General features: G+C 38.6%; 2 protein-coding genes, 1 long non-coding RNA gene and 1 pseudogene across 8 annotated transcripts; 2 read left to right on the top strand and 2 right to left on the bottom strand.

Annotated features, from left to right (window-relative positions):
* The first annotated feature begins 12,695 nt into the window (after nucleotides 1-12,695).
* Nucleotides 12,696-13,537, top strand: LOC122986476. Its single transcript, XR_006404313.1, has 2 exons — nucleotides 12,696-12,754; nucleotides 12,896-13,537. It is a non-coding gene; the product is annotated as an uncharacterized LOC122986476 (long non-coding RNA).
* Nucleotides 13,538-20,671: 7,134 nt separating this feature from the next.
* On the bottom strand, nucleotides 20,672-21,273 carry LOC122985624 (C-C motif chemokine 4-like). Its single transcript, XM_044356432.1, has 3 exons — nucleotides 21,189-21,273; nucleotides 20,974-21,100; nucleotides 20,672-20,774 (listed from the first exon to the last, which is right to left on the bottom strand). Exons 1-3 carry the CDS (start codon nucleotides 21,250-21,252, stop codon nucleotides 20,672-20,674), a joined length of 294 nt encoding a protein of 97 aa, XP_044212367.1. The 5' UTR covers nucleotides 21,253-21,273.
* Nucleotides 21,274-27,359: 6,086 nt separating this feature from the next.
* Nucleotides 27,360-31,481, bottom strand: LOC122985625 (annotated as a pseudogene).
* Nucleotides 31,482-34,333: 2,852 nt separating this feature from the next.
* Nucleotides 34,334-49,555, top strand: si:dkey-30c15.10 (uncharacterized protein LOC559353 homolog). 6 transcript variants are annotated; one of them, XM_044357365.1, is made up of 25 exons: nucleotides 34,335-34,607; nucleotides 35,224-35,326; nucleotides 35,417-35,584; nucleotides 36,194-36,280; nucleotides 37,474-37,658; nucleotides 38,234-38,326; nucleotides 38,530-38,622; nucleotides 39,053-39,143; nucleotides 39,570-40,778; nucleotides 41,151-41,479; nucleotides 41,750-41,844; nucleotides 42,547-42,676; nucleotides 42,868-43,003; nucleotides 43,332-43,520; nucleotides 43,686-43,812; nucleotides 44,077-44,125; nucleotides 44,403-44,456; nucleotides 44,545-44,577; nucleotides 44,695-44,716; nucleotides 44,988-45,097; nucleotides 45,427-45,480; nucleotides 46,068-46,154; nucleotides 46,733-46,840; nucleotides 47,242-47,387; nucleotides 47,975-49,555. In XM_044357365.1, the coding sequence occupies exons 2-25, from the start codon at nucleotides 35,230-35,232 to the stop codon at nucleotides 48,138-48,140; spliced, it is 3,858 nt and encodes a 1,285-aa protein (XP_044213300.1). In that variant the 5' UTR covers nucleotides 34,335-34,607; nucleotides 35,224-35,229; the 3' UTR covers nucleotides 48,141-49,555. The 6 variants fall into 6 exon arrangements, with proteins under 6 accessions (XP_044213303.1, XP_044213300.1, XP_044213301.1 ...); XM_044357366.1 differs by having other exon boundaries at nucleotides 39,056-39,143; XM_044357367.1 differs by having other exon boundaries at nucleotides 38,533-38,622.
* Nucleotides 49,556-52,897: the final 3,342 nt, after the last annotated feature.

Here is a 52,897-nt window from a genome sequence, read left to right on the forward strand (position 1 = left end):
GTTATAAGACAGTAACAATGGTTAAAACGATCAAATTAAATTGTTTAAATTCAAACATAGGAGGAGCAAACAATACAGATTAATGATTGGTCCTGGGCAATACTGTATGCACATGCACAGCTGCTCATTCATATCATGTCATGTCATGTGTCAGCTGCCCTGAGCCTGCTCCGCCCTCCTCTGCACTCACTCAACAGAGAAGAGGCAGAAAGAGCGGTGTACCTCCGCTCCACTCATGGGGCAGTACTGGCTACTCTCTTCCATGGAAAGTAGCTAAGGATGTCCAAAAAGTCATTAGATTTGTTGCTAGGTGCTTTTTTGGAAAAAAAAAAAAAAAAAAAAAATCACTAAAGGGGTCTAAAAATCTAGCGCCAAAGTTGCTAAGTTGGCAACACTGCATGGCAGCTAGGCATGCTAACGCTAACAGGATTTTGCATGGCAGTGGCATCGATATTAACTAGTTGTTGCTGTTAACTTAAAACATTAAGTTTTGAGCATCAGCCTCAAGATTTTCTTTTTCTCTCTGACCTTTTCCACGCCGCCTTTTCACTTCCTGGGACCTTTATCCATTTGTACAGGCTTAATTTCAATTCAAACTCCACTCTTTCCGACTTGATTTGATTATTTCCTGCTTGACCTCTGATATTACATGGATGGAAGTATACACGTGAAGAGGTGTGGGCAGGATGTCGGTAGCACTTCCTCCGCCTGCCTTACAATATAGTAGCCTATTGACAATTGGGGCCATGTAAACTCCAGTCAGATGGGCAGTTCCAACATCAAGTGAGCCACGTCCGGCAAGTTGAATTTTTTTTCCCACATTGGTGGTGGGCCGACCCATCTGGCATTTGCCCAAATTGCCAGATTGCCAGTCCGAGCCTGGTCTCAGTGCAGTTGAGACGTGAAGTTCTCCAGTATGGCCAATATTATCCACACAGTTATTTGAAACAGATAAAGAAAAGTATAAAGAGTATAAAAAGGCTTGCTGTGGTCGGCAGGTGGACGGGACGGGACAGGACAGGGATATAAGGTATAACAACTTCAGAAGTAATCACACTACATACAACACTACACACACTAGAATGTTGGGTTCATTCTACCTCATAAATTGGTTATTATTATTTTCATGTTTCATTACACTAAAATCTGTAAGAAAAATCATTTCAATAGACTACACATGTCTAACAGTTAAATTACTTTGATATACTGGCCTATTACAAATTACATCCAAGTTTGGTAATGCAAGTCATACATATATGCAATAAACAACACACTTTTAAACAATGTTGGAATTTTAGAAACATTTGTTTTTCAAAAAGCCATAAGAAATTCATAACTGTTTTCAGTTCATAAACTCTATAACATTTTGAATCAACAACAGCATTTCTACATGCACATAACCATTACTGTCAAAACAAAACAAAAAAAAAAACAAACTGTTTTTGACTTTTAAGTGAGCATTATTAACGCAATAACCAGAGATACGTAGAAATAGTCTGAGCCAATGGGCAGCAGCAAAAAAAAAAAGATCAAGTCCTCTAGTCTCTACTTGCTGTATGTAGAAATTTCTATGGGTATGGACTCACTTCCTCCCCTTTCATAGACCATTTTATGGAATAAGTCCCATGCAGGAGCACATTGCTTGGGGTAGTTAATGTCAAAGATATAAAATGTCATCACATCAATTGCCCAATGCAGTGTGCTTTGCTCCAAAGCCTGTCCCGCCAGAATGACAAATGACTGAGAGGAGTACTGGTGGTTATCTCCCAGTCAGGATGTAGGGGTGCAGCCTTGACACCTCAGCCTGCTGGAGGTATTGCAGTTTACCAACCTGAGAAAGAAAGCAAGAAAGAGAAATAAAACAAAGTAAAGATTATCTTGAATAGCAATGAGTAAGTGTTACCGGTGCCAGACCTAGGGGAAATCTGGACCAGCAGCAAAGGTTACACAGGCAAGGGTGCACCGTGTAGCCGATAAAAACATGGTCTGTGGACTGTGGATTAATAAGGGAGTTAGCTCTAGCCGATGCTCATTTAATATTGACACAACAGTATAAAACTGTACATATTTCTCAGTTACATCAGTTTCCTGAAACCTACAGCTACAAGGTTCATATTTCACATTCACACCAAAACATGCTACAAAAATAAAATAAATGTTGAAACCAAATTCACAACAAACAATATGAAACATTTTGTCTAAAGAAAAATAACTTCACAGGAATTCCAAATATGACTTACATTTCTAAATAAATAAGAATAGGCTTAACTACAATATAATGTAATATATGTACAAAATATAATATACAGCACAAAAATTATATTGCCCAAAACACACATTTACTTTACTGACATTACTACGATCACTCCTATTTTAACACATACACCACAGTTACACTCATCCTACACTGATATAACGTACACAGAACCTTTCTGCAACATCAGCGTAACACTCCTTTGCACTTGCACTCAACCGCTTAACAAAATGGCGCGACTCTGCCTTGTTAACGAGCGACCGGAAGTGAAACTGGTTTGAATATAGCATCTCTATTTACCATTAACTCGCGACTGACTGGCTTATACACTAAAACAATCTTTTAAACACATTTTTATACGTTACCACATGCAAAGGTCTGTAACTTTCACTGACAAAATAGTAGAAAACCGAAATTCACGGACGTAACTATTATCAATGGTGGCGCCCACGAAACATACAGCAACAAAAATACGTTCCAAATACATCTCTAAACCATGTCACAACTTCACAGAACGATTTCCAATGCATTTGCATTAGCTAGTACACAAAGCTAATCATAGAAAAGCAAGTTTTAACATATCTGTGGATTAATAAGGGAGAGAGCCAAAGTTAGCGTCTTGCTCTAGCCGATGCTCATTTAATATTGAGCTGCGCATGAGCAGAGCAGGCACAAGTGACCTCCCTAAGGTATCCACAGTGGCATTAGAGCGCTGCCTACTGACATCTTCGAGTATTGACCTGATGTCAAAACTGTATAAACAAGGTTAGTTTAGTTCAAATAATTAACAAAAAATTAGGGGGTGTCTGTTTACATAAAAACTTAACATGTGGCATTTCCAACCCATTACATAAGCAGGATAACAAAATGTCAAGTTGGGGTGTGATAATATCAATACTGAATAAAGGAGGAAACAATGTGTGAGAATGCTAAGAATGCAGGAGAAAAAACAAGCTAAACTGACATGTAAATAGTGAGGAATAGCTACTCCAACTACGCATGATTGTTGACCTCACAAAATAAATTCTTTTTTTCCACACCTGCTTGATGACGACACTGTACTGAACCCCCTAAATTAGTGATTCCTGGTGTATATTCTGATATATTTACTGGAATATTCTGGAGCCAAGGAATGAAATGTAAATTCCTAAAACTAATAATATTTCCCTTTAAGTATCCAAAATTGTACTTGCAGGCTTGTGGTAAATGAAGAACTCCTTTTCGGCCAACTGTAAACAATAGGTGGAAGCCTTGTAGGCAGCAGTCTCAGCGCAAGTTCCCCCTTGGCATCTGTAGGAAGACAATTTTATAGGCATCAATATGATATGGATTGGTATACCTGTGATTTGGTCATCTAGTGGCCAAATATAATAAAACCTCTGCTAATATTGATATTTGCAAAGTGTTCTGTACAACAAAAAAACTCTTTTACCCAGTATCATTTCTTCTACAAGAAATGGGAGTATCAAGTATTCTTCAACGTATCATGATGTTCATTTTGTAAATTATGGCCCCATTTAGAGTGTAATAGATGATCAAGCAGGGTATGCTTTAGGGTGTGGCTACCTTGTGATTGACAAATCGCTACCACGGCGGCAATGTTGATTATGTAACATAACCAAGGCATAACCCCAGATTCACAGAGTATAGGCGTAGCTGCTGCTATTTCAGTTCGTTAAAGTTAATTATGGCATTTTGGTCACCTAAAAAAGTCTTGTCAAGTGTTTGGTTGTCATAAAAGACCCTCTAAAGAGTTGGATGTTCAGTTTTTCCGGTGAGTAGATTTTGTTTCAGTGGAGTTCACCTTTAATCAGTGTTAGAAGAGGTATTGAGATATTTTACTCAAGTAAGATTGTAGTCAAATTAGCAATAGAGAATGTGAAGGCACATCACCTCTTTCACCGCCTTTATCCTCTGTTCACACCACTCCATTCTCCCACTGGCTTTATTACTCAAAAATACCTTCCTGTTATTATTCTGGCCATTCCTCGTACAGAAAATATCAGCAAATAATGACATTTTTCATGTTAGGACATTAAATATTTACATGTTTTTAGTTTATCAGATTTCTCACACCTCCCTCTGCAGACACAAAAGGCTTTATACAACTTTTTTAGTCACATATAACATCTGGAAACACACACTGAGGTGGAAAATCAGTGGAGTTCACCTTTAATCAGTGTTAGAAGAGGTATTGAGATATTTTACTCAAGTAAGATTGTAAGTAAAAGTAGCAATAGAGAATGTGAAGGTACGTCACCCCGCATTGCATGTTGGTACGGGGGAGCCATTGTGGGAGGAACACGCTCTGTTACCTGTCTGTGCCTGCTGCAGTGCTAGGGTGGTTGCATGCTTACCTTTAGTTTTGTTAAGAGTATGGCTAAAATGTTGGTTAAATTAATAAATAGTTTAAAAGTTACAAATCCCTAGAAGCTCGTGAACAGTTTGCATGGCTGGGTGCAAGATCTGCTAATTCACAAGCCAGCAAATTGTGAGAGCATAGTCATACTTGTGAAGGTAAGATGGCACTCCTCTTTTTGCCTCAATTATTAAACCAAACAAAATACAAAACTTACGAGGCAGTCAAAGGACAGACAGCATATGAACAAGAAGTGTCTGTTCAGCGCGAACAATAATAATTATCTGAACTTTAAATAAGTTTATTGTGAGGTGACAATAATGATCATACTGAACATACTTGTATTTCAGTAGTCATATATACATACATTGAGCTCAAGCTGATCTATTTACAATTAATTTACACATGTGATTGTATTTACAGAAGCAGACTGTGCCACAGCCTCTGTACAGTGCAGAAGATGAGGACACCTCCAGCCTGGACAGTGGACCCTCTACTGTTCATGTCCACTCTGTCAGTCTTTGAAAGAAATGTAGAGATGGACAAAAGTTTGAACATTCACAGAAATCAGAAACATTTATATTTTATTAGTGTACTTGTTACCTGAGCAGACCTGGCTGTGATTCTATCTTCTTTTTCTCAGTATTAATGTGAAAAGTTAATCCCATATTACACATCTAATTGTTTGAATGTAATGTACACTAACAACATTACAGCCAATGTAATACAAGGCCAGTAGACTTGAACATACTGTATCTCGATTTACTTGAGACATGACTGGAACACACTTCAGTTGACTCAACGCTTGACTTGAAGTTTCTTGATTAGAAATGTGACACAGAGTCTAATACATCCAGTAGTTATCTCAGATCATAATCCCATTCAGTTTGACTTTAATTTGCAATCAGCACCACTGCGAACTAAACAGTGGAAGGTCAATAAATCTCTATTCAAAGATCCAGAGATTAAAAAGCAAATAAGTGAATACATTCAAACATTCATGGACATGAACAAAAACTCCATCTCTGACACTCCACTGATATAGGAAACTTTAAGATGTTGCCTTAGAGGGGAATTAATCAAGATAAGTAGCCTAAAGAATAAAAAGCAGCACCAAGAAGAAAACAGATTATTAACAGAAATCAAATTGTTGCGAAATTCACTGTCAAATGAATATAAGGATAAATATGATGACATTATAAGGAACAAAATTGAATATAAACTAAAAAGAGCAAAATGAATTATTATGAATGTGGAGAGAAGGCAGGAAACTTGCTAACTTCAAGACTTAAAAAACAGATGACTAAAATATTACCAAAGAGCTCAACTACCACTGATCCAGATCAAATAAATAAAACCTTTATTGACTTTTATGAAAATCTTTACAAGTCCGACAGTGATGATGACCCTAATTCAAGGCAGGAATTCTTAAAGATTATTCATCTCCCCTGCTTATCAGGGGAAGGAAAAATGCACTAAAACAGCCAATAACTCTATTTGAAATAAATAAAGCCATTAACTAATTTTCTAAGAATAAATCTCCAGGGTCTGATGGTTATAATGAAGAAATCTGCCAGGAGTTTTGTGAGGATCTATCTCCTCTACTTTTGCAGCCAGATTAGTTCAGGTAATCGGAAAGCTTATACACACTAACCAAACTGGTTTCATGAAAAATCAACATTCATCTGACAACACAAGGAAATAATTCAATATCATTTATTATGCAAAAAAGCTCCCTCATCCAGCAGCACGGTGTAGTTTAGATGTTGAAAAAGCCTTTGATCGAATTGAGTGGCCATTTATGTTCAGTACCCTTAAGAAATATGGGTTTGATAAAAATTTCATACAGTGGATTAGGATGATGTACTCAAAGTCCATGGATTCAATAAGAACTAATGATGTCATTTCAAAACCTTTCATTTTACACCGAGGAGCTAAACAAGGATGTCCAGCCTCAGGACTTTTATTCAATCTAATCATTGAAACATTAGCTGAGAAAATAAGATCTGAAAGAATATTAAAGGCATACAAACTGGAAGTCAAATATATAAAATATCCCTGTATTGTGATGACATCATCCTCTACCTAACAGCCATGGACTCCTCACTTTGTTATATCAATCAGATTATCACTCAATATGGCTGACTTTCAGGATACAAAGTAATTGGGGAAAATGTGAGCTACTGCCTCTAAATAAACACTGCATTATCATATGTGTGCAAAATACAAATTTAAATAGAAACCAACAGAGCTAATATATTTAGGATTAAGAATTACAACAAATAGCTATCAAACACGAGATAAATCTCACACAAATATTCAATAAAATAAAGTCAAATATAGATCTATGGTCAAACCTTTCCATATCTCTGTGGGGTTGTGTGAACATAGTAAAGATGAATATTCTTCCTGCTGTCAATTACACTCTAAAGATGTCACAATACAGAAAACCTGGTTTGAACATTTGCATTAAACAATCTCAACCTTTATATGTCATGAGAAAAAGACCAGATGTTCATACCTAAGGATGTCTAATTCATACAAAAAAGGTGGACGACAGCTACCCAACTTTTTTCTTATCTATCCTTTGGTTGCCAGCAAGTTAGTGAATTATTTGATCCCCCTGTGAGCAAAGATTGGAAATACATAGAAGAAAATATGTTATAAAGCTAAAACATTGACATGAAATGTGTATATTTTATGAAACTATTTCCAAAGGAAATCATGCAAAGCCCAATCGAAGCATCATTTACATCTTGAAACCATGAACAAAGATCATTGGAATTAACACAGCTACCTCAATAAATCAGCTGCTATGGCAGAACTCAAATATAACCGTAAACAAAAAGGTCATAAATGGACTAAATGGAAAGACAATGGAATCACTAAGCTTTGTCACATATTTGTCACATACTTTATATAACTGTTTCAAAACCTTTAATGAATTAATCATTGAACATAGTATCCCAAAAAGTGAATACTTAAATTACATCACTTTACAGCATGCTATTAAGAAGAATATTCCCATAGATAAATTGAACATTAACACACACAAATTTGAAAATGTACTTTTTAACCATAGCTTGTGCAATAAAAATATAGTTAAAATGTGTTACAAAATATTAAAGGAAAGCACCAATGATCAATTTAAGATTTGAGCGATGAAATGGAACAGGGATCTCTATAAACAAGAGGATGATATTCCCTGGAATGATATATGGAAAAAAGTTGTACAAAAAACAAACTAAGCCAATTTAAAATACTTAATAGATTATACTACATCCCAACACAGCTATATAAAATGGGCATAAGGGATGACAGTAAGTGTATAAAATGTGGTACTGCTGAAGGAACTCTGCTCCATTTGCTGTGGGACTACAATGAAATTAAAGATCTTTGGTTTGGGATAACAAAGCAAGCAATGAACCACACTAATATAGTCATTCCACTCACACCACAATCATGTATATTGGGAGATTTGCATAACTTCAGCAGAGTATCTTCAAAGAATAAAAATATCTTTCTTTCATTATGTATGGTCACAAAAAAGTAAGCATGAATAACTGGATTGCTTTAAATACACCAACTTAGAAAGAGTGGATCACCGAAGCAATAGAAATGATTAGCTTGGAAAAGGTCACTTTCCGACTGCAAAATAAGGAGACAGATTACGCTGAAAGATGAGCTCCAGTGGAAAAGTACTTAAAATCAATAAAAAAATGTAAAAAAAAAAAAAAACAACAAAAAACAAGACCACCATGTTTATTCTGTTTTATTTATTTTATTTTGTTTTGTTTTGTTTTCTTTTATTTTCTTTTATTGATCTAGGCTAATGATTGTTGTCTTCTTTTTCTGTTAGTGCTCTTATACAGTATCAATACTGCATATTATCTGTGCTCTGAGATGAAAGAATAGCAATGATGTTTATGACTGATATTGGTTGAGGGGCATATTGGTATACGGGTTGGTTTAGATTTGTAAATTGGTTTGGAGGGGGTTAGAAATGGTAGGACTCAGTTGTATGTTGATTTGTTGTCAGAAATGTATATCTTTTGTCTTTTGGTTTGTATTTTGTGAGTAAAATATTTGAAAAAGAAAAAATTCTTGATTTACTTAAAACTTGAGGTAAACTTTCTGGATTGACTTGAGACCTGACACGTCTCAGTGCTTTGCATGATTCACAGTAAGAAAAACACATTTAAATAGCGACGGCTACAGCTATACTCTGTGAATCTGTGGTGACACCATGGTTATGTTACCTAACCAATGTTGCTGTGGTTGCATACGCTGCTTTATTGTCTGTTTTACTCTAAGGAATCATATTTTACAAAATGAATACTTGAATACTTGAATACTTGATACTAGCGATTGAGACCATAAACTCATTAGGAAAGTATTTACTGAGGTAATAAATCAAGTAAGACATTGTGTCATTTTCTCATAGACTTCTATACAACTGGACTTCTTTTGGAGCCAGTGGAGTTGCCCCCTGCTGGCCATCAGAGAGACTGCAGGTTTAAGGCACTTGAACCTGGCTTCACTTTTCAGACCCGAAACTACCTGTGTGGGGGCTGCGTATAGGGCCAGTGTAAGATAAATAAGGCTTTTTTTGTAAAAACTGTGAATCATGCAAAGCTACTCTAGTGGAGTCCAAAAATAAAGTTTAGAGATGGAAATGAGCATAATAGGTCCTCTTTAAGTACAGTTTTGAGGCACTTGTACTTCCATTTGATGACAATTTCTACTTCCACTCCACTACATTTCAGAGGGAAATATTGTACTTTCTGCTCCACTACATTTATCTGACAACTTTAGTTACTTTTCAGATGAAGATTTGACACATTGGATAATATAACAAGCTTTTAAAATACAACACACTGTTAAAGATGACACCAGTGGTGTCCAACCTTTTTGGCTTTTAACGTCATAAAAAAAGCAGTGTGTAGTCGGGGTCACATTTCAGATGTCTATGAGTTGTTAACAGCTCCACCAAACAGTGATTTTTCCCTCTAAACTTCCCACATGGTTTTGTTTCAATAAATGTTCAAATGCAAAACAGATTTGTGTATCAGAACTTTGTTATTTCTTTTTTCCTCTCCCATTAATCATCTCACGACCCCTCAGATTTATCTAGTGACTCTTTGGAGGGGCTCCACCCCTAGGTTGGGAACCACTGGACTTAACTAGCTAACTGTATATAAAGTAGTTAAAACTAGCTCCACCTCCAGCTGCTCCAACAGTAACATGCTGCTTACAGACTGATACCTCAGTATTAATAATCTAATGATGTCAGTCAGAGGGACCAAACCACTGGTTTTACTGCAATACTCTAACTACATCAAGCTCATAATACTTATGTACTTTTACTTTATCATGAAGGACTTCTACTTGTAATGAAGTATTTTTACATTGCTGCATTGGTACTTTTACTAAAGTAAAGGATCAGAGTACTTCTTCCACCACTGTGTGATTCAAAAAACCCTCATTTATTCGTGGATCATTACCAGAATCAGGTTTATGTCATAATATGAAGATTAAACAGGAAAAATATTTACTTCTCAAAATGTTTGCAGTTATTCCTGAGTATAAAACAATCAAATCGTATGGGTTTCATCTTTGAAAATCATTGTAGACATTTAAAAAGACACTAAATACTAGAACACAACTGGTCAGAGAATGCTGCCGGTGCCTAGCAACGGTTGCCGAACAACGGTTGCCGAACAACGGTTGCCGAACAACGGCCGTTGCTTGGGGGCGGGATTCATGGAAAAGACAGTTCCGTTGATCTGTGTGACATCACATTTTGGCATTTCTTTGTTCCCTGTGACATCATGTTCAAATCCCTTGATGCTTTGATGTTGAAAGCTTTGATGTTGATGTTAAAAACCCAATAAGTGTCTCCCACACACTGATTCTCAGCATTGTGTTAAACTCAGACATTGGTACGTGAAAACTGAGCCCAGTGCAGTTCACAGAGCCCAGCGCAGTTCATAGAACGGATCAAGTATCAAGCATCGAAGGTAACATCATAACAATTACCATGAATACAACAGGAAACTTGTGCTCAGAAGAGATGGCGGTGGTCACAGTCGACACTTTTCGCCCGCTGATCCAAACATTTGTTGGAAGGATGACAGAGGACCGGTGGATACTGCTGAAATCCGGTTCTCCTGACGATACCACCAAAATCTTGTTGGCTGAGCTGCTGTTGGAAATCATACAAGCAATGACAAACACCCTTTTGGCCACACTCAAGAACACAAGTGTGGCAATTTCTGAGGAGCTAGTCGAAGTCAAACTGGGTGACACACTGAGTCAGAGCTTTGCCGAGGTTCTGGACATAAAGGACCGAGACCAGTGTGACAGCCCCCAACGACTGACAAGCCTGCTGGCTAAGGAGGTTGCAGAGAGCGTCAGCTCTGCCCTTTCTGCTCAGAAGAGCTCTGGGTCTGGAATAAGCCAGCACATCACTCCTCCGCACAGACTTAACAACATGCTCAAACATGCTTCCAAAATGCTTAAAAAGTTTGCCGCCAAGATTAGAATTCGCACACCCCGGGGACATCGGCAGACAGTAAGCCAGACCACCTCCCTAGAGAAGACCAGCTTAGAGCTGTTACTGGAGGATCTGGAGAACAAAGACTTCGATTCCATCTGTAGTTCACACGGGGAAGAGCTACAAACCCCAGAGGAGGAGCCACAAGACGCAGAGGAGGAGCCACAAGACGCAGAGGAGGAGCCACAAGATGCAGAGGAGGAGCCACAAGACGCAGAGGAGGAGCCACCACGAGACCGATTTGTGGCTGAAACAGCTAAAGTAGTCCAGGAAATAATTGAGAGAGCTGTTAGTGAGATCACAGAGCCTCTTTTGCAGGATGTAGTGGATTCGGAGTACGAGGAGCTGCAGTCTGAATCCTCTTTTCAAATTGAGGTTGTGTCATATGACATCAGTCAACTCATTGCCAGTGAGGTCTTCAAGTCTCCAACTCCACAATCCAAAGAGAAGTGTAGACTCAGTCTGACAGAAGTAAGCAGCATTATAAAGACCTACTTTGTGAAGGTCCTCGCCAAAACATCAATACTTCGCATTGTGGCACAAATGAAGAGGAAATTCCGACACGAGTCCGAAGCTGAAAGCAGCCAGTCAATGCAGTCTCTCATTGATAGTTTTGAGTCGTTGCTTTTGGTGGAGAATGGGGATAAACAGAAAGACCAAGGTGGGAATGAGCTTTGCTTATTTCCCAGATATAAAACTCTTTCTGGGAATAACGTTGTGGTGATGACCAACAAACTCACCGAAATGATGTACTGCTACATCAAATATGGGACCGTCATGCCGGAGATCATCCCGAAAGCCATCAGGAGGAAGGCAGCGGCTCGTCCTGTGGTTGATCCTGCCATGTATGAGGACATACGGAAGAAAATCCGCTGCTTCCTGGCTCTGATCAACTGGTGGCAGAAAACCCAGGCTGCCAGCCACTCCGACAGACTCACACTGGCTTTACAAGGCACTGAGTCAGTTGCACAGAGTCCCTTAAAAGAGGTCGCAGAGGAGAACGCATGCCTGATACCTACTCCAGCGCCAGCCACTAAACGTAATAAAAAACGTAATCGTAAGAAGACACGATCCCCACAGGAAGTTGCAGGGGCACAGGAGGACACAATGGGGGAGATAAACAAGAAAGCAGTCCTGTTCCTCGTGGAGAGGCTGGTATCTGGGCTGTACAACAAGGCCAAATTGAACTGGACCACAACGCAGCCAGAGGTCATCATCCAGCGTCTCTTCGAGAGGATATGGGCCGAAGTCGAGGGAGCAGAATTGAGAATAACCCCAGAGACGTTTGAAGACCTCGACAAGGCGGTGATCAAACCCCTGGCGAAAATGTGGGGCTGTGCAACGCATTTGCTGATTTCGATTAATTTACAGGAGCCACAAGCCGAAGAAGTCATCACCAACTATTTGTACCACCACCTTACTGCAAAGAAACGGAGTGCCATCTCCAGGTTCTTCTCCTCACTGGGAAAAGCCCTCTCCAAGCCCTTCAGACGGGCATAGAGGGTCAGGGTTATTTAGGGGGAGGGGGTAGTTATTTAGGGGGTAGGTAGTAAAGAGCTTCAGTCCTGCCTTACCTTCACGTGAGGTAGGACTGGAGTTCTCAGGGTAATCTCAGGGGCCAAGCCCTTCAGATGGGCATAGAGGGTCAGGGTTATTTAGGGGGAGGGGGTAGTTATTTAGGGGGTAGGTAGTAAAGAGCTTCAGTCCTGCCTTACCTTCACGTGAGGCAGGACTGGAGCTCTCAGGGTAATCTCAGGGGTCAGCAGTGGTTCTATATCTGAGGGCCTCCCCTTCAGACATGGAGCCAGTGTTGAAGTTATTTAGGGGGTGGGTAGCCTTCATCTTGAAGGGAAAAAGTGAGCTGGGAATTACTCTTTTCCTTCAAGATGAACGCAGTAAAGAGCTTCAGTCCTGCCTTACCTCCATGTGAGGCAGGACTGGACCTCTCAGGGTAATCTCAGGGGTCAGCGGTGGCTCTATATCTGAGGGCTTCCCCTTCAGACATGGAGCCAGTGTTGAGGTTATTTAGGGGGTGGGTAGCCTTCATCTTGAAGGGAAAAAGTGAGCTGAGAATTACTTTTTTCCTTCAAGATGAACGCAGTAAAGAGCTTCAGTCCTGCCTTACCTCCACGTGAGGCAGGACTGGAGCTCTCAGGGTAATCTCAGGGGTCAGCGGTGGTTCTATATCTGAGGGCCTCCCCTTCAGACATGGAGCCAGTGTTGAGGTTATTTAGGGGGTGGGTAGCCTTCTTCCTGAAAGGAAAAAGTGAGCTGGGGTTTAGGAGCTTCAGTCGTGCCCTGGATGCAGAGCAGGACTTGAGCTCTCAGAGTCACCTCAGAGGTCAACAATGTTTCCTCACAACTAGAAGACGAGTGTTTGAGTCCTTATTTTTAGCCTTTCCGAGTCTGTATTTTGTCTATTGAGGTGACGTGGGTTTACCCCGGGTTCTCCGGTTTCCTCCCACTTTACTTCAAAACAGTTGATCAATTGGACACTCAAAATTGTCCACAAAAAGCTTATTGGTTTCATGAATATAAAAATGGAAAAAGTCATTCAATAAAAGTGTCTACATTCTCATATGTGCTTCAAAATCACTTTTCTTATTATTTGCTTTTGATGTTGAGGATGAAGATACTGATGATGTGGATGGCAGCACACCGTGTGCCATTAGGAGTATTCGAGAGAATAGGGCATCAGCAGAGGCACTGAGGGTGAAGGATATGTTCTGCCAGTATTTCACCTCTCCTGCTGGCCAAGTCCCATTGCAATATGACCATATGTGCTGTGCTCCACTGTGCAGACTTCTCCTTCAATCCTTTTAAAGTTATTGAACTGAATTTGTAAATATTGATTTAGGTATATTCTTTAATGTTTAAGTTGTACATGTATATAATTTGTAATAAATTCCATGTTTAATTATTCAAGATTAAATTAAACTCCTAGTACTTCAAACAAACACATTACATTTACCCAATGTCTTGTTAAATTATTGTTCATAGTATTGATTTAATGTCTAGGGTTCAACAGCATGGAAAATGTAAGCTCAGCCAGCAAAAATTACAAAAAGAGAAACAGATACCTCAAACTGGACAGGTAAATAATGTGCATCTTCAAATACAGATGAAGGCACCTATGCCTTACATTGTATTTTAAGATGCATATTGTTAAATAACATCAAGTTTAACTGTTTCTTCTTTGTTTGTCAAATTTTTATTTAAAATTTAGTTTCTAGATTGTCCTTAAACTGTTAAAATGACATGTTGCTAAAGTAAATGTAGTGATTATATTTTCTCAATATAGAACAGGAACATGTACAATAAAAACAATCAACACCATATCAACACTCACCTCAAAGTAACATCAAAATAAATATACATGTATTATACATACATACATAACCACATCATAGCTGTACATCATGTGAGTTGACATGTGGCTGCTGTGAAAATGAAGCTCCAACCAAACTCTGCCTCTTGGAGCCTCTCCTGCATTCTAACTTTGAGCCATGAATGCCTGTCTAAAGGCAGTTGTCTCATGGCTGGAGCCAGGCTCATGAGAAACAAATGGACATCAAATCTCCTCATGCTCCCTGGCATGCTGCTGCTCCCTTGTTTCTTTCTTCTCCAATTACTGCTCTAAGAAATCCCTGCTCTTCCTTTTGGTTGCCTTAGCAGTAGACTGTGGAGCTGCAGTAGCTGCAGTTGCAGTCATCTCTCCCTCACTCTCCTCTGCCTCCTCCAGACCCGACTCTGTGAGTAACTGTGTATGTAGTACTCTGGCATAAGGAAAGCTCTGTTTCACTGTAGGCCATTTAGGACCTGTTACTGGCAGTTGCTCTCTGTCTCCAGGTTAACCCTAGGAGCCAGATGGATTCCTGTCTGAGGGAGGACGACAGCCTCGGGGAGGACGAGGGCCACAGCAAACAGGAGAGGCAGCTGCTAGTGGACAGACGGTTGAGCCAAGGACATTAAGTTTCACCTCTCGGCCTTCACAGGTCTGCCATCTTGTCTGCAGCCAGGCCCTTCTGACTGTGGCCGGAGTACACTGTAAACAGTGGGATAAACACTTGTGTATCTCGATATCTCACTTCTTGTTAAGATGGTGGTTGTTTTGGTTTTTTTAAGGAAAAAAACAAGAAGAACATTTGACAGACACAGTCAGGGTCGGACAAATGTACAAAATTCGGATCTGGCAATTTTCATCTGGACCGGCTCCATTTTTCCCCAACATACACGCTTATGAGCTGCATAAAGCAATATCAGGCTATTTATAACATACATAGGCTAAGCAATAGATATCAAGTTGACACTCTAACAAATGTACTTACAGGGTTTCATGAAATAATGTAATAAATAAATAAATAGCCAAGAAATAGCCTAGAGGGAAAGAAGAGGCACACTCACACTAAAATCCGTAAATTCACAAATAAAACAAATATAACATAATGATATGTCATGAATGTAGTTTGCATTGCTGTCATCATGAAACAAAACAGCCAAAACTTAATTTTAATACTGGACAAAAGCTTTCCTATGAGGATCTGGAAATGTCAGAGCTATTTATAGTCAGTCATCCGACATTGTGTTCGCAGCTGGTCTGATGCAGTTCAAACATCAGGCTTAACAGTCAGAAATTCATGCTACAACACTATTTAAATATTCATTCACTGGTATAGTCAGGCTGTGAGAAGCAGCATGCCTGCACCCTATTGGGGTGGACCCAGGGACATATTTTCGTGAAGGCTCATCGACCAGCACAAGCAGCGCTCCGACTGTTTGGTATTTTCCTGGCCTTGAAACTCACTTTGTGCATCTGTGTGGTATTTTGGTGACCAGCACAGAGGGCATGGTGCATTGGTGGGAGGAGAGGCACTGACAACAGCACAAAGACAGTTGTTGTTTTTTGGTTGAAATTTGGTTCTAGACATTGTCCTGAAAATGGCGCAACGTCACACTGGTTTTGTGATTTTATCAACAGGATCAAACTAAATACTTGCTGCAGATGTGCTGCAACAACAAACTAATGTTTAAAATATGAATAAGTCACAGTCTGCATGCCGAACACCTGGGCTACACAGTCTACCTCTACCTGAGCAGTGTGTGTGCATCACTGAACTACTGCAGCTCGCAGGCCTGCAGTGTCCACACAGACAGCGTTACTGCTGCGGTGCTGCTACTGCCAGCTCTATCTTTCTACATCGAGTTTGACTTTTATATTGGCCATCAATAATAGCATGTTTCATATCATTTCATTATAAATTTCATTTAATTTAGTTTAGCCAGAAAAAGGTTAAGAAACGTGCACTCAATTGTGAAAAATAAATAATAAATAATATGTGAGGGTTAGGGTTGGGTGAAAGTGGCTTTCTTTCTGATGGACATGGTGGGGTCTGGTTGGGGATACTTCTGTGTCAGCCACATATACTCCTCACACACGACGTTTTCAGTTCATAAACTCTATAACATTTGAATCAACAACAGCATTTCTACATGCACATAACCATTACTGTCAAAACAAACAAAAAAACAAGTGAGCATTATTTAACGCCAATAACCAGAGATACGTAGAAATAGTCTGAGCCAATGGGCAGCAGCAAAAAAAAAAGATCAAGTCCTCTAGTCTCTACTTGCTGTATGTAGAAATTTCTATGGGTATGGACTCACTTCCTCCCCTTTCATAGACCATTTTATGGAATAAGTCCCATGCAGGAGCACATTGCTTGGGGTAGTTAATGTCAAAGATATAAAATGTCATCACATCAATTGCCCAAAGCAGTGTGCTTTGCTCCAAAGCCTGTCCCGCCAGAATGACAAATGACTGAGAGGAGTACTGGTGGTTATCTCCCAGTCAGGATGTAGGGGTGCAGCCTTGACACCTCAGCCTGCTGGAGGTATTGCAGTTTACCAACCTGAGAAAGAAAGCAAGAAAAAGAAATAAAACAAAGTAAAGATTATCTTGAATAGCAATAAGTAAGCAGGATAACAAAATGCCAAGTTGGGGTGTGATAATATCAATACTGAATAAAGGAGGAAACAATGTGTGAGAATGCTAAGAATGCAGGAGAAAAAACAAGCTAAACTGACATGTAAATAGTGAGGAATAGCTACTCCAACTACGCATGATTGTTGACCTCACAAAATAAATTCTTTTTTTCCACACCTGCTTGATGACGACACTGTACTGAACCCCCTAAATTAGTGATTCCTGGTGCATATTCTGATATATTTACTGGAATATTCTGGAGCCAAGGAATGAAATGTAAATTCCTAAAACTAATAATATTTCCCTTTAAGTATCCAAAATTGTACTTGCAGGCTTGTGGTCAATGAAGAACTCCTTTTCGGCCAACTGTAAACAATAGGTGGAAGCCTTGTAGGCAGCAGTCTCAGTGCAAGTTCCCCCTTGGCATCTGTAGGAAGACAATTTTATAGGCATCAATATGATATGGATTGGTATACCTGTGATTTGGTCATCTAGTGGCCAAATATAATAAAACCTCTGCTAATATTGATATTTGCAAAGTGTTCTGTACAACAAAAAAAACTCTTTTACCCAGTATCATTTCTTCTACAAGAAATGGGAGTTCCCTGTCCTGTCTTGCCAGGTGCAGGATCTTCTCTGCATATACAGGCAGCCATGTTTCAAAAAGTTTTGGTGCTGTCTCTCCATGCAAACCAAGAAAGTCCTGCACAATCTAAAAAATGGAAAACAATTTTCATAAAGGAATTCAGCTGCCATACTAATATAATATGGTTGTAAATAATGCACCACCATTATATGTAAAATTATATTCCACTAGACACATACCATGCCCAGAGTGGTTAGATGTGGGAACTCATGGATATTTTTCTCTTATCCACCGTTCCCCGTACAGGACTCTATCCTGCATGTATGCCTCCACCTGGTTGAGAGACCTCTAGCAGCAGAATTATTATCTGACAGGGAGTGTGTTTCTCCGAGTGTAGAGGCACTCTTGGTTTCTGATGGTGAAAGCTCAGGTGTGCCTTTGCTTCCATCAGTAACAGACACACTCTGACAGTGGGATACAATGCGTTTTTTTAGCGTCCACCTTCTGACCCGACCACTTTTTTTTTTTATCTCATTAAAGAACTCATTAAAGACCCTGATACAAATTGCAACCTTTACATCACCAACAAGAAACTGTCCCCTTTTTTAACAGAAACGTTTATTTAAAGTGAGATCATTTAATATATGAAATAAGAAATAACATATTCTTCTTTTAATATATTGAAAGTTGAATTACAACAAATAAACACATCACTGCTCATTTCAATACATTGCCACAGCCTTACTTTGTCTGGTATGACCAGATATGGTGATTAATGTTTGTTGATGTTAGCTAACTTTAGTACATGAGTCTCAATCTCACGGCCCGGCCAATTGCGGACTGATATTTTGTGGCCCCCACCTTGATATGAACGTTTAATGTTAGTGCGGCCCGTGAGTTTTATATGAATGGCACTTTACTGTGTTGTGTGTGGAAGGTCCCTTTATTGCACAAACTGGAGCTGAACGAACCTGCCAATCACAGGGGTATATGGCTGTTTCACAACAACTATGCTATTTATACAGGAAGAATGTGCGCACCTCACGCTAGATTGTGTCGTTATTTTTGCTACACAGCTTTCAGTAAAATTCAAAGGTGAATTATTAAACCTTATCAAAGCATCATTCTGTTTATTTCAGCATAATCTCTCTGTTAACGATCACTTCATTTTGTTTTGAAGCACTTTGGAAAGTCCGTTTCAACACGAGCTCTATCAATAAATCATTTATCATTCTTCTGATGTTTAATAATGATGACTGACACTTTACAGTGGTGAGGGTTTGCAGAAAAATGTGATGAATTAGGGGTAAAGTCGTTTCAAATATCCACAGCAGCCGTGCACAATGATCAGCTGTTGGAGAGCCTGTGCGTAATTCTCACTGAGGTCTGATGAGCGGAACGGACACAACTGTTGACGTACAAGCGGAGGTTTAAAGACCTTTACATCCATTTTTGGCTCACTGTGACAGCAAATGAGGCTCGTGCATGTGATTCCACAGTGTGTGACATCAAAAAACAGAACATAACCAGGTGTATCTGCGTCTTTATAAGTCCGGCAGATAATAATGTATGTGCATATTTCTGTCACATAATGCCACGTTGTGAAGTGAATTAAAAGTTAATATATACGTTTTCATGAACACACTTATGTTTATCCGACAGAGATCATAAATACAGAGTGTAACAAAACACCGTACAGCTGATGCTGCTGTGCCACACGTCGTATTTGATTTGACAACGCCGCTAACTTCGCAGCGCCCGCTGCATCCATGGAGTTATTATAGAAAACAAAAGCCAATAAATAACGCATCCATGGCTGCATCCCATGGTTTGCAGCCATGGAGGTGCAAACCATGGGATAATGGTGTTCCACTGTCCCGGCTTCATGTTCTCCACGTTTGCTCTGCAATGATGTGACATTCACGGACAAATTATTCGAAAAAATCTTTTGGGTGAATGTACTGAATCATTTGCGGAAAGAGATTTATTCCGCAAAACATTTTACTCCATAGTAAATGCCTTGCACAATAAACATAAGATATTTCTTTATGATGCCATTTGTTTCACTTGTTTCTATGACGACGTTTACAACAACAAAAGCACGGCGGGTAATGAACAACCCGGTAGTTGTCGCCTTTTTTGCGCCTGCTATCCTAGCCTGCGCCTGCTAAGCTTTTTTTGTGGAATACCTGATGTGGCTCAGCCTCACCCAGACTCTGCGTCCAGCGGCCCCCAGGTAATTTGAGTTTGAGACCCCTGCTTTAGATATTGCTGTATATTACTGAGTCAGTCTCTGATCTCATGATTCTACTTGTGCTCCTGTTTTTACAATTTCGCAATTTACCAATTGCCACTTGTGGCCATAGTAACCACTATTCACTAACACATAGGCTCACATTAAAGGGCCATTGCACCATCATTATATCAGATAAGTTGTGTTGCTTTCTTCAAGTGAAACTGGGAAGTCAAGTACCCAAATACGCTTTGTGTACAAGTGGTTTAACTAGTGATTGTTAATGGTAACACCTGTGCTTTTCCTACTATGACAAGCCTGCTGTGAAAAAGACCTGTGCTGACAAAAATTTAAGAGCAGTTGACAATGTTTCTTGATGTTGATGGTGTTTTTGTTAACGACCAGTAATGGGATGTTATTTGCTGTGGTGATATGATTGATAAAAGCAACTAGATCATTATTAATAGTTGGTGGTTGGCAGAGAGAATATGAGACTTTTCTTGCAAGAAAGAAAACAGAATTGATTTAATATTCAATACCAACTTCACAGAAAATACATGTAAGTAATGTTGTCCACTGCAGCAATAAAATACAGCAATGATTTTTAATTAAAATACAAAGAATGAAATCTTCACAATTTTAAGCCTGCAAAATCAGGCATTTATCTAATACAGTATTGTACAGTAATACATCTTCAGGGCTACTGTCTGCTGCTCTCAGTGTTGTGGAGCTGATTGTACGTATTCAGAGCCCACCGAGAGGTCGCACTGTAGCAGATCTGTCTTCCTCTGATAGTCTGTACTCTGCAAAAGATACAAAAGATAAGATTCAGTTCATCCACCTTCTTTAGCTCATGTTTTAATGAAAGTGTGATTAATTATTATGGATGCCATGGCCTTGTGATGGTGCCTGTCTGCAGATTAGACCTGAGCCATCTTTCCATCCGTCATTTCAACACCAGTTACAAGAAAAAAAAAATCAAAAGATTAAGTATAAACTTACATGAACGCCTTCTTCAGACAGGACCTGTGGGTCTTGATGATGTTGGATATACGCTGTAATGGTGTCTTGCGCGTAGAAAAGTCGAAGCAACAGTTTACAGGTGATGTGTTGAACTCCAATGCTTTAGCTGTGAGGAAGATAAACAGACACATTCAATACAAACATGTCTGTGAGCAAACGCAGGAGACGATGAGGCACAAACACAGATCACTCACGCATGGCGTTGCAGCAGCAGGCGGTGAGCAGCAGCAGTCCCAGAACAGAGCAGAGAGTCTTCATGATGCTGTCAGTGAAAAGATGATGATGATGATCTTCTTCTGTCTTTGCTGTGATTGTCTCTTACTGTAGCTCTGCATCAATATAAATCCCGACCATTGTGGAAGTCATATGGGTGTGATGTCAGCCTCTCCATACAAAACATCGGAGCAGAATTTCCCCTACACCTCGTTGGTTTTCCACCACAAAGAGCGAGTCAAGCGACTGGTGTTGTCTAGACAGTGAAAGGAAGTTAAAGGGACAGGCTGCAGTTATAAAATAATTTCCTCTACCACAGAAAAGGAACAATTTTCCCCTGTATTTATCTTTACATCTTGGTGTTTATTTAGTCAGTGGAAAGGTCATCATTAGCATTCAAAATCATCTATAAAATTCATTATTCAAGTTTTAACAGAAAAAGAAGAAGAGGAAGTAAACATCAGAAACAAGTTTTTATTTACATTAAACTCGTGTTAAAGGGACATTTTGTTTTTAGTTTTCTCATAGTTCAACATTTCACCTTTGTATTTCATATTTTATTTCATCTTTGTTGCAACTGATAAGGTTTATATGTTTGATTTGTAGCCATTTTTTGAGTCAAGGCTAGATTGCCAGATTAATTGTAATGGGGCCCCAATAATCCAGGTCTAGGTTTTAAGACCTTCATTATCTCAGCTTTGTGCTTATATCTTGCTTATTCTGAAATTAATGTGTTCAATCAAATTACCCCACAGACACATATGTGGATATATTCAAGCAGATCCTTTATAATATATACATTTTTACAGGATTATATATGTGTGTGTGTGTGTGTGTGTGTGTGTGTGTGTGTGTGTATATATATATATATATATATATATATATATATATATATATATATATATATATATATATATATATATATATACACACACACATATATTATATATTATATATATATAATGTATTAACTTCTTTAAAGTGGAATTTATGGCAGAGCTGATGTATTGGATTGCATTAGATTGCACAGGTGCTCCTAATGAAATGAGTGTATTGAGTGTATATATATATATATATATATATATATATATATATATATATATATGTATAGCATATAGTGTTTATTATATTCTTAATAGTGTTTATTATGTATGATCATGCTCTCTTTGACATATTGGCACACACTCACAAAATAGTAGTAATAATAGTAGAGAACTGTCATCATACATGTACTATTTTGGCATTAAAAGTCAAGATTCAGTCTTGGTAAAAATGACTTAAATCAGAAGGCTGATGGATTAAACACAAAATACCAACCACCACCAATACATGTTGGCTTCTGCCTCCTCCAGGGTAAATTACATTACGTGTTTGTCATGAGTTTATGCAAATCTGTGGTGCAGACTGAAGTGATGGAGCTAGATAGATGCAGTTCATAAGATCTTATCACAACTGTTTTCACACATGTACACAAACCCAGGTTTAGCAGTGCAACCCTGACCTATTTAAATCATTGCCATGCATTTGCAATGCTATCAATTTCCTCACTGTCATCTGATTTGCACAACTCTCTCATCAGGTGCTCAATGTTGGCACTGAGCTTTTTATATAACATATATTTATATATTAAAAGATATATGTGTTAACCTGTGTTACATGCACAGTTAAATCAAAGCTGTAAGTAGTTGCTTCCTCCCTTGTTGTTAAGATGTATGATCCATTTAAAAGATGTATTCTGTTGTTCGATTGTCTAACCTATAACTTTATTATCAACTAATTATAAGTACACAGTAGGGATGGAATTTTGTTTCTCTGGTGCCGATGGAGCAAACAAGGCAGGCAACAAGACAAATAGTGAAAACTGAGAAAGAGGATCAATGCAATATCTGCAAGAGCTGGGAGGCAACAGAGAGGACAATGGACTCTGTATGTTATAGTTGTTATGTAGATTCAGGGGAGATGAAGAACATCTATTGCATGTGGACAGTATGGATACTGAATGCAGCGGCAGGTAAAGACCACGTGTCACACTCACACTAAACAGTGTTCTCTCTCAGTCTTTTATCCCACAGGCATACAACAATACAAGCAGAACTCTGTAAACTCAGATTTTAATTTATTTAATCTTAATTCTGCTTTTACGTTGGTTTTATCTATGAGTTTATCTTGTGGGTATTCATTTCCTGTGTTTTGGTAATCAGCGTCAGTGGCAGGATGGCAGTATGTACTGTATGTAACCGCCATTGTTCCTCAGAACCTTTGTGAGATAAGTTTACAAAATACAAAATAAAAATGGTATTAATTGAGAAGTTTGCTGTGGAAAAGGAGATTTGGGCCACTCCACCTGTTGCCACTTCGATCCATGAAGTAGAGCATGGATGAGTGAATAGAAATGAGTCTACATTACAGTCATCATACATACCAAAGTTGTGTAAAGGTGCTTCATTTGGCCCAAATCCAGCCCTCCTGCAAAAATATCTATCCCCCTGATGACAGCTTAGGTTTTCACTTTAACTTTCAGTGCATGAAATAATAAGCATACTAAATGAATAGGCTAACACAGATGAATAATGTATTACAGTTCATTTGAATAAAACTAAAATCAAGTAAACAGTTTTAATATGGCTTTAGCCTATTTGACACGAACAGATTTGTGTCACCAATTAATTAATTAATGTAATAGCTGTTATAATTAATTCTGTATGTATGAGTAATTTTTTGCCAAATGAGTCATAAGCTGATGTTATTCTGTCAGCCCTCACTTATTAATAGGCTAGTTAAAAAAATCCGCCTTTGGATGAAGCCCAAAAGCAAACAGTTTTATGAATCAATTTTATTCATAAATTATTAAAAATAAAGAAAAAGCAAAGCACTTCATTCAACGTATAGCACCTTATTACTAGTTACTGCCGATGTAAGCCCTCTATGGCATGGTGTTGCCCTCAGGCAGCAAACCACCTTTGTGGACCTCACACCACCCCTATACATTTTGATTTAAAAATATATATATATATATGATATCACAAGACATGTCTATGTGGGTCTGAGCTTTTGTCTGGGGTGGAGCAACCCTTTCAGGAAGCAAAGTCACATGTGACACAGTGCCAGGAACTGGTAAGATAAATATCACTTTTTAACATGTTTAAATTCAAATAACTATATAAAATAAATATATAACATAATATATAAACATAAAATATGCAAGAGCATGTAAAGAAATATATTTGATTGTTTAAAGACATGTTTTGTTCTTTCATTTGTTGCCTCAGGGCAGCAATGTGCAGTTAGACCACTCTTGTTAGTCATGCATGGAGATGTGCTGCGATCACCATAGTCAATGACTTTACTCTCTACTAAGAAGATCCCAGAATCAGGTTTGAGTCACACTTAGGAGGTTAGGGGTCAGTCAGTAGAGTAATGTGTGTTTGTGTGTGTGTGTGTGTCTTTGTGTCTGTCTGTCAGTCTGCGTGCGCATGTGTGTTTGTTAATAATGAGACTGAGTCTATGGATGAAGATGTAGATGATGTACTAGAGGATGATGTTCCATGCTTACCCCAGTGGAGAACAGCCCAAAAAACCAACTCAAACACTCACACATATACCTTCATGCACGGGCAAACCCCTGACACACACACACACACACACACACACACACACACACACACACACACACACACACACACACACACACGTTACTCTACTGACAGACCCCTGGTGGGATTTTAAGATGGATACATTATCAGGGACAACAAGCTCCCAAAAAAGGAGTGAAAAATGGAGTGAAATATTTTTTTCCCCTAAAATAAAAATCCATGCCATAGAGGGTTAAAGCTACGTAACTCCACTCCAGCCAGTGTTACTTCCTGTTTGTACTTCCTGTTCCTGTGTGGCTAATAATCAGACGAAATCCATTACTATGGCAACCAGATTGCCCGTCTAACATACATATCAAGATCAACACCATTAGCATATTAATGGATAGCGATAGTGATCACTCTAAACTAAATATAGTTTCAATAGAACAATAAAGTGGTTTACCTGTGAATACGTTTATGACGTTTATTACGTTTATATAACATTTTCTGTCTCGTTACCTTCTAAAAATGCCTTGGCAAAATGAGTAAAACAAAAGGTTATCAATATTATGAATCTTTCATAAAAATGAGTTTATTAGCTATTCTGTATAGTTGTGGTATTGTAGGCAATAGCTTGTATTTTGTTTCAGAATGAATGCTCAGGCAGATACTGAAAGTATACTTTATTTTTTTAACACTATGTTTATAACTTTCAGGGCGAAGAATTAGATCTTGAACATGAACCAGTTGAACAGTTTTACCAAAATAAACAATATAAAAACAGCTATAGGATCTAAGTAAAAAGAAAAGGTGTTTTATCAAATTAATGTCAAATACAGCAGGTTTAAACTGTACTATTTATTTTACAGAGATCCAACATCCACCCATTAGCAGCACTTGGCAATCATGGCAAGAAAAAACTCCCCTTTAACAGGAAGAAACCTAGGTGGGCGGCCTTCTGCCTTGACTGGTTGGGTTGAGAGAGAAAGAAGGAGGGATGGGGAGAGAGAGAGAGAGACTGTTGTGGTTGATGTCTTCTAAAAAAAAAAAAAAAAAACAGAGAAGAAATAAAACTGTGTCAGTGTAATGTTTCTGGCTATAGAGTAACAATATTTGTGAGAAATCATGAAAAATCAAAAATAAACATTTTGACAGAAAAAGAGCACTTAGCTTTAGAGGCAACAGAACTTGAGGAGGATCAGTGGAGTCCAGGTTTCTTCTTGTCCATGATTCAGTCCTGTTTAGTGGACTGTAAATCTTAACCTGCAGAAACAGAGGAAGACAAAAGTAGATGAGTTATGGGTTAATATTTAACAGACAACTGTTGGCTTATACATTGAAATTCTCAATGTTGGAGAGTGTGTTTGGAAGGATGTTAAAAGGAAATTACAAACCACTAACATTTTGCTATTTGATAGATAGGGCAGGTTGTGTTGGACTGGAAACCTCACCAAATCACACAGAAACTAACTGGACGGACAGATTGTACTAGTGAAAAATTACATTTATTCACACGTGTTAAGGGTACATACTGTGTATAACTTCCTAACTTTGATTTGTCTGTATATATGTATTTTCTAATCATCCGTATCCTGGTCCTAGCTACCTCCATGGTCTATCTTTTGTGCCACTAACTTTCTAAATTTCTTGTCTCAATTTGATTACTAAATGTTTCCACCCTTTACTGTCCTTAACACCATATCAAATATTAAAATATATGTATTTACATACATGTAAAAATTACAAAATTGGTAAAAATTGAATATTTATATATATTTTACAAAGTATTTCAAACATGTATGGGAATGTATATTTTCAATATGGATGTATTAAATTAAATGAAAATATGTAAATTTGTTTTAAAGATATTCTGATCTGTGTAACCTCTGTATGAAGTGACATATACAATATGTAGTGTATCATAAAGACTGAAAAGGGTGATGGTGACCATAGTGAAACTATGAGCCATATGCTCTATATTTGGTCATCACACAAACTAATGATAAGTTTTGTTTGGATCACTTTAAAAAAATAAATAAATAAAATAAAAAAATTGAACTTTAAAATGAAACTATGTAACTTTTGCCGAAAAGGAGCCACTGTAAATATATGTGGTATTTCAAGTCATTTAAATGCTAAACTGTAGTGGAACAGTGTCAGTGAACTGACTCACTAATGTTGCTTATACAGTGACATCTAAAGTTAGCTAACTTTAGCCATCATAAGTTACCAGTCATACCAGACCAGTAAGATTTTAGTGACAAAATCCTGCGTGTACCTAACTGTGCTCAGTTAATAGTGTGTTTTATTGCTTATGAATTAATCTTTTGATTTGTAGGAAGAGGAACGTGTTATCTCTTCTTCACAAAGATACATAGTCTGACTTTAAAAAAATTAGTTTTTGACTCAGAAGCCAAAAAGTCATTACTTCAGTCCTTCTGAGGTATCCAGTGTTATCAGACATTAAGGATCCTGCATATCTAAGCTCACTCAGTAGTGTAAGACTCATAGAGTCCAGACCAGGTCCTTAACAACATTGTATGTATATAAATACAACTTATCTCGGCAAATCTTATCAGAGCATGTTACAAGATATAAGAATATTTTGTATATATTTTGCACATAGATAGACAGAGAGCTGCTGTTTAGCTTATGATTATCTACCTGCAGATGTTACAGTGGGGATAGTAACATATTTGCATTTAACACCTCTTACTTGAAAAGTTATAGTTTGAAAAGCTGCAGTATTATTCCACATTAACCAGCCAGATTTTGTTCACTGGAGGCTCTGATAGTGGTGTTGCCACGGTTACAGGTTGGACGACTCCCATGGCATCCAGGTGGCTGATGAGCTCCTTCACCCAAGGAGCTGATGGTCTGACACACAGCTGACGACCTGCCTCTGTCTTCAGCCTGAACACACAAATAAACAAGTGGGTCAGGTTGAGTTCATTCTGGTGAAGATACAGTGATTGGCAATATATTTCTCTATGGTTGTTTACTTACAACACAGCAGGGATGGAGCACTGCTCGCTGGTCTTGATGTAGCTGACCACTCGGCCTTAGGCACTGGTCTCTCATCGAAACGAAAGCAGCATTTCTTTAAACCAGAACCGCGCAAACCTGCAAACACACAGCTGTGAATGAACAACTCAGCAACATACGACAAACACGCAATCACAGACATCATCACAGTCACAGACATCATCTGTTGGTCCCTTTTCTCTTGTTCCCTTTTTCCATTTCCTTTGGGCCTGCAGGAAGCTAAATTTGATGCCATTTTTCGATCGAAGAGATTGTGCTATTGTTCAGTTGTTCCATTGTGATACAGAAAAAACTCTTGATGTGTGTTACTCTGTTATTTAGATTTGTTATTTGATAAAACACGGTTTTAGGCAGGGGCATCGCAGCCGTTGGTGTTACGGGTGTTGTGACACCCGCACTTTCACAGAAACATAACTCCATTCCCCCAATTTTTCCTTTGGTAGTTAGTGATGCAACGAAACTAAGATTCCCATACATGAAAAACGTATTGGTCAAGTTAGATTAATTGAACAGCTATCCAGCCAATCACAGCCATTTGACCAACCCACCAGGCCAGGGAAGAGTAAAGGTTGAAGTGCAGTAAAGTTACGTTTGTGTATTCAGCGTTGGTACTTCACTCGCTGCTGGCTGTGATAACAGATGATAACAGATTAGAGGTATGAAACAGCTACTTAACTAGTTAGTAATGTTTTGTAACTTTGTCTTGTTATGTGATGTGTCAGTTCAGCTAACATCATTGAAAATAAATTAAATATGCTATCCTAAATGTAAGTCAGGTGGCAAATTTGGTTTTTAGTCACTTCTATTGTCGTTTTTAAATAGTCATAGACAAAGGTGAGCATTCATAGTTAAGATGTGTAACATCTGTCTGTCTTATGGCAATGTGTTGCCTGCCTTATTGTAAAGTCTTAACGACCAAATTAATGTTTATTAGCATGCTAATCGCTAATCGTGAGTTAAACTAATCGCTAATTAACCACCATACCAGGCGGACATTGGCAAGAAGTTTGTACAAGTTACCTTTGTGTCCAGAATGTAAACTCACATAGTTCATGCTGTTTTAAGCTAAATGTCAGAGGAATATGTTGCTTCATAGTTTTACTCCTTATGTCAGGGAGTAATGTGTATTTTGCATTTAATATAAGTTAGAATGAGCTATAGTGTATATTGTCTATTAAAGCTAGACCACAGTAACGTTAATATTACGATTTATTAATGAGCTTAAAAAGGGTTCAGATGGTTGTAGCTGTGGCCTGTGAGAGCTAGTTGCTCACTCTCTGCAATCACTAGCCTCAAATCACCTGCTTATGTGATATTCTCCTGTTAGCTTTGAGGTGGACTTCAGATGAAGAGGAACAGCTTCTTCCCTTGGAGAGGAACTGACACCTGTTGATACAAAACCTCCTGGACAACTTTTAGTATTTAATTTTCCAATTAAAGACAATTAAAGGTCCCCTTTGGATTCCTACTAAAAGAGACACTTTTTAAAAAAAAAAAAAAAAATTGAAGACAGTTTAGGTTGTACTAGTCCAAGGACTCAGAAATGACTACCTGATTTGACTCTTTACTGATACTGATTTGTTACCAGGGTTCAATTTGTTATGCATTTATAACTATCCATTTCATTTTAATGGAAGTGTAAGTTTCCTTTAATTTCATGTCTATAAGGTATGTAAGGAAATAAGATAAAGATACTTTGTGATTATTTTAAGTATAATAAGGATAGCTATGCTCCAGTACAGCAATTCAGACAAATAACTGGATGTAAGTAGTAAACTGCTATGTGACCCTAAATAAATTCTGCTAAGTTATTACACTCATATGGTCTCAGTAATTATTTTATGGTAAGCTGAAGCAGTGGTTTCAACTACAGTAGTATAAAAAATTGTTTGACGCCTGGTACCACAACAGGGCCCTAAGTCACTAGCTAGACTCTTCTCCTCTGTAGTTCCCTGGTGGTGGAACAAGTTACCAAACTCGATCTGCAGAGTCCCTCTCAATCTTTGAGAAAAGACTAAAGACCCAGCTCTTTCACGAACACCTCTGCACTTGATGGAATGTAGGTAGAGAAAAAACAAAAAAACAAAAAAAACCCCAAAAAACAAAACATGCCTCTATGCAATCTATGCACTCTACGCATTGCCTTGGTGCACTGCCTGTTGGCATCTATGTCCTGTGGGTTCCAAACTTAAGTTTTATGGCAATTACTCGTGTTGTTGTCTCCTGACTAGATCCCTGCTTGTGTTGTATCAGTCTCATATGTACGTCGCTTTGGATAAAAGCGTCTGTTAAATGAAAAAATTAAAATATATATCATTTTCATATTCATCAAACCATTCAATGACCCCTTGTGTCCTGTGAATTGGGGCATTGTCATCCTGGAAGAGACCACTCCCATCAGGATAGAAATGATTCATCATAGGATAAACGTGATCACTCAGAACAACTTTGTATTGATTTGCAGTGACCTTTCCCTCTAAGGGGACAAGTGGACTCAAACCATGTCAGCAAAATGCCCCCCAAAGCATAACAGAGCCACCAGATCCCCTCACTGTAGGGGTCAAGCATTCAGACCTGGACCAGTTTTTCCTTTAATTTGTCACAAAAAAATATTGATATGCAGCTTTAATGGCCTGTGTCTTTGTTTTTAGGGCAAAAAACACTCAAGACCCCAAATCAGAGCTGTCAAGTTGACATGTGAATCTAAGTATGGCATTTTGTACTCTAATTTGTCGAGGGAGCTCCAACATGATAATATAGAAATGATACTATACACAGAAAACATTTTAAAATTTAACAATTTGGGATTGTTACTTCAAGCTCAGCTTAAATTCCTCCTATACAAGCAGTATAGATAGAAGTGATTAATTCTACAAAATATCAATCAGACTCAATCCTATTCATGATATCAAAGGTGGATGACTTGATGATAAACATTTTAAAATATGATACAATTCCCAGTCTCTCTCACAAACACTGAATGAACATGTTATTGTCGAGCTCTTACCTTCACTGAGAGTGACGGCTGCCAGCATCAACACAAACACAGACAGAGCAAGACGAGGTTGGGAGCCACTGATTTAGTTCAAACTTTCAAAATAACATCTTTATCCTCAGGTTGATGATATTATTGTTATAAGGTAAGCTTTGTGAAAACCTTTGAGAATCCTCAAACTGGTTTTACTGTGCAGTTCATTGTTGTTTTGAATACCAATGAAATAAGTCATTGCCCCATTATCAACTTGCCTCAGAGTATTGAATCTTCTGCCTATTTCAAAATGTTCAGTATTATATGTATATGTAAACGGAAATTTAAAGTTGGGATTTTGTACAAAAACATATTTAATACTGTTCTTTTGCAGAGTCAAAAGTGATTGCTACCTCTTTTCACGTTAATTAGATTAGATTCACATACCTGCTCTCAAAGTTTTAGTCTCTATTTCATCTGTGGTTATACATCATTGCATACTGATTGTAAAGCAATGACACATGAATTAACTTTGCACATATGGTTTTCATCATGTGGTTTTCACCATGTGATTTTCACCATGTGGTTTACGTGACCTTTCTGTCCGTTTAGCAGGTTTATTCATGTGGTTCATAACTGAAACTTACGGTCAACCATAATGCTGGTGCTTTCACTCACCTAGTCATTGTGGATATCTGAAATTGCATTGTTACTAATCATAATCGGTCATAATACGATCTGTGGATATCCGTAATTACATTTTATTCAGTTTATATCGATTATATTATATTTTTCAGATTATGGATATCTGGAATGGTTTTTCATTTTGAATATTTGAAATGAAAGTTATGACTAGTAAAAAGTCCATGATGTAAGAAAATCACCAGCATTGTTGCATCAACTCCTCAGTAATAAAAGTGGTCGCAGGGTTCACCACAGAACATTTAGGGAAGTGAGATGGACACACACACACACAGTAAAAACCCACACACGAGAAACTCCCACTGGTAAGCACCGTCAAACAGTGATACCAACACATCAGTTCCCAAGGCTTCTCCGCTCCTGTATATAATGTGGATGTAGATGGAGTACAAGTCCAAGTCAGTGTCACCATCATTGACACAGACATTTCAGTAAATTTCCAAAGGCTGATCCAGGGGTCTTCCCTTGGCTTCTCCGCTCCTGTATATAAGGTTGATGTAGATGGAGTACAAGTCCACACAGCAGAGAGAACAGGCTGATACAGCTAAACTGAGACTGTTACTTACTGCTACGCTGTAAAGGGAATAAACACACATACTTCAGGATGGCTGCTCCTTGTCTCGTTCTGTCTGTGTTTGTGCTGATGCTGGCAGCTGTTACTCTCCAGATTATACATAACAAGGTAAGGCAATATATTTCTCTACGGTTGTTTACTTAGTTTCTGTGTGATTTGGTGAGGTTTCCAGTCCACCTCCATCTCCCCTATCTTTCTAGTTGTTCTTTTGTGGAGCTCAAACCAGTGTAAAAAATTTACACTGGAAAACCTTAATAGCAACAGCACTTTCTAAGCTCTTTGAGTGATCTGATTGCTTAATCTACTCCAGCAATCATAACATTCACACTTTCACTCATGTGTCTGACTCTCCTGTGACTAGGCTGTGTTGCTTAACATAATTGGTGGTTATTTATGATATTTATTATTTATTTATGATGAATGTGCTCTCATGTTCATTCTGTTCTTTTCTTTAGGTATCTGATGACGGTGACTCACTCCGCCACCTTGACATTAGGATTCTCCTCGTTGAGCATGAACGTGTTGTGCTCTCATCTTCCCTGCATTTCAGCCCGGACTCGTTGGAGATCATCATTGAGGGAAAGGTCTTTGTGGATGACATTCAAGACTTGCTGAAAGCTCTGCGCATTCTGTTTGGACTTGCACTGCAATTCATCTACCCCTAGTCTATGAAGCTTGCACTCCAGTTCATCCATCAAGTTTCTCATGTTGGGCCACAGTGAACTAAAACCCAAGTTACAAACACTGAAAAGAAAAGAAATGCTATGTCAAGTCTACTATGAGGAGCCATGGCTGCTTTTGATCTTTTGGCAGCATTAATTGTTCACTACAACCTCGTGCCTCTTCACCATATTGTTATTGTCTCCTCTTTGACCCCAGTAGTCCCTCCAATCCTTTGCAAGTTTGAGAAAATACAACACAAAAGCCTCACGTGGTTTCATTCCTCGTTGTCACCAATGATACAAAGGAAACGTTGAACAGGTGCTTGTTATTTTGTATTATGTAAGAACTGATTTAAGTTTAATGAGGGGCCGTATCCAAGGTTTATTATTGCTATAATAAAACATTTGAAGTGTTACCTTGCAATGTTTTGTCAACAATTGGAACATTGAAATGTATTGTTTAATTTCTTCCCTTCCATACAATTTTGTTGAAACAGAATGTATTTAATACAATTATCTCAAAATCAACATGGTATAATTAATTAAATTAGAAGAAAAGACATTACTTGTATTAACAAATGATTTTAAGTAGCGGTAAATAATGTTATATTTGTTATTTGTTATATATGTTTATGTATGTTTAACTTAAAATACTTATTTTATAAAACTAGACTCCAGAAAATAAATAATTTGTGAACTAATGAATTAATGAATAAAGACTACTAATGCAAACTTTATATGTCTACTGCATCCAATGAAGGTTCTATGTTAATACAACTTGACCTGTTTAGTTTCACCTTGTGTAAAAAGTTAAATGCTTTAAGGCAACAGGTTTCCAATTTTCTAGGAAAGTCAACTAACTATCAGTGCACATTGTTAAATTTCAAAGTTTTCTGTTTATAATATAATTTCTATATTATCATGTTGGAGCTCCCTCCACATCCTCACTTGAAAGTAAAATACAAAATGCCATACATAAGTGATGAAAAGATCATTCTGCACTGTTCACTGTGTGCGCTGCCATATTGCTGTGATGTCAGATGTGTTTCTGTTGGCGAACTCAGGCTGGATGGATCTTGCCCAAGTTTCCGACTTGGAATTGTGACTTGAATGACCCTCCCATCCCACTTCTCCGTGTCGGAGGTTGTTTTTCCGAGTTCCGAGCACAATGGATGCAGCATGAAATGGCAACTGTGGATAGGAAGAATTTCATTGTGGATATTTGAAATGTTCATTTTGACAAGGAATAATTTGTGGATATCTGAAATTGCATTGTTACTAATCATAATCGGTCATAATACGATCTGTGGATATCCGTAATTACATTTTATTCAGTTTATATCGATTATATTATATTTTTCAGATTATGGATATCTGGAATGGTTTTTCATTTTGAATATTTGAAATGAAAGTTATGACTAGTAAGAATCGGATTGTAGATATCTGAAATGGGGGGTTTTCCCAGTAAGAATTATATTACAGATATCAAGAATGTTCATTCTGGAAATCACAAGTAATTGTGGATATCTGAAATTGAAAGCCGGATATACATGAATGGCAAAAGGGACGTCATTTGTCCCAGGAAGAATGACGTAGTGGATATCTGAAATGTTCATTTTGACTAGGAAGAATTGAATTACGGATATCTGTAGTATATATCCAGTCTAGCTGTTAAATGTTAAAACGGCTTGCCACTTGCGCTCTTCGACAGTATTTACGGGACTCCGGTCGTATCTTCCGCTGACGTCAGAAGACCCGCTGAAATTCAAAGTTGGAGGAGGAGACTGAAAGCATAAAACAAGGTTGTTTCTTGTTTTCGTGTCGGTTAGCGTTCACCTGTCTTTTTACTGTTTCACACAGACTTCGTTTTGCAGGTAAGCTTGTAATTCTAAGCTACGCTTAACGTTATGTTGGCCAATTTTAGATAAGTTAGCTTGAAAGTAGCAAGCCAGAGCTAACGTAAAGGGCATTGTTGCTAACGTTTGATAGCTAATTTACCTACTAAAAGACAGGCTGTAACTAACGACAGCATTACTGCTGAGTTGGCAGTGTGTTCAAGATAATGCAATGCACTTTACAGGTTAGCTAGCTCGCTCACCTAGCTATGAATAATGAACTGGGCGTTGTCACGTCTCATTTTATCTTGGATAATGTTAAGTGCGGTTTGTCCTCAATGTTAGTGTTTGTTCTGTTTGTAGAAACTGCTCTGACCCAGTATTATCGTTAGTCATTTTAAACAGGTCATAATTTTATTTTAGCTTAAGGTAAGCACTTAGTTTTCATGAGTAACCAGTTTTTTGTGTGTTTGTTCTCTCACTGGGTAAATTTACTAAGATGGGGTTTTGGAAAAAGGAGTGACTGCAATTAAACTGACTCAGCTTTGACTCTTGTTTGTACTTGTGCTGTAGTACTTACAGGTTTTTGTTGAACAACAGTGAGAGCTGAAATTCCGAAATTCATACCCAGTCTGAAATGTCACTGTGTTTACAGCTCAGTATGGAAGCTGCCGAGGACAATAATGGTGGCAACAACAACTTGAAGAGACAGAGAGCACCTCTGTCAGACTTTGAAGATAATCTCCTCTCACCATCAGGTTTGTTTGTGCCTGTATTAACAAGAATGTGAAGGTTCACCGACTATATTGTCATAAATACAGTCTGCATTTTTCTATCTGATATATCAGAGATGAATGATGGCCAGAAGCGGCGGCGTCTGGAGACAGCTGGCCAGGAGAACTGTACTCCCAAACCATCCTCCTCTAGACGCCTAGCTGAGCAAAACATGAAGCCAGACACACCAATGGTTCCCTCGGTCCGCTCCCGAGTTCAGCAGCTCACCCAGAGACAAGACGGTAATATGGGCCTTACTGTTGAAGCAGGCATGGGCTCTGTCGACTGTAATGGAGACATCTGTGTGAATTTCAAGTCATGAAGACTAATAACTTTTCAGCATGACAGATATAAGCTTTCTTGTGCTAATATTGTGGATACATTTTAAGAAAAATACCAGTGAAAATGTACTTTAAATGCAGTAACAATTTACAATACACATGGGACCTAGTGTACGTACTTGAATGTGAAAACTTGTTGGTAGTATGAATTCTTACCTACACCTCCACAAGACTCAAGTGGGACTCACTTGATGGTCCCTAAAGCCAAAATTCTTGAGGACCTTTGTCCCAGTTAAATCAATCATAATTGAAAAAAATAAAGGAAAATATTTCAATGGATTAATGACATGGTAGACACAAAAATCTTGTGTGCATATATACAAAGGTACTACTGTCTATTTTGGTGGTTTATGGTACTGTTTGAGGTGCTGACATGTCATAGTGTCCAAGGTCAACATTCAAGATGTATTATCCACATTTTAAGATGAGAAGTATTGTCAGTATGTGTTGATCCAGTGTGTGTGAGATAAATACTGTAGTCTTTAAGAGCAAGTGTTTGTTTTTTTTCAGGAGGAGCTCCTCTGGCCCAGCGGTGCCTGTCAGATCCTGGGGCTGATAGCCCATCAGCCATCAAGGTCTTCAGAGAGCCTCTACTTGGTGAGGATGCATATGAACACATACACAACCTGAATGAGTGAATGAACGTCACACTTGTCACAGTTGATTACAGTGTTGCTTACTGTCAGAACATTAGTCTTTCACAAGTATTGAAACTATAATACATTAAAGTAAATACAATAAACTTTCAAATGGATATGCTAAAATTGCTCAGACCTGACAGTGGCCAGAGGGTCAATCCTTGAGGGTGCGAAACTGGACTCAAGCAAAAGATCTAACACACCTATCCTTCGTTAAAATAACAGACTACTACAGTGAGGCTAAAATATGGTTCAGTACTGTGTCTGGCAAGGTATTAATAGTGATTAAGACAGGGTGGCAGAAGAATTGTGCCAGTGTGTTATAAAACTGACCTAGATTTTTTTTTTTTGCCTGCAAAATGCAGGATTGAAACATTTTTTAGACTGTTGATCTATAATAATATACGATTTGCATTACCCGCAAGGCTGTCATCATTATGCATTGAATAAAGTTATCCCAACAAGTTATCTAATTTCTAGAGAAAAGCATGTTAACATTGTAGGAAAATATTTAGAAGGTGGCTTATTTATACGTGCCTAAACTTTCCTGGCACGTAGAACCTCCTGTTCTTAAGATCCCTTAATGAAATGTTAATGGTTGGGTTATACTGTAAACTCACTGAGCACTTTATTAGGAACACATGTGCAATCAAATACAACAGATTGCACATGTGTTCGTAATAAAGTGCTCGGTGAGTGTAGTATTAGAGTTGGATGTGCCAACCCCAAACAAAGGAAGCAGGAGTGCGGCCTGCTGGGAGGTCGTGCCTGACAAGCCTAACCTGGAGCAAAATCTCTGTGTATAAAATGGAATATATCACAGGATGATTTGTCATTTGCTTTTCAGCTGCTCCATTTTTCCTTCTTTATGTAGATTTCAGCAATGGGGAAACATTCAGTGTCTCACTCAGTGATGGTGTAAGAAATAATTGACAATCGATAATGGAATGCTGTCACTTAGGATTTTTTTTATTCATTCAGGCTATTGGTTATGATTAAATAACCTAGTATCAGCAGATAGTCAAATCAAGCATTTTTGATGGGGAATAAAACACGGCCAGGACATTGCTACAGTAACCTATTTTAGGTTTATATTTGACTGTATTGATACTTATGTCTCAAAATGATTCTCTTGATGTTCTTTCTCCTCAGGTGAGGGAGAGTTTAGTCAACGAATGGAGCGTTTTAAAGTGCCAGTCTTCCAGGCTAGCCCTGCGCCCACAATGAGCCCTGCCAACCTCTGTCCGCTCACCAGCTCTAACTTTGTATCTGGCATTCAGCAGAAACTCCAGGGCATTGTGACATCCAGCTCTAAGCAGGCCTCTGTAATTCGCCAGGTTGGTTCAGTGGTTGTTTTTCTGAATTCATCAGTATTATGTAGTATATTAATATTCTAGCTCACAAGAACTCATACTTAGATGGGCAAATGAACTGACGTGTCAAGAAAAATCCCTTTTGTGACCATTAAAAAGGCAAAAAGAGCATTTGACGGTCAGCATTGATAGTGCTACACCATTCTTTATCATTATATTATGGATGATTGAATATTGTTTCACAAAAAAATTTACTGTATAATTTAATTTATCCATCTAATCTGTAATTGGATGCAATATACCAGTGCTCCTCAGTGGTGTCTGAATTTTTAAATAATAAGTATTCTAAACTAAAGCTGTTAATATGAAGTATTGTTTGGGAATGTGAAATGTTTTTCTTTTTACAGTTACCTGTAGCCAAATTAGGTGGTTAAGACGACTGAGATAGGGCTTTGTATATCCAGCACTGCTGTGCTTCTCACAAACTCTTGTGTGTTCATTTAGAAAAGCTGCTGTTTATGCTCAAATAACAATAGCATTAAATTGTCAGTGTACCTGTAGAGTTTATGTCTGACGTCTGACATGGTTTCACCAATCAGGAACGGGAGCAGGAGTTGAACCAGTTGCACTTTCAACCAATCAGTGAAAATGCCTGGCTGAAAAGGAGCAACTCTGATCCCTCGTTATCTCAGGTGGGTTTCTGACTGTGCTATTTTGCGTTGTCTAATTTTCTTGTTATACTTGACTTTGTTATTTTGCAATCAATGTGGTTATTTCTCTTTGCCCAAACAAAAGACTGGCCAGGATAAGAGGATAATTGACTGGTTTTAGCAGTGTTTTTGTTTAGCTGACTATTTTTGAGATTGTTTTACACATCAGTTTGTGAAAACATTAGCAGGGAAGGACTCCTCCTGGTCCCTCATCTACCCCCTCCTGGGTTCCTAGATCTAGACTGAGAGTTCATTGGCCTCCCATGAAGCCCGGGGATGTGAGTCTGTAGCCAAATAAGCCTGCACTCTCTGGTCACTTGGTGCTTTGTGTGGAAGACCTTTTTTTTGTCCTGCACCTGTACCCAGTTGTTATTGGAAGTGCACATTTTCCACCTTGTTCACTTTGTGCTTTGACACATTGGCAATACTTGGAGCTAACACAATGGATGGACAGTATTGATTTGAGGAGGGAAAATAATCAAATTGGATAACAGAACAAGGACATTTACAGAAACTAGTAAACTACTTGTTGTTGTTGTTGGCAGAATTACCCATTTACATGGCTCCAGTTGTTTTGTCTTTTAGAGAAGGGAAGTTCACTTTCTTAAATAGATCACCTTTTTAAAGTCTGGTGTGGTTTTGGGAAGGTGGGTTGCTCACTGGAGACAGAGGATGTTTGAGTCCTATTGCTGATATTGTTGCCTCCAGCAGGTAGATGATGATGCTGTGATGAAGGATGGCAGCTTCACTGAAACTGCTACATCAGGTGTTGAGAAGCAATCTTTAAATACAACAACAGGTAAGACTTCTGACATCAAGTTCATTTTACTTCATAGAGTACTCATTACATACATTTTATTTCCGTAGCACAGAATTAGCCCAGGTTGAGACACCAATGCCTTTTGTACTATTAGAAGTAGGAATGTCCTGAATCAATGTGCACGTCAGGGTTGAAGTCATCCATCAAGACCCTTTTTTTATCGATCTGTGCGACTATATACACAGTAAAGCCCAGTCGACTCCAGATCAGTTGTAACCCATTGCACTGAGTATTACAGTTAACAAAACAAAAGGCCACTTTACTTTTAAAAATTGATATGTATTCCTAAACACTGATGCACCAGTCCATGCACTGGATCTGTATCAGCACCTGCTTTAAAATGCTGCACATAAAGCATGAAGCTAAGATATCTTGTCTTAAGATGTGAGACTGACTTTTCAACAGGTCAAAGGAAACCTTGTGACTTTGAAGCCCCTCCAGCCTCTGTAGAGCTAGAACCTTCTAATGAAGGGAAGCTGCAAATGGATTTGGAGGAGCAGAATACTCATCAGGGTGAAGAGTTCAGGGAGGGGAAAGAGGACAGACCTTCAGTTGAAGAACAGCAGCTATGGTCCCATCAACCAGAGGCTCAGACTGTATTGCAGTTGTCCTTTAGTGAGGATCAGAGTTTCTCCAAACCACCTTGTGGTGAGGATCACAATGTTTCAGAGTTGTCTACCGGTGACAAGCAGAGCTTGCTAGAATCAACTCGTACAGATGAGTCAAATGTGAATCAAACTAGCGACGTTTCCAAGGTAACAGACCATAATGGGTCAGAGGTGTTTTCATTAGAAGATGAAATGATTGAGTCTTCACACAATGAAGAGGAGATTGAGCCCTCGACAGATGAGGAGTTAAGGTTGTGGAGATATCCTTCAGACAAAGTGTGCAAGCAGGAAGAGTCTATCATAGCTGAAGACCAGGAGGAAGGTGTATGTACTAAAGAGGAGCGAGAGGAGTATGAATCATCTAGAGCAGAAAAAGAGAAAGGAAGTGGTGCTGAACATCACAGTGAACCCTCTCACGTCCAGGATGGTGAATGTCAAATGGGTGATGTGTCTACTGAGACTGCTGGGTGCTCTAACACACAGGAAGATGTGAAACCCAGATCAAAAGAAACAATGAAACAAGACAAGAAAAACACAGGATGTCCCAATGAGGATGATCGATATCAACAGTCAAAGCAGATAGTCAATAGTGAAGAGGAAGACATGGAACTGGAGTCTGACAGGAAAGAAGAGTATCCCTTTATAGATGTAGCTCAGGCCATGAAAGAAACACAGACAGGGTGCATAAAACTTGAAGGAAACACTGAAGATGTAGCACAGCCTAAGGCAGAGACTGAACCATCAGAAATGTATAGAAATGATGGAGCTCATACTGTGACCGCGGCCCGGGCGTCAGATCACAGGACTGGAGAAATAGAGATGCAGCAGGAAGCAGTAAATGGAAGGCAGGGTATTGGAGATGGGCTGACAGATGAAATTCACAAGGCAGAGGGAGGAGAAAGCTTAAAGAAAGTCACGTTTATCTTGGAGCCCAAGCTAATCAATGGCTCAAGCTTGTGTGAGACCAATACCTCCATGGAGTCCAGGAGAGAGACAAGTATGTCAGGTGAGAACAGTAGAAAGATGTACAGTTGAGCACCCGGGCTGCTTGAGGTGGGGTACGTCGGTGAAATAGTACGGTGGTAAGACCAACGTCATCATTGGTATACTGAATACACTGGGTTTACATTAAGAGCTGCATGGTTTTTAAAACACACAAGTTGAGAGGCTAATATGGGGTGACAAGTGCACGGTTGGTATTGCAAAGGCACACTTGAAGGAATAAATGTAATCAGGCGTAAACCTGAATTACATTGGTTTTTTTGAATTTTAATACTTGGTTTTCTAGGAACTTCAGCCATACCTTTTTGTTGAAACTATAGTCCTTATTTACTTCAGACATTGACTTGATAATTTTTGAATGTTTTTCTTTCCTCAGATGCTGAACTGAGCTCTCATGATGAGACCAACACGGCTGAAATAATTGACCAGATGTTCGAGGAGGTGCTGGAATATGCTGAAAGGATAGAGGACCAAAGGGGGGATGATGAAGACACAGAGGACCGCGACAGTGGCATCGGTGTTTCCTCTAGAGACAAGGATAAAATGGATACAGAGTCAGAGAAGGAGAAAAGTGAAGAAGAGGGGGAGGCCAAAGATGAAGAGTGTGATGAGAGCAAGAAACTTGAAGATGAACTGCTGACTTTCCCTCCCAGTGGCATCCTCTCTCCTCTCAGCAAGTCTGTAGAGGCTGTGGTCACCCCTCTGGTAAGTGTTATAGATTAATCAAAGACAAAAATCTCAATGAATTCATTTGCTTAAGCTTTTGATACATTAATGCCTTTAGGAGAGCTTTCAGGGTTATGTGCTTGTGAAAAACCTGATGAATTCAGAACCTGGAAAAAATATTTATCGTTCATTTCTAAACAAAATATGATCATCTGTGTGCCGTCTTAGCGTGTTAGAAAGATGAATGAGTTCCTTGTAATGAACATGATTTTATGATGTCTATATTAATATTCTATATTCCACCAACAGCGACTAGAAGCCAGCCAGGAGTCCAATCCTCCATCTCTGCTCCTGACTCCAGAAGAGACCACCACCCCTCCTGCTGAATCTGCTCCCCTGTACAGGTAATCACATCATTTAGAATTAACCCTGATTGTATTTGTACTTTAATCAAATGTTTTGCAAGACAAGAGTCAGTCACTGAAATTTAGTATTTCTACATCAATGAACCATGACAAACACAGAAGTTGCAGATCAACAACATTAAAAAGTATATACACTAAAGTCAAAATACAGTCAAAGTAACATAAACCATAGAGCAAGGTTAATGTTTAAAATAAAAATACATCCAAATCACTTAAGAATGTGATAAACAGAACTTTTTTGGTATGTTTATAGGTTGAACAGCAGTGCCATAGCACAAACTAAAGCTATAATTTTGTTCTGTGTTGTCAGTATAGTCTGTGATTTTTGTTACATTGTGGTGTCTTAAAGGCAGCAACACACTTGACTCAAGCATTTTTCTGAACCTGTTACAGGCTCTAGTCGTTGTTTTAGCACTGCTATTGATTGTTTCTCAAAGCTTTCTTTTAAATGTATTCTGAAACATCCAACAGTCCTTAAAATATAATCCAATCATTTATACAGAGATATTGTGATAAGTTAACAATGTTTGCTGTATTTAGTTCCCAGTTTAAGTACTGTAAACTGTATGTCCCGACACACAAGGCACTATCATCAGTGGGAGCTGTAGAGTCAATCATAAACCTCAATATAAGTGTATAATGTTTAATATACTTAACTGTTCTTGTTCCTTGATTGGACAGTATTGATGCCTACCGCACACAAAGGCAGAGTAAGCCGACCACCATTCAGAGTGTCACTCCTGGGGTTCAGAGACGAGCTCCAGAGAAGTCCCGACCTCAACCCTCCGTCAACACCAAGGAGAAAATTACGGTGTGTAGTAATAAATGGAAGCAGATCAGTCTCAAGATGAAATCTAAGCATGTTGACCCCACTATAATGTCCTACATTTATTAATTCAATCCATTTAAAATGTACACTGCACTAAATCTGCTGAAACTGATGTAATTTAGTATAGGTGTTCAGTAAGCCATGATGTCGGGTATCATCTTGTGTTTGTCCAGGCTCTAAATGAAGAAGCAGGGAAGTTGCAGACTGTGATCAACCAGACCCTGCAGGCTCTGAGCTGCTGTACTGACGAGGAGCACGGACGAGGCTCAGTGGAGGAGGCTGTGGCTGAAAAACTACTGCTAGTCTCCTGTATGTACACCACAGACTTTTTGTTTTTAATTGTCCCATTTTTGTGAACCAAATATAGGAAGCCATGTTCATGCTGTTCTGATGTTTGTAGAAAGTGTTGCCTCAATAGCACTTGCATTCTTTTTAATATTTACTACATACAGTTGATAAAACAATATAAACACACAGTATTCATAACAAAAACACATATTTCTGTATATTCAATGTTAATGATATCTACATTTGTCGGTCCACAGCCTCAATCATTTTCCACAAAGAATATCCATGTTTTGTTTTATTCCTGGGATTTGGGACTTTGATGTGTTTTTTGTTTGTTTGTTTTTTTTAGGTGAGAAACGATCAGCCCTGCTGGCGGAGGTGGACAGACTGAGGGAGGAGAGGAGTTCAGAGTCTTCAGAGGTAGCAGGGGAGGACCAAGAGTACGTTACCCAGCAGCCATGCAGAGGGACAGTCAGCATCACAAACATCCAACTGCCTCTCAAGGTGGAATTTGTCTGCTCCTCAAACAACCGCACAGGTAGAACAACAAGGACTATCGGGTGTTTTTAATTATCTTGAGTTCTTGATGTGATGAAATGATGAGCAATCCAACATTTGCTTCAAAGTTGTAATAAATGTTATTTAAATGTAGTAGTTGACAAAGCCACATTTAAAAGATTGATTTGTTTATGTACCTGTTTAGGTCGGCCAAGTCACTACTTCTTTGTTCTGATCCGTTACGGGCCCTACAACATCGTCGCCACCCCGCTGGCTACGGCTGCTGATGCTCAGAACGGAGACACCATCTCCTTCCAGACTTCTGTCACTCTGTAAGCTGTAATTCATCAGCTGCTTTATGGCTACTTTATTTCACCATTGATCAAATTTATACTTTGTAGCAAATTATTAATGAATGGTCACATCCACACAACTTTGGTAAATCAGCACACAGCTGTGTTTTCATTTTGACGCTCTGAAATATCTTCAAGTTCACACACCTGCTCTCAGAAATAAGAATCTTGTGACCGTATCAATGATAGTTTCAGTGGATAATGGATGAATGCATTGCTCATTTTGTCTCTTTGATATTTCAGGAAGGATATTCGCTCAACTTTTGAGATTGATGTGGAAGTTTACAGCCTGGTGAGACAAAATATAACATTCTGATTTGCTGGCATTCTTTGTTATGTATTAATTAAAATGAAATTAATAGCATAGTGAAGTAGTTTCTTACCTGTCCATACTTTCTTTACACTTGTTTGTATCTGGGTGAATAATATCTAATGCACTGTAACGTCTACCGATGAAGTCTAAACAGTTAGGGATGCCTTTTATTATTTCACATACTGTAAATACTTTTGTTTCAGCTGTAAAATGTAATTCTTTTGGTTTCTAATGTGCCTGTTTTTGTGCCATCCAGTCCCACACTTCACCTATTAACTGCAGCATGGACCGCACCACCACCAAGTCACGGGTAAATGAGTCATTTTCTCACAAACAATGACCCAGGTGTGTATTTATTAAGACACTCCAATTAATTTAGGGTGTCTTTATATATTCAGGTAACTCCAAGAAAGCTTCTGAATACCTTAACGGTGAGTATCCAGTTTTTTATTTCTGCCTGGAAAAGTTCTACTGTGGGGTTTGTTTTTTGTTTGTTTTGGGGTTTTTTTTTCCTCCCTTAAGTGAACTTATTCTTTTGTTTTCCACAGAGATCCAGCAACAGTCTGACATGTAAGTTGAAGCTTATTTTGGTAAATATTTGTTTTAGTACAAGGATGCTTCGTTTTTTTTCTCCTTTTTGTAGAGTGGTAGCTGGTAAATGTTGGAAACCTTTGGAAGTGAAGAAATAAAATGTGAATTTGGTGCAATTCTTTTTTTTTTTTCTTTTTTTTTTTTTTTACACTGAATGAAGTGTAGAAAAACACTGGTCATATTGATCATGTATATTGATTCTGAACACTTACGTTTGTTATGAGTTTTTATTCTGCTCTTTGTTCTTCAGCTGCTGCTCTTCCTGCCATCAATACTCGTCGCTCCAGTAACTTTTGTCTAGTGGGTTCCCATAAGATCACCTTGGCCTCACTGGGACACAGCAAGTTCCCTCTGGATAAGGTAATAATCAGTCATGATGTTGTGGGGACGGGCTGTTCACGATCGATACATGATGTAAACTCAGAATGAATGCAGTTCGGTAGATGCTTTTGAAATGTAAATACTTTTATGGGAGTTGCTAATTGAACATTCGGTTCTGTAACATTCTGATGTAACACAGCCACCGTCACCAGACCGAGCACATCTTGGTGCACCGCTATACAATCTTTTTTGTCTTTTTATTCATACTATAAGAAGTTTCTGCACATGGGTGGGGTCACTGGTGATGTAACATGTCTTCGCTCCCTCTCTGTCTCCCTCCCTCTGTCTGTCTTGCTTCCTCCACTCAGATGAAACTTGAAGGCAAAATCAGGAGACTCCTGGGAGATGAATTTCAGGAAAAGGTTTCACTCTTTTCACAACACTGTCAGCCCTTCACCTCTCACCATTTTCCTCAGCTCCTCTACAGAAATTAGCCTCTGTATTATTATCACAGTCCAGTCTTAATGTAGTGAATGAATTTTCTTCCATTAGTTTAATCTCTTTGTCTCATCTCACATAAAAAATATTATTCGTTATCTGTGTGTTTTTGATTAGAAAAAAAACTCTGGATGTGACATGACATAGTGTAAGGTCAGAATGAATATTTATCATCAGTACTAACTTGCTGTACACTGTAGAGACTTTGTACTGTAAGTTGAAAGATACAGTTCTTGGTTTGGTGGCCAGGCAGTGTACAATAATTCCTGTACTGCAGTTCACTTTAAATCAAGTCACTGTTTCATTTCACCAAGTTGAAACACAACAAAAACATATCATATATGATACAGGATACTGAATAGTTGAATTTCTGGTAGCTTTCTTCTACAAAAATGGATAAAGAGCATGTTGGAATAAAATTCTTTATCATTTTCTGTTTGTTGCTTTACATGTACTCAAAATCATGTCAGTGTAACAGTATTTCCTCTTCCTCTCCTTCCCCCAACTGCAGGTGCCTTTTCTTTCTCCTCTAGAGGGCAACATCTACCTAAAACTGGACAGTGAGAGCCACTCTAATGTGCAGCACCAAGGCTTCCTGGTCAGTAATAATGCTAATTTTACTCTGTCACATCACAAACATGTCTAGTTTAACCAGACACTTGGTGTCATCCTGTCTTAAAATCTTAAAGGACAGGTTCGCAATTTTTCAGGTCTGTCTTAAAACAACAGTCAGGTGTCCATATGAACAGTGAAAGAGGTTTTTCCTGCTGTAATCATTCCTCCTGTTCACACTGGCTATTAAAAGAACCCCTTCAAATGTGCTTTCAATGTAAGTGATGGGGCCAAAATCCACAGTGTGTCCACACAGTCATTTAGTACAAAAATGTATTTAAAAGTTGATGTGAAGCTTATGAGTCTTCAGCAGTCTGAGTTAGTCATATCAAGTGGATATCTGCCACATTTACAGTCTTTTTAGCATCAAATTCCCTCTTTGTGTTTCCTCAGACAGTGTTTCCCTGTTGAGCTGCTGTGGAAGTAGAGTAACAAAAAGAGGAACTTTGGCACTAAAATGCCCCAAAAAAAACTATTTTTATCTAGTTTTTATCTATTTTTATCAAATCTATTTTTGATGCATTTAATTCACCCTTCTATCTTTTTTGTGGTTCCGATCCCCAGACGATGTTTGAGTTGATCGGTGGGTTCGGTGTGTGGCGTCGTGGATATTTCACCCTGGAGAGATACACTATGTACTACTGGAACCACCCCAATGACAAAGAAACCAAGGTATGTAAACATCAACATGATCACAACAGACTAAGTTAGTGAGATGCTTTCAGTTGGTCCAAATACAAGTTCTGATATCCACATAAACATGGATGTTTTGTATGACCACGGCATTAGTAAAGCAAATCATCTCACTGTGAAACGCATAAAAATATCTACTGCACATTGTGCTGTATTTACAGGACGTCACGAAACTGTGAACTGTTTTTCAGAAACTTTGAGTAAATAATCAGTTCTTTTAGGAAGTTAGAGGAAATTACATTATTTACTAAATTGAACAATTTAGGGGAATCTAAAGGAACAAATCCATTGTATTAGACGAAGTATTCAGGCTGCGAATAGGAAACCACCCACACCTCCTCCACTACTCTTGTCATTTGTCTTCTATTTTCACCTCCCAGGAAGCAGAGGGCAGCATCTCTCTGTCCAGCTCCCCCAGTCAGTGTGTCAGGCCTGTCAAGAGGGACTCATGCGCTCGACCTTTCACCTTTGAGCTGGCAAGCAACATCCCGCAGCAGCAGGACGACAGCCAGGAAGCCTTGGCCAAGTGAGTTTTAATAAAAACAACAACATCCTGAAAAGGGGAGTTTTGTATAAATGTGACATGATAAATCCACTAAAATGTTGCAAATTGAGTTAAAACAGAGAGAGAGCTTCAAAACAGATCTGATCAGATTTGTTTCCTCGTGTTTTTTGTATTCATGGATGTCAGTTTACTTTCCCACATCATCAGTCTTTTAAAGCACAACGTTTGACTGGTTTGAATCATCTTTGAAGTTGCACATAGAATAAGAAGTCGCTCTGACTTTTCGTTCTTCATGAAAACCTGTTTGAATATAATTGTCACTTTTGTTTACAGTAAGCATGAAGCATGTTGCTCATGCTTGCTGCAACCAATGATGCATGATGTCACAGCGGGTGTTTTCTTTCAACAGCTGATGGGGAAACACCTTCTATGACATCAGTGGTTGAGTTGTGGTCAAAAAAAGATTGTGAAACTGTAGTATAATTATCATTTAAAAAGAAATAAAGTAAAGATTTAGGAGATTAACAGCCTTTACAGCCTTTCTAGGTCTTGGATTGGTCCTCTGATCACTGTACACAGACTGATGGATGCTCCTCTTTCTTGTTCAGGTGTTGGTTTGCAGCCGACACCAAACAGGAGAGATCAGACTGGATGGAGAAACTCAACCAAGCTCTTTTGGACTTTCACACATGGAACCGAACATCAGCAACCCAAACAGAAAGTCAGCAGGCCAGCGCATCCAGCGGTGGGAACTTGAGAGAGAGCATACTGTAACTAAATCATTACACAATCTGCTGTTTCTTCCAGTTTCTGCTGGCAGGGATCCATGAGGGCATCCTGGAAGCAGCTTTTATGTGGCAGGTAAATGAGCTGACATCAGGGTTTTGAGGAGATGAGCTTTTTCTCACTGAAGTTACATACATATAGCCGAGCAAAGCCTTGCGTATCTAATATCGATTTTTCTTTGGGAGATATCTATTTGATTTTCATACTATTGTTTATTTCTTTTAATCAGAATCCAATCAATATTGTTGGTTTTGACTTTTATTTGCTAAGTTTGCCATTGGAATATTTTTAGTTTTTCTTTATCATGATTCTGTGGGAATCTGATTTTATTTTTACTTTTTTCTGTGGCAATCAGCTGCTTTAGCCTGTTGGTCACTTTCAGTAACTAAGATTGAACATCTCTTGTAGCTTATATATTTTTGAAAATAATTTACACACATATTTAGGTTTATATTGTATTTTTGTAACATTTAAACTGAAAGAATAAACAAATATATATAGACACACTAATAAATACTGAAGGATAAGGAAACCTTTAACTTTACTAATCTAGGGTAAGAATGTATTTGAAATGGCAGGAAACACTACAGATTATTAAAATGTGGAAGGAATACTAGCTGGTGTTGGAATTGGGAGCTTTTCTTTGTCATTCAGATGTATAGCATCTGCTTCTGTATGGTGAAATAAGTTTTTGGTCATCGGTGCATCGTGTCAGTACAACACAACAGTTGTTGGTGTCTCTGGGTTTTACTGCCTCCCACTGTCCTGAAGTGTGAAATCCTCTTCTTAAGCAGAGGATTTGTGTAACTGCACATATGTAAACCCCATATATCTATATATGTAACGCCATGTTGGATATATATATATAACACAGTGGATTAGAGCACTGGGGAGGTAAAAGAGGGGGATGGAGTTATGCTGCTACAGTGAATGTAATCTGTTTTCTGTCTGATGTCCTGCTCTTTTCCATGTATTTCCACCTATCAGTCTGACACTATGTTATAACTGTTATTCATGTGAACTCTTGTTCTATGCACTTAATTGAAGGTACCAATAAAATAAATGGAATGAAATGGCTTTAAAAAAGAAAATTGATGGACTTTACATGCAGTTGCAAATGCTGGCACTATCTGTGGTTCTCAAACTTCTCGTGTCATGTCCTGTTTTGGAAGTCTCCTGCATATAAATTAAATAAACTAGCAATCAATAACAAATCATATGAAAATTAAAAATGCAAGTTTTGTGTCAAAACTAGACACAAAAGATACAAATCTCAAGAGCAAGATAGTAATATCTGACATGTTTGCTTAGTGAGCATCACCTGTTTGTCCTGTCTTGTCAAAAATCTGTCCATCTTGTATATGTTGTTCTGTCTGAATAAATAACACAAATATGCACCTCAATAGCCTCACAATCATTAGAATACACCAACCTGTTTATTGTTCCTTTATGAATCAGAATCTTTCAACTTTACATGCTTTCTTTTGTTTCCCTCTGGTTATCTGCACCCCATTTGAGAACCACTGGTCTAATTTATTATCTAATTTTACCTCAATATTATAACATCATTGTGAGGTTCAATGTTTTTTATCCAATAGATAAGCTTATTAAAGTCCCTGCACAACAAACAATAGATCTTGTATATCTAATTAGTTTCCATCCTTTTTTTTTTCTCACCACATTCTCCACCTGGATCTGTTTTAACATTCACATATAAAAGAATGTACATGTCTGGCTGGTGTAGCCATAGATCTGCTGTATATACGGAGAGTGTCTGGCAGGAAGGCAGCTCAGGTCAGGAATGTCATACAGGAAGTGGTCTAGAAATAGACTTCCTGTTCGTCCCATAGCTCCTCTGGGTGGAGGTACTGCTGGGTGTTATGGAGCTCAAGGTGATGACAACAAGGGGAGGGGAGCACTTTATTCTGCCCTTAGGACACACAACTGTTGAATCTGGCAACACTGGCTGTTTCTGTGTTCTTATACACTGGGTGCTGGGCGGTGGAACAGTACAGTGGTTTTCTACAGGTTTGGCATCTTCCTTTGTGCAACAATTGAAGTTCAGTACACGAGATTAACACAAAAGCAAATGGAAGTTTACACATACATCTTCCCCAACTGATTATTCAGATTTGTCCATTTAAAATTCATCAAAATGTGAACATTTTACTAAGTCTGACCAATTTCTTGGCAATTTTACAATTGAAATGTTTGGTCTTATGGCAGCACTAGAGGAAAGGTCAGCAGGTCACCATCATCTGGGGACCAGGAACATCCACAACAAATTTCATATCAGTAGGATAAGTACTCGGTAAAATATTTTGCTCTGGATCAAATGTTGGTTGGAATGAATGGCCAGTGGACAGCCAGTCTGAAGGTACCAAACTTACATTATTATCAGTTGTCTGGATGTGAGTGATTGTCCTTAACTCTCTGATTTCATTCTGCAGGACGGCTGCGAATGCAAATCAGATTGTTGTTCAATCCACAGCAGAGGGAGTGACTGAGCAGCCAGAAACGCAGACAGGGGAAGTAAGGCTCGACTGCACTGAGCCTCGCTGTCAGTGTGACAAGACTAGAGAACAGCAGGTCAGCGGCCTTGTTGTCCTTAGCGATGTGGTCCCACCCTGACAGGAATACATTTTGCACAACATCCTGGTGCGTCAACCTCTGCTCTATTCCTTACATGGTTCTGGAGGGAATTGTTCCTCTGTGGCAAAGATACAGGAGGTGATACTGAGGGAGGTGTCCTTGTTAGTGAACAACAGAAACAATCACCTTGACCATTGTTGAGATAAAAATATGGATGAATACACTCTTTAGGATAAAGGGATGCCATGCACTTTTTCTCATTTTTTTATTGGAAACCTTTGATTAACACACGGTAACACATGTTGGTCTGTTTCCATGCAACTTTATTCAATAAAGAATTTATTGGAAAAGCACCCTCAAAAATAAGGGACTGCATGAGAATTATTGGGGAAGGGTGAATCAGAAGAAGAGGTAATTGTCATTTCTCTTTTTGCTGAAAGGAGGGCAGTTGGATTTTTTTTTTTTCCCAGAGAGTAGGGAAGGAAGGCCTTTTTATTTTTTCCTATCCCAGATTCAAATTTCATTTTAGGCCTTTAGACCTTTTGCTTTTTTTTTTTTAAGATTGGTGTACATCATCTTAAATGTGCAATAACAGATATTTTTAATGTTTTAGTATATTTAAAAAATATTTTTCACTTTGGGTCAGTGGAAACAATTCATGAACACAACAATGACATCGCCATATAAAGTTGTTATGGCTAACATGTTAGAAAACAGTTGCTTATTTATTTAGCAGACATGCAACATTGGCATTCATTTGGAGTCGTGTTTGTGTCTACCTGATTAATGAAAGTCCAATATTCACTCTCCTTTTAGTTCTGTTTTGGTCTTTACCAACTCCTGAGGGAAATATCTGGCTCTTTAGCAGCTAAGTCTTCCATTATGTTCACCAGCTTGTTGCTTTGTTTGTCTGTTTGCTGTGGAAAGTGATAGCAGTGATAGAGAATCAAAACAAGTTGCAGGCCATAGAACCAAAATAATGAGCTGAAAGACGCTAAAACACTCTGTAGATCTGAGATCATGTGATCCATTGTTGAGGTTAAAGTACTGATTATAGCTGCTTTATATTCTTCATGCTTTATTATTTTGTGAAACTGGGGGAATGTGTTGCAGTTTTTTCTAAGTTAAAGTTTAGCCCCCCCCCCAAATAATTTTCATCTAATCCCTGATTCAACAACCCATATCATTCATATCAAGCACATTTTTCTCTGAGTCAGTTATTTCACAATTTTGTTCTTTGTTAAGATACAATTGTTATTCAAGGATAAATCATGGGGCACCCACGCATGCTTTTTAAATTGCATGAGGAAATCTGAAGTACAGAACTGAAGGCTGATGGTCCCATTTTCCCTTCAGACAGCGTGTTTGTGCTGGCTCCAACCACAGGGCCACTTGGCACGCTCCTCGCTGTGTTTTGAAGAGGTCCGGGAAGCTTGGAGGCGTAAACAGGGCGGTGGGGTCAGAGGACTGGACGGGTCCACAAATAAACAAACTTCCCTCAGTGGTAGTAGCTGGCGCTGGTCAAACAGCTGCAGAGGATCAGAAAGGGTCAATGACACAGGCTGTTTTTCTTGCAGTGGAAAAATTCAACACTTTTTGTTCGGCATCAACAATAGACCCACAAAGTTTACATACCTGATGTTAAAAGAAGGATAATAATGAAATACTACTAATACTACTAATGAAATAGTAGTACTAGTACTAATAGTACTAATAGTACTAGTACTAATGAAATAAGAAGTTATGTCCTGGACTCAACCAGCTGCTCAGATACCTGTAAAGTGTTTCCCAGTGCAAGAATTGTCATGAGCTCCATTAGCTCTTGGCTCCTTTGTCTTCCCTTCTTTTACAGTGGGTTGTAGGCTAATGACCTATGCATTATACATTGTTTCTTCCTGTTACTGTGTGTTTAATTGGTTTCCTCTTATGAGCCAAAGAGATTTTCAGACTCCCAAGGGGTTCTGTTGGAACACCAGGTCCACTTACACCCTCCTCTCCCCACCCCTAACCCTCCCTGCCACCATCTGGATTGTTGTCCTGGTCCCCTCCATTCACAATCTCCCCGTCGTGCTGCCTTCATGTCTTGTTGGACAAAAAAGAACTATATGGAGGGTGGAAAATTCAATTTGTGTTAGTGTTAGTGTTAACAAGAC

The sequence above is a fragment of the Thunnus albacares genome, chromosome 7 (assembly GCF_914725855.1).
Source record: "Thunnus albacares chromosome 7, fThuAlb1.1, whole genome shotgun sequence".
Lineage (NCBI taxonomy): Eukaryota > Metazoa > Chordata > Actinopteri > Scombriformes > Scombridae > Thunnus > Thunnus albacares.

Excerpts from the sequence above, each read along its gene's own strand:
- LOC122985624 (XM_044356432.1), bottom strand. The coding sequence starts at position 21,252 with ATGAAGACTCTCTGCTCTGTTCTGGGACTGCTGCTGCTCACCGCCTGC. Across the intron at positions 21,101-21,188 it reads CTGCTGCTGCAACGCCATGC|CTAAAGCATTGGAGTTCAAC; the intron begins GTGAGTGATCTG and ends TCTTCCTCACAG. Across the intron at positions 20,775-20,973 it reads TGTCTGAAGAAGGCGTTCAT|AGTACAGACTATCAGAGGAA; the intron begins GTAAGTTTATAC and ends TATCTTTTGCAG.
- si:dkey-30c15.10 (XM_044357365.1), top strand. The coding sequence starts at position 35,230 with ATGGAAGCTGCCGAGGACAATAATGGTGGCAACAACAACTTGAAGAGA. Across the intron at positions 43,004-43,331 it reads AAAACTACTGCTAGTCTCCT|GTGAGAAACGATCAGCCCTG; the intron begins GTATGTACACCA and ends TGTTTTTTTTAG. Across the intron at positions 44,717-44,987 it reads ATCCAGCAACAGTCTGACAT|CTGCTGCTCTTCCTGCCATC; the intron begins GTAAGTTGAAGC and ends TTTGTTCTTCAG.